Source organism: Trichosurus vulpecula, chromosome 2 (genome assembly GCF_011100635.1).
Source record: "Trichosurus vulpecula isolate mTriVul1 chromosome 2, mTriVul1.pri, whole genome shotgun sequence".
Classification (NCBI taxonomy): Eukaryota; Metazoa; Chordata; class Mammalia; order Diprotodontia; family Phalangeridae; genus Trichosurus; species Trichosurus vulpecula.
In genome coordinates this window covers 82,693,139-82,750,331 of record NC_050574.1, presented here as the reverse complement: position 1 = coordinate 82,750,331, position 57,193 = coordinate 82,693,139, and the positions used below count along the sequence as shown (strand labels likewise).

Sequence of the window (57,193 nt, the reverse complement as noted above, 5' to 3'; positions counted from 1 at the left end):
TTCTCAAGGATAGAGCAGTAAGCCTAGAGTTAGGAAGACCTGAATTCAAATCTGGCTTCAGATACTTACTTGTTGTATGACCCTGGATAAGTCACGTAACTTCTGTTTAACTCCCATTCCTCAACTGTAAAATGGGAGTTATAATATAACCTACCTTCCAGTGTTATTGTGGAGATCAAATGAGCTAATATTTGTAAAATCCCTTAGTGCAGTGACTGACATATAGTGCTACATACATTCCTAAACCTTGGAGTCTCCAGTGACTCCAACCTTCCTGTTCTCCTGGTCCATCACCCCTACACTGGCCTCACTTTCCTTCTTTCAGAGATCCTCAAAGCAATCAGTACAAGTATACATTGCCTTCTGCCCTTGATTCTTTGATCTAACACCATTAGTGCATTGCCAATCTTCAATACTAAATCACCCCCACCATTTACCTTCTCTCCTCCTACTCCTGAACCAACAGACCCTGTTAGAAATAGTCACACCACTATGATAACTGAATTTACTACAAATTCATAATGTCTAATTTCAAATGAGCTTTCACTATTGCATGGCAATCATTTTATTCTTCATTGATTGATTCTCCATCCTGCTCCCTTCAACAGCTGTTTTCACTTTTCTTCTGAAACTCCCACTCTATTCCACCACAATGGATTTTTCACCTGCTTCATTGAAAAAAAATAAGGTCTTTGAAAAATCCCTTTGTCTTTCCTATTCCACACCTCACAACCTTTTATATCTTTATATTCTCTTCTTTAAGTCTGGTCTCCGAAGAAAAGTTAGCCCTTCTCCCTGCCAAGGCAATTTCTATTTGTGCACTTGATCCCATCCCTCCCCCTTTTCTTTTTGAAAGAAATTCTTCATCAATCATGCCCTCTTTTCCCATTTTTTAAGTTTTCTCTATTTGCTGATTCCTTCTCTATTATCTACACATATATTCAACATCCTTAAAAAACTGCCACCCCAACAAACTCAAATCTCTTCTCCCTTATACTGCCGAACTCTTAGAAAGAAAAGTCCATATTCACTATACTTCTTCACTTCCCACTCAGCCTCTTACAATCTAGCTTCTTACTAAACCACTTAATTGAAACTTTTCTAAGCTTGGCCAAAACACTCATGACTGCTAAATCACAGGATCATAGAGCAGGAAGTGACTTTAAAGGTTATTTTATCCTACCTCTTCACTTTGTATATGTGGAAACCAAGAACCGGAGGTTTCATGCCTTGCCCAAGGTAATACATTTGATACGTGGCAGCAACAAAATTTGAACCTTGGTCCTCTGACTCCAGATCCATCACTCTTTCCACCGTACTGTATTTTCCTCTGATGACCATTTCCCAGTCCTCACTCTCCTTGGCCTTTCTGCAGCTTTTAGCATGGCTAACCATTCCTTCCAATTTCTCTCTCCTCTTTTGGTTTCTGTGACACTGCCTTCTCCAGATTCTATTCTGAGCAGAACTCCTCAGAGTTTATTCTTGGATCATCTCACCTCGCAACCTTTTAATGTAGGTGTTCCTTGGAGCTCTGTCCAGAGCCCTTTTTCTTCCTCTACACCTTCTCTTTTGGCAAATTTATCAGCTCATGTGTATTCAAGCTTCACTTCCATACAGAACCCTAATCTTTACTTTGAACACAAGTCCCACAATTTCATCTGGCTGTTGGACATATTCTCTTGGATGTCTCAATCAGCATCTTAAATTCAGCACAACCAAAACAGAAATCATTATCTTATACCTCTTGCAGTTCCTCCAAATTGTCCCATTTCTGTTGAGGTCACCATCATCTTCTCATTCATTCAGGTTCATAACTTAGAAGTCATCCAGAACACATTCCTCCTCAATGCACATATCCAAGCCATTGGCAAGTCTTGTCAATTCTATCTCTTTCATATCTGTTCCCTTCTCTCCTTTATATGGCCATCATCTTAGCTCAAGCCCTCATCTCCTCTCACTTAGATGGCTATAATGGACTCCTAACTGGTTTTCCTGTTTCCAACTCCTTCTCTCTTCAATGCGTCTTTCACACAACTTCCAAAATAATACTCCTGAGGGATGTGCGGCCATGCTTCTCCCTTTCTCAGAAACCTCTCATGTTTGCCTGAGAGAAAAAATAAACTCCTTAGCCTGGTATTTAAGATCCTCCAAAATCTGGCTCCTTCCTACCTACTTAGCTATATTTCCTATTCCTCCTTTTCATGAATCAAAGTGGTCAATTAGGTAGGATCACAGTTTTAGAAGTGGAAAAGACCTTAGAAATTATTTTGGCCAACTTGCTCATTCTACAACTGAGAAAAGTAGTCTCCGATGAGGTTAAGTAATTTGTCCAAGGTAATAGGTAGTAAATGGCAGAGCAGGATTCAAACCCGGCTCCTCTGACTACACTTTCAAGGTGATTTCCACTGGCTTTTTCCAGAATTTGACACTCTACTTCCTGCTTCCATACATACCCCATGCCTAGAATGTACTTCCTCCTTTATCTTTCTTCAAGAATTAGCTCAGGTTCTAGCACCCTACCCCCAGCTGTTAGTATTCTCTTCTTCCTCAATTTATCTTTTTATATGTATTTTATTTATATTTTATATACATTTTATATTTATTTATGCACATTTCATACTCTATTCCCTAACCACACAGTAGAGTGCAAACTTTGTAAAGGTGAGGTTTGGAGTTTTGGTTTTGGTTTTTGTTGTGGTTTTTTTTGGTGGGGGGCATTTGTTTTGTTTTGTTTTTGCTTTTTGTAGTTTATTCTTGGTCCCCAGCAGAATGCTTTGTACATTATAAGTACATAATGAGGGTTTGTTTAATTGAATAAATTGAGCCATTGGAGATTTCAGTAGATCAGAATCACTTGGAAGAGTTAAAGGACTTTGTAGAACTGGGGATTATATTGAAGGGACAATGGAGGATTGGAAACTACAAGGAGAGGACAAGGACAGAATTGGAAATTGCAATGGGAAGATAATCAGAGGTTTGGGAATTACAGTGAGAGGACAATGAGAGGACTGGGAATTACAGTGGGAGGACAATGAGAGGACTGGGAATTACAGTTAGAGGACAATGAGAGGACCGGGAATTACAATGTGAAGATAATCAGTGGTTTGGGAATTTCAATGAAAGGACCATGGAAAGGATGAGAATACACTGACAGGGTTAGGAACAACAATTCAAGAATAATGAGGTTAGCAATTACAGTGGGAAGACAATACACAGTAACGGCTAAGGTTGGTTCCAAAAACCAGGGTTTAGGAAATAGATGCCTTGATAAAGTAACCTTCATGAGTGAGGAGTTGCTATCCTAACTCAGAGATTATTAACCTAGGGTCTATGAACTTTTTTAAACTATATTTTTATAACTGTATTTCAATATAATTAGCTTCCTCTGCAATCCCATATATTTTATTTTATGCATTTAAAAACACTATTCTGAAATACCTATTACACAAAACTATCCAAGTCACCAGACTACCAAGAGGTGCACGTACACACACACACACACACACACACACACACACACACACACACACACACACGCGCGCACAAGGTTTAAAATTCCTGCCCTAACCCGAAGGACCAGCAATGTCTCTGCTCTCCCTACTTTGCCTCATTTCTACTTTCTTTTGTTACCACCACTGCTGTGATTAATCTCCATTCACATCCACCTCCTCAGGCCATATGTATAGATGGACATATATATTTGCTGTCTTTGATGGGGCTACTACAAATCTTAAGATAAACAGGTAAGAGTAGCCCACAGGAACCTGAAGGGATAGGACTCATTGCTGAAGTACTTCATACCTCTTTGGTCCCAGTCAGTGTTTCTGGAGCACATTACTGCCCAATCACAGAGCACCTTCACATCCTGTGGGATCCCTTGGCCTCTCCTAACACTCAGATGACGCAAAATTCCTTGCTACAACCAGCTTTCCCCAGGAATATAGCAAAAAAGACATGTAATAAGGAATCAAGAGAAATCAATGCAAGGATTGGGGACCCAGGAATTTAAGGGTAATAGGCATCAGGAACAGACACACACACATACACACACACACATACACACACACACATACACACACACACACACATACACACACACACACATACACACACGAATCAGACTTCAAAGAAGAAAACAAATCCCTATACTACCTAGCTTGGATAAGAACTCCAGAGGCCATTTCAGCCAAAGTTTTTCTATTCCTTGCCCTGGACCCAGCCATGACAGAGCACATAGATGTGTGTCCAATTAGAAAGATAAATTCCCAAATTCTTGACTTTTCTGGCTACACAAAACCAAACATCTAGATATTTGTCAATGTCTGGTAATCCATAATTTACTGCACTGTTTACTCACTAATTCTGTGAATTTAAAGGCTGAGAAATGCAGCCATAGGTAGGCCATTGTAGAGATAAGATTCTGGGAATTATGGATGGAATGAGTGGAGAGTTCAGGGATTCAGAAATCAACAATTTTGGAATCTTCTTCCAGTCTACCCCTTAAAAACATTAATGACCATATCCCTGCAGTAACTGACTCACCGGGTGGGTATAAAGTTGAGCTGCCAGCCAGGACTGAACAACATGAGGTATTTAATAGGCATAGTCCTAGCACTGTCAGCCTGGAGACCAGTAGGGGCAAAGCATCACCCCTACAACACCAATTAATATTTCTTCCTCCTCTTCACAAAAACAGAATCTAATGAGGCCTCTTCTCTCTACAGGAGGCCCCAGGGACAAGCCCCAGGGAAGGGGAATATTTTCAACAGAATATCCCAGAGACCCCTGTGAATAGCAGAATTGGGGGTCCCAGAGCTAGGGTGGAGGGAAAGCTTCCTACACTGAGGACAACACAGAAGTATCAACCTGGGGAACTGGGCAGAAGACAAGCCATGACAGGTCAGGGAATCAGGAACAAGAAGGGGAAGAAAGTAAGATAAGGAGATGGAGAATTAGGATGTTGGCGGTCTTAAGGAATGGAGTCCTTTAAAACATGATTCGGGAGTGGTAATCAAGCAGAGACAGGAGAAAAAGGATGAAGTACCCAAGATTGCAGCTACTATGAGTCACAGTGGGTTGATAAACCTAAAGCAAGGAGGTCAGTCTCCTTTGTCACACTGACTGTACCTTTGGGTACTGGAAATACAGATCCCCTACCTTATTCCCTTACCATAATCTGTGAATAAGTGAGATTTAGGAATACCTAGCCACACCTGAAGAAATGAGAAAGCAAGTAGTAGGAGTTTGGGAGGATGATTGATGGAAGAGGGTTCAATGTAAGGACTTTTTTTCCTTTCACTTTTGCTTTGTTCAATAAACTATGTGGCCTCAACCTGTGTCCTATAAATAGGAGAGTGATGGGGGTAGTATTACTTAAATTGAAAAAAGATGTAGGGTGGGAACTAAAACTATAGACTTCCTATTTTTGATATTTCTGAACAACATTCTGAATCATGTTCTAGATTACAAGTCTGACTAACATGGGTTTAATCTGTCCATATCACCCTGTCTATTCAATAAGCTCCAGTGCTTAATAATATAAATATAGGATCAAAAATAAAGTCCTATGTCTTTAAAACCTTCATAACCTGACCCCTTCCTACTTTTCCAGTCTTCTTATACATTACTCCCTTTCACATACTCTGTTCAGCAGCACCTGGCCACCTTGCTGTGGTTTTTTGCCTTTCTTTGTGTCCCTAGCAGTTAGCTTGGCAAATGGTAAGCACTTAATAAATTCTTGTTGACTATACTTGGCTTATTGACTCTACTTATAGCTGAATGCAGCTTGTGATGGAACAGCTATGTAGGCACATGCTAGCTGTCATAGCATGCACATATACAGGGTGGCAAAGTAAAAATAAACATCATTCATCCATTTAGCTTGTATCATTGAGCCAATCTCTTTAAAGGAGGACCTATAGTGTTGGAACTTGATGCCTTGAATTTGATAAACGATGGCACCCAAAAATAGTAAGTCAATAAGCATTTATTAAATTCTTGCTAGTACTATGCTAAGCCCTGAGATAAAAGGAAAAAGATAGTCCCTACCCTCAAAGAAATCACAGTCAAATGGGGGAGACAACATTCAAACAGATATGTTCAAACAAAATATAGACAGAATAAATTGAAGATGATCAACAGAGGGAAGATACTAACACTGAGGAGGATCAAGAGAGGCTCCTTGGAGAAGTTGGGATTTGATCAGGAAGCTGGGGAAGCCAGGTGATAGAGATGAGGAGGGAGAGCATTCTGGGCATAAGGGACAGCCAGTGAAAATGTCTAGAGAAGAGAGAAGGAGGTTCATGTTAGAAGAACAACGAAGAGGCCGATTTCATTGGACTACAGGGTGCTTGGGGATCAGATGTTAAGAAGACTGCAAAGGTAAGTGTGAGCCAGGTTATGAAGGGCTTTGAATGCCAAAAGGAGAATTTTCTATAGTTCTGAGAGCTATAGGGAGCCACTAGAGTTTATTGAAATGGGGAGTGACACAGTCAGCCCTGGGCTTTAAGAAGATCGTTGACAGATGAGTGGAGGATGGACTGGAGTGGGGACAAATTTGAAGCAGGAAGAACAACCAAAAGGCTATCACAAGAGGGCCTGGAAGATCTCCCCATATATAGACATATAGATATCTATATCTATGCAGATAAAGATACATGGAAGGGGGCCAGCATAGCAGCGGCGTGTATCAGAGTAAGAAGGTCACAGTGAAAGATAGACGCATCATTGTGAGCTTACAACTAAGGCATGGTGTCAAAGTCCAGAAAGTCAGAAGCAAAGCCAGGAGAAAAATGGAGTTTGGCTGATCTGGGGCCCTCCTCAAAATGGAGGCTCCAAGACTAACTCACCAGTGGGAGAAGGAGGCCAAAATAACAGAAGCATGATCAAGGATGGTAAGGCCACAGGGCCTGATGGATGTTCCAGGGTGTGACTGTAACTGAGGCACAGCATTAGGGTCCAGAAAGTTAAAAGCACAATCAAAGGAAAATCAAAAAACAATGTCCAGCAGCAACTGTCCCCTCTTGGAATTCTTTCTGGCAACTTTTGAGGTACATAACTCTGATTATTCACATAGAACATCCATGATGTCTTGTCCTTACCTGATTCATAAGTACTAACCTTCAAAACTTTTCTAACACCTTCATTCTCATCCACAGGATTTATCCTCAGCATCGCTAAACCTTTATGCACATCAGTATTTGCAAGGAGACAATATTTCTTATGTGTGTGTGTGTGTATGTATGTGTGTGTTTAATTTATTTTTAGTTTTCAACATTCATTTGCATAAGTTTTAAATTTTCTCCGCCTCCCTCCTCCCTCCTTCCTGAAGACGACATGCAATCTGATATGGGCTCTATACATACATTACTATTAAACACATTTTCACATTAGTCGTGTTGTATAGAAGAATTATAACAAATAGGAGAAACCATGAGAAAGAAAACAAAACAAAAGAGAAAAGAGTCTGCTTCACTCTGCATTCCAACTCCATAGTTCTTTCTCTGGATGTGGATGGCATTTTCCATCCTGAGTCTTTTAGAAAAGTTTTAGGTCCTTGCATTGCTGAGAAGGGCTAAGACTGTCAAAATCAGTCCTTGCACACTGTAGCTGTTGCTGTGTACAATGTTCTCCTGGTTCTGCTCCCTTCACTCAGCATCAGTTCATATAAGTCTTTCCAGGTTTTCCCAAAGTCCACCTGCAAGGAGACAATATTTCACTGGTGACACTACTAGAAGGTCATAACCTATAATGTCAGTAGTTAACAAATCACCAAAGAAAATATAACCAAAGAATTTGGTCAAGTCCAATACAACTCAGTAGCAATAAAAACAAGCACAAAATACAGTAATAAGCAAGTGGCATAATTAACACATATAGAATAAAGGTAGCCATGAACACAGATGATATTCTTATTGTCAGCAACAAATTACAAGCATCAATATTCATAAATGTTTGAGTAATGCATAGAGGTCAGCCCAGGTAAATTTGAAAACAAGTCAATTCCAAAAACCAACAGCAAAAATCCCAACACTGAAGTCCAAAATGCTATAGCGTTATTAAGATTCAATACATAATTCTCCTCAAAATTAGACAATATTAGGCTAAATGCAACTTCAAATTCAATTATTAAAATAAAGAATTAATAAACACTTTTAAATCATTTAAGTATTAAAGATCAGATTTAAACCCCTGTAGCATTGGTTAAACAAATTTTTGAATAATACTGCAAAAAGAAACAGTTTTCCAGTGTATTTGTCTTCCCCCTCTAATTGCTATCATTTTAGCCAATCTGATGTATGTAAGATGAAACTTCAAAATTGTATTAATTTGTATTTTTATAATTAATAGTAATTTGGAGCCTTTTATATCACATTTCTTCCCTTGAGAATTGCCTATTCATATTCTTTGATCATTTATCTTTTGGGGAATGGCTCTTATTCTTACGAATTTCATCAATTCCTTATACATCTTGGATATAAGACCTTTATCAAAAACTCCCTACAAACACATCTTTTATCCTGCTTAATTATTTCCTTCCTAATTTTAGCATACTAAATTATTAATTTGGATTTTCAACTTTATATAATCCAAACCGTCCACTTTAACTTTTGTGATCTTAGTCTCTTTGCTGGTCTTGAACTATTCCTCTTTCCATAGCTGCAAAAGGCATTTTCTTCCTTTCTCCTCTATATTGTTTATTATGTGGCATTGTATATCTAAATTATATATTCATTTCAAACTTATTGTGGTATGTGGTATAAGCTATTCACCTAACCCTGATTTCTGCTAGACTTTTCCAGTTTTCCCAGAAGTTTTTTTTCTCAAAATAGTGAACGCTTTCCCCAGAATTTTTGGAACATAATGCTTCCTTTTGTATGTAATATACTAAATCTATACCATTAATAAACATTTTTTTAATTTTTTGACCAGCACCAAACAGTTTTGATAATTAAAGCTTTTGTCCTATAGTCTGAGATATAGTACGGCTAGCATCTTTTTTTAATTTTCATTTTTTTTAGGAAGTGGAATTAGGGCAGGGATAATTCAATTAAGAAAACAATGGATTGTTTCAGTAATATTTCTATTTTCAACTAGTAGAATTTGTACAGGGGGGAGGGGAGAGGGAGGGAGAGGGGGAGGGGGAGGGAGAGGGGGAGAGTATTTACTAGGGGCAGCTATGTGGCACAGTGAGTAGAGCACCAACCCTGGAGTCAGGAGGACCTGAGTTCAAATCCGGTCTGAGACACTTGACACATGTACTAGCTGTATGTCCTTGGGCAAGTCACTTAACCCCAATTGCCCTGCCCAAAAAAAAGTACTTATTAAATACTTATGCTGTGCTGGGCTCTATACTAGCATAGAAGACACAACTACAAGCAAGCAAGGTAGTCCCTTCCTTCAAGAAGTTTGTCTTCTGATCAAGGGAGATAAAAGAGAAGCTGAAAAGAGAGACAGAATAAAGAGAACACAGGCAGCTTAAGGTAGGAATTACTAGGGTGTGGGTAACATGGAGGCCTGGTTCCCAACAAAATAAGGCAAAATTATATATCAGAGCCCAAAGTGGTTTGAGGAGAAATATCAGTGTATTTTTTGGTTCAATAACTTTTCAATCATGTCCAACTCTTCATGACCCCAACTGGGGTTTTCTTGGCAGATACTGGAGTGATTTGCAGTTTCCTTCCCCAGTTCATTATATACATGTGTGTGTGTATGTTTGTACATATATATAGATATATACATATATATGCACATTTATACATATATACATATAAATGAGGAAACTGAGGCAAACAAGGCTAAGTGAATTACCCAGGGTAACACAGCTAGTAAATGTCTGAGGCCAAATTTGACTTCAGGTCTTCCTTACTCCAGGCCCAGCACTCTACTTACTGTACCAGCTATTTCTTACTCAGAATCAATAACAAGTTTATAACTATGGTTTTGTAGTGCTTAGCAGTACTAGGTCCCTTTCCTTCCCACTTTTTTTCATTAATTCCTGTGATAGTCTAAACATTTTGTTACTTTTTTATAGCTATTTGGGTTTATCAAACACTGTACCACTGCGTTCACTTGCTTCTGTCATATGATAAGTGGGGCACTGTAGAGCTTCCAGGGAAGAGTGACTGGGATGGTAAAGGGTCTTGAGATTATGCCATATGAGGAGTAGTTGAAGGAACCAGGTATGTTTACTCTCAAGAACAGAAAATTTAGTGAGGCAGTCTTAAAGTCTCAGAAGGGGTTCCATGTGGAAAGATTAGACCCTCTTCATAGTCTTTTTCTTCTTTTTTTCTTCTTCCTCCTCTTTCTCTTCTTCTTCCTCTTCGTCTGGCAGAACTAGGAATAATGTCTAGAAACTGCAGAAAAGCAGTGTCATGGGCTGGGAGGCTATGGTGCATACCTACTTCATTTTATCTGCCTCCCTCCTAGAGAGCAACTTATAAAGACTGAACTATATATTTGGCTGGGGCCTTGCAGTTCTCTTCAGGTTGATTTTATTTAGTAGTCAATATCAATGAGGCCTGTTCATGGAATACCTGTACTCATTTGTACCTAGGCTTAGTTAAGTATTCAATACCATAACTCTCAGGTTCTCTGTTTTCCATTGTGCTAGATAAAAATATATCTCTGGATAAAAGTTTAGGATTGTTATGAGGAAAATCTTCCTGATAATATAGTGTTCTCAAAGTATGTCTTGGGAAGTAGAAGGTTCTTGCTCAATGGATGTCTTCAAATAATGATATGACCGTTTGTCAGGCTGGTTGTAAGAAGGGATTCTCCTTCAGATACCATTTGGATTAGATCATCTCTGAGCCCTACTTAATCCTTTGACATACTAAACTGAACACATACACATACACAAAGACATTTTGAACAATTAAAAATGGTCCTAGAATAAAAAAGAAAAATAGATTGGGGAATATTTCCCCATAAATATTTCAGATTAAAATCTGACATCTATAAAGCTTTAACATAGATTTAAAAACAAAGACTCATTTTCCAAGAGATGAATAGGTTTTAAAACTTGAACTTGTTTTCAAAAGAAGAAACACACATTACCAATAACCCTCTGAAAAAGTGTTTAAATTCTCTAATAACTGGTGTGACATAATTCAAAACGATTCTCATGTAACCCAGGGATATACTGGCAAATGTTTTAACACAGCTTGTCACACTTTGAAGTTTAATCATCATTATTAAAAAGTTTTCCCATCACTCCTAAACTCTAGACAATGAACAAAACAATGAATCAAGCCCTGGTTTGTAGTGCTTGCCGATTTCTAAATAAATGTCCATACGAGCTGGCTCCTGCTCCTCATATTGAGAAAGATAGCTTAAAATGATAAAATTCAATGTTGGTGTGACTGTACAGAAATTGGCATTCCATTATATTAAGGGTGAAGCTGTAAATTCAAGTGTTTTTGAAGCAATGCGACACAGGATAAAAACTACAAAACTATTCATATCCTTTGACCCCATATTGACAGGGAGAAAAAAAACTGACGACAAAAACATTCACAGCACCATCATTCATTAAAAAAGTAACCAAATGTCAACAACACATTGGTCCTACTTTTGCTGAATGACTGAATATATTGGAGTGGATGAAGATAAAAAAATTTTAATGTGTCATAATGAGTAACAGTTCAAATAAGAAGAATGTTAGTAAGATACATGAAGTAATGCATAGTGAAGAAAGCAGAACAGAATGACAATACGCACACTAACCCTAAATGCGCAAAGTAACTGAAAAATACACTGAAAAGAAAGAATTCAAAAGGAGACACAGAAACCAACGTTTTCATTACCATCTTGTTAAATATAAGTTTTTAACCAACATTATAATCTCATGTACAATCTTTTTACAAAAAGAGATTATTCACCTGAAGGTTTATTTTTGTTAATGGTTTCTAAGTTTATGGTTCCTTAAAAGAAGCATTAAATTATAATAATTACAACTACAATAATAATAATAGCTAGCATTTATATAATGCTTTAAGTTTTACAAAGTGCTTCACAAATATTAGCTCATTTTATCTTCACAACAACCCTTGGAGGTAGGTGACATTATAATCCCTGTTTTACAAATGAGGAAACTAAAGCAAATGAAAGTTCAGTGATAGTCCCAGGGTCACACAGGTGGTAAGCATCTCAGGCTAGATTTGAAGTTGGGTCTTCCTGAATCTAGTTCCAGTGTTCTATTCATTATGTGACTTAGGTGCCTCCAAGAATGTAGTTGGATATAATTAATAATAATAATAATAATAATAGCATTTATATAGCACTTTAAGGTTTACAAAGTGTTTTGTAAATATTATTTCATTTGACCCTAAGAAAACCCTGGGAGATAGATGCTATTATCATCCCCATTTTACAGATGGGGAAACTGAGGCAGGCAGAAGTTAAATTATTTGCCTAGGGTCACATAGCTAGTAAGTGAACCCAAGTATTCCAAATTCCAGATCCAATGCTCTTTCCATCTATGTTTTTTAAAGGACCTTCTTTGGAGTATTTATTTCTCTAAATTTTATGTTAAACATGTAATCTTTGATATATCTTTCCTAAAGTTCTTATGCTTAGTCAGTTTTTTTAATTTCAATAGGATAATGTTAGTTTAAATAAGATAACTATATAAATTGGATAATAACACTAAATCTCTGAGTGTTCCCAGGAAGTTCTCTGAGACTATAAGTTATAGGTGAATTACAATCTGCATTAGAGAAAGGCATTTCTACATCACAGGATACTGACACTGTCACAGATGTGGACAAACGAGAAGAAAGGTAAAAAGACCTGCCAAATTATTTCTCAATTAACTATACCTGCACTCTAAGATTGGGCTGGGTCCAAATTTTAATGTGAAGAGAAAAATCTAAATTACATTGAAAAACTGAATAGTGATCCCAACCAGCTTCCTGAAGCAAAAGCCCATTTTTGGTTAGTTGAAATGTAGAGGATCTTGTTTCAAGGATGGGTTTGAACATGATGATTTCTGAGATTCCTTCTAGACCCAACATTCTATAATTATGACCAGTGTCATGAGAAAATGGGATGTTGAATCTTTGTTAATGTTGGTAGCATTTATTGAAAGGACCCAAAAGGTCCCACTTTCACAAGAGATAGAAAATCAGGAATATTCTCAGCTATCCCTGCTCTCCAAGCTGGGCTTTTCAGCTTTTGGCATTTCTACCTCCAATTCCGGCTAACAATTTGTTTAGACTATACACACAATATGGACCAAGTCAAGATCCACGGAAACATATTGATCTACCATGAAGACCGACAACAAAGCACCAAATATTCAGGCTGTGAAGGATCAGTAATCTCAATATCTAACACTTCCACCATACCAGAAGCACAAGGCTCCCCATGTGTGGATTTTACTAAGAAATGCCTCTATTAACAGACCTGATTTGCATGTCATTGCTGGGTTCTTCTTCTGAAGAAAAAAGAGGGGGGAAAGGGAGGGTTTTAAGCCAAATTCCCAGGGTCAAGATCATTATTTTATTCCCTTTTCTCACATAACACCACCATAACTACAGGAGAGAAGTGAGCACTGACCATTTGGTCATCATTATGTACATCCCATTCATTATCCTCTCATATACACTATTGTCTAATCTAATGTGTTCACTCATGGATAGATTCAATAACAAGTTTCTCTTCTTATTGATACTTCCTATTCATTCTTTAAACAGATGCTGCTCCAATATCTTAATCACCCTTCCCTCTGCCTCATTCATCACCATTCTGCTGCCATGTTGCTGCTTTGGGGTCCTTGCTCTTTGTGGGGAATTTATTTCTAGTTACCCCAAGGTTCTTGATTTGACAACCTTCTAATTCTAAATTCCTGACCCTTTGTAAAAATTCATGAGTGTTTTTGTGTCCCTGTGCTAGGGAGGTGGTCATAGTATTTCAAACTGTATAAACCCAGTATTATGGAATGAGAGTTGTGCTTTTCGCTGGGTTTTCAGAATATCATTCAGAATCCATATCATTTAGACACTTTTTTCTTAGAAAGAGGCATAAAAATGTCTTACAGAGACAAAGATCAAATGTCTATCAAGTTCATAGGCTAAATAGTGCTACATAAATGAGTCAAGATTTAAGCCTTTGTCTCTGAAGGGAGAACATGGTGATCACTCGAATGCGGATGTCCTTAGTCTTCACTCCATAGACAACAGGATTCACCACAGGGGGTACTAAGAGGTAGATGTTGGCCAGGAGAATGTGGACATAAGGAGCTACATGGTGACCATATCGGTGAGCCAGAAAAGAGAAGAGTGCCAGTGAATAGCTGAGTACAATAATGGTGATGTGGGCTGTGCAGGTGTTGACTGCTTTGACCCTGGCCTCCTTCCCTGGCAGCCTCAGGACTGCCCTGAAGATAAGAATGTAGGAGGTAGAGATGAAGGAGATATCACACCAACACAAACTCAGGATAACAGCCAAACCATAGAACTTGTTGACTCGAGTGTCACCTACAGCCAGTTTCACCACTGCCATGTGCTCACAGTAAGAATGAGCTATTACTGTGGAGTGGAAAGATGTTAGCCTCACTTTGATAAGGATGGGACAGACGGAGATGAGAAGCACAGCCCTCATAACTACTACAACTGCAATGCCCAGCAGGACTTGTGGGGTCAATATAGCTGTGTACCTCAGGAGCCGGCAGATGGCTACATAGCGATCCAATGCCATGGCTACCAGGATCCCAGTTTCAAATCCTGCCAGGGCATGCACAAAGAACATTTGGGTAAGACAGGCATTGAATTCAATCTCTTTGAGGTTGAACCAGAGGATGGCCAAGGTTTTAGGGAACAGGACAGGGAAAATACCCAAGTCATTGATGGCCAACATTGCCAAGAGAAGGTACATGGGTTGGTGGAGTGATGGGTCTCTTCAGATGACAGACAAGATGGTACAATTTCCCATAAGAGCAAGGAGGATCATGATGCAAAATGGAATCCCCATCCAGTGCTGCACAGACTCCAGGCCAGGGACTCCCAAAAGGGTGAAATATAGGGGGTCAACAAAGGTGACATTGGAATCTTTCATGTTGTACATGTCAACTGCAAAGAAAGAACCAAAGCATTGAGTGGAAGAGAAAGAAAAGGTTTCAGGGGATAGGATTGTAGGGGAATCCATTCAAATGTCTGTCTCTGAGACATATGGTGGCATATACGATTGAGTTATGGGAGATTTAAGGCACTAAAAGAGAAGTACAATTCTTAGGGTACCCTACAAAGTGTTCCCTTTATTGAAAAGGAGAAAGAAAGTGACCCTTCCCCTTCTCTAAAAATTATTCAGCATCTCTGAACAAGGAAGCTCTGTTTTACATATCAGGTGTGATTTTTTAAAATTATGGATAAAATTAATGCCTATCTGGATTCTAGTCTCCAATTTATTTTACTACTATTCCTGAGACGTGTTCTTAAAAGGTGGTAAATGGTACATATAGTACCCACATATATACTTATATATCCCTCCAGTAGAATGTAAGCACCTGGAAAGCAAGGACATTATTGATCGTGGTTTTATATCCCTGGTGAGTAGCACACTACCTTACATATAGTGGGCATTAATAAATATTTATGAAATAGAATTTTTAAGAAAAAATTATCCTAACTTAATCCAAGTATTGGCTTCAGAAGTCTTCGAGCCTGCATCCAAACTCCCACTCTATAATTCAATCATTGAAATGCTTCTTACAAAGAGTATCTGTACTGTGGGATCTAGTCTGCCATAGTAAGGCTAATTGCTTTATGCTGATGTATCCATTGACAATGATGAAGCACTTGCCACATCAGAAGGCCCAGCCATGCTGCTCACTTCCCTTACAGCTTGCTCTTCAGTCTGCCTCACCTATAAAATTGTCCCTCATTCTTTCCTGAGGATGACTCCACCCAGGGCCTGACTGGAGGATAGTTGGTTCCATGTCATTAGAAATGCCAGTCACACTGCTCTCTTCCCCCCAGCATCTAGTCTGCCCCTATCCCTAGGTTTCAAATTTTTCCTTTATGTGTTTTCTTACCCCATTAGAAGGTAGGCTCTTTCAGAGTAGGGACCATCTTGTTTTCTTGGTTTTCTATCTCCAGCACCTAAAACAGCACCTCATCTATACTAAGCACTTAATAAATGCTTCATCTATCTAATGGGGGACATTGACCAAAGCCAAAATGGTAGTCCACGGTGGAACTTCAGACAATAGGATTTAGGGAGATATTAGGGGTCAGAGCAACCTTGTGATTTTTATTAAATCTGCCCCTTATGGAGTTTTATCCCTGGCCCCCAGGTTTCCAAGTTGGGCACTGTCAACAACAACATGGCCACTTCCAAACACAACAGCAATTCTACCCACCTTCATTGGTCCCATGCTCCTCCTTCACAGAGAACCCCCAACACATTGATACATGTCCTCCTCCTTTGACCATCCCAGGACATACAAACAGCATTCATTTACATGCAATATGCGCAAAGATACATACAGCAACATATACGTACACACAAATGCCTACACAGAGACACACATGAGGAAGCACACAGACAAGTACACCAACATAACAACATGCAAACGTATGGAATCATACACTTCACGCAAACAAGGAAGATTTTTCCTTCCCCAGCCACTTTTCCCTTATCTCTTCCCACCCCATGTGGCCCAGTTCAAACTTCAGTTCACCTCAAAACCAGTTAATGCCTACAGCATGAGGCAAGGAAGAAGAAGGAAGTGAAAGACCACACAATATCTCATTCCCCTTACCGAGAAGAAGCACTTTTTACCTCAGTCCAACCCATATTGCTACAGTTTCAGCCCATTCTTTCTTGTTCTGCCCACAGCGAGAAAGGACCCTAAAAGCATCCATAGCCCTGACACCCTGAGCCCAGAGGAGCAAGATATCAGATCCACAGGTGATGCAGTGAATTATGGGGTAATGTCATCTCCTCAAGTCCAGGATCCCTGTATAAGCAAAAAGAAGAACAAGCCTCAGCTGATGTTTCCAACCCAGGGAGTGGATTCACCTGTAGCAGTACAAATAGAAGTAATAGAAAAGGTGGAACCAGCTAAATGTGAGAGAGACTGTAGGGCAAATAAGTTTCCCTAAGTCCAGATTCCCATCTGGCTGAATTGAGACAAGACAACCATCTTTCTTGGAGGATAGAGGCTGGCTAACTAGACTGATGAATGAATGATTCAAAAATTCCTTTACTTATGCAACAGACTACATACTTATGAACTTGGGACCCTAGCTAGACTTCCCCCATATATTTTTACCATTTTTTAGTAAAGGAGATAAAATTCCTTTCTTTTGAAGGAGGGAAATATTAAAATAAAAATGAAGCATCTAGGGTGCCCTGTAGACACAGGTAAATCTCATTTGAGTCCTGTGTGTACTCAAAGACCCAGCTGTAGCACTACTGTATCATATTCTCTTTTTTATTTTATTTCTTTTTATTATTAGACTTTTATTTTTAACTTTCAACACTCAGTTCTATGTGTCCTATTCTCTTATTCTCTGGGTTCTGCTGCAAAAGAAGGCAATAGAAGAGCCCTAGGTTAAATGCTTCCTATTTGAAAAGACAAGATGTAGAGAAATTGGCCCATGTTCTTTCAGAACATCAAGACAAGAAAGAAGCAAGGTACTAAGAGTAGGCTGAACCTTAAGTCCATTGACGGATTCACAGAATATGAGCTGATCCAACAAATACCTAAAACCACATCTTCTCTACAAAATCCCACAGTAAGTGGCCATCCAGGATGTCTTTGAAGACTTCCAGTGAAGGGGAATTTACAACAACCCCAGGCAACCCACTTTTGGACTGCACTAATTGTTAGGAAGCTTTTCCTTGACATCAAACCCAAACTTGTCGCATTATAACTCCAACCTACTGCTCCTGGTTCTACCCTCAGAGAGCAAATAGAATGAATATCTAATATACATACATATGTATATGTATGCATGTATATATGTGTATGTATGTATATGTATAGATCTTGTTTATACATAGTTGCTTGCATGCTGCCTTACCCACTGAATTTTTTTTAGTTCCTCGAGGACAGGGACTGTTTCTGACTTTCTTTGTATATCCAGCACTTACCACAGTGCCTGGTATATAGTAAGTGCTTAATAAATGCTTGTTGACTTCTACGTGATAGACCTTTGAATACTTGAAGATAATTATCACCTCCCCCATAAATCTTCTCTTTTCCAGGCTAAACATTCACAGGTACATCAGCCAATCCACATACGATACGAATTCAAGGCTATAGGAGTCCATCATCATGATTTCCCTCCTCAGAACATTCTCCACTTATCCATGGCCTTTTGCAGCTTTAGTTTCCAGATTTAAACACAAAACTTCAGATGTAAAGTGACTAGGGCAGTATACAAATGGACCATATCCTCTATAGTCCTGAACATATGCCTCTCAGTGCATCTGGAGTGCATCAGCTCTCTTGAATGCCTAACTGGATCATATGATCATAGAGTTTAAATTGGAAGGAACCTGAGAGGTCATCATATCCAACCCCTTCATTTTGCAGACTGAGAGGTTAAATGACTTGCCCAGAGTCACACAGCGAGTAAATGTCAGTGACAAGATTCACATAGAGTCAAGTCTTTCTGACTCCAAGTCCAACATTTTATCCACCAAACCATACTAGATGACATAATAAAATATCGGATTTACAATCAAGGCATACCTGAGTTCAAGTCTTGCCTCAGACACCTATCGGCTATGTGGCCCTGGGCAAGTATCACTTTCTCAGCTTTAATTTCCACATTTGAAAAATAAGAATACCAAGACCATAAAAGGTCTGTTGTACAGATCAAATGATCAAATACCTGTATAATGCTTTGCAAATGCTTGAAGCAGTATACAAATGTTGACTATTATTATAGCAAATATTCAAAATTACAGTTGTCTCAAGGAAAGTTTTTGTTAAGACTCTTAAGAAGTCTATGGTTTTCTGTCTTTCTAACTTTCCTTGAATTACTTTTGCTTCCCCATTTATTTCCTTATAGTTATTTTTATATATAAATATTTATGTATAAAATATGTATATACATATAAAATATAAATATTTATATGTAAAACCTAAAACAATCCCAAAGGGCTCTAGGCTTGCTCCAGGGAGTAGAGGAGAGCATTTTGGAGATTGTCCCATTCTGTAAGGAGATGAGAAATAGGGGATAGTAAGAGAAAAAAGGTGAGTTGATTACCAGGTCTTAGGAATCTGAAATGGGATTTTGGACACCTAGGTTCAGTGATGTGTTAGAACTGGCTCATTTGGGCCTTGGGAAAGCTGATGGTTAAACTTTCAGTATGAGAAATTATACCTTGGAAAGAGAAAAATGCCAAAAATCACAAATAGGTTTACTGTCTTGTTGATGTCTAGACTTAAAGAAGTGATGGAGAAAATGCAGATTAAATTTAAAAGTGTGTCATGCATATTTTTGTGGGGGGAGCTGATCATCAAACATTTACCCAACAACCTTTCCTAGGCTGTATTTATTTCATGCATCTTTGTGAAAGCCACTTCATCTCTCTGGTGCTCAATTCACTTTTTTATAAAATGAAGAGTTTAGCAGGAATGTCTCTAAAGTCCCCCCTCCCTTCCAGCTCTAAGATACTATGATTGTCCAGAAATTAGATGATCTGAGAGCCACATTCACACTCAAAAGTCATCCTAGGAAGTTGTGTTCTGGTAAGATGATGTCAATACCAGCTGGCCCCAAATACACATACAAAGCCCATTCTTACCAGTCTTTCTGACCCCCCCATCTCCATCATTTCTTTTAAATCTCTATCTTACTAGTCCTTCTGAATATACGTTGACCTTTATCTTCTTCAAATTTACCCTTCTTTGTCTCCTGCCGCTTATTGAGATATGGCAAAAAAAATCATCAAAAAGTTCACTTGTAGACTCACCGTTATCCACTTAGAATACAAGCAGACAGTTACAGAGGACACTTGAGGGTGAGGAGGAGGAGAGAAGTGAAGGAAGTGAAGCTAAGTCTGTGTAGCTTCAGGGAAGGATAACAGGGTGAGCAGATAAAGGTGGGCAATCTGTGTGAAGCTCTCAGTGGACTTGTGAGTAATGGGAGCTCAGTTAGAGACAGTAAGTAGATAAGTAAGGAAGGCTCAGATTGAAACTGGGTGAGGATAGGAGTTGGGATAGTGGGTGAACTGTGTGGATATAAAGAATTCAGAAAAGAATAGTGAGTGATTGGAAGGATTCAGTAAGGGTTGGAAAGTGAATATGCAGATATTAGAAGGTGGGTGTATGGCCTAATTGATGGATGGAGAGAGTAAGTCAAGGGTTAGAGACAGTGGATGTGAAGGTGGTTATATGTCTGTCACTGAGGGTGGAGACGTGGTCATGTTTGGAAGACTGAGGGTGTAATTATTGATGCTGTGGGAAGTTGACAATTCAGTAGATGTCAGGACTCAGTGGGGGATTCTGGTGGATGGATGAATGAGTATGGGGAGCTGAATGGGAAAATATGGAAAAGTGGGTGGCAGATAAAATCTCTCCCAGGACTCCATGGGGATTAAATCCCTATAAAGTTGAGTCTCTCTCTTTCCTTCTCTCTCTCTCTCTCTCTCTCTCTCTCTCTCTCTCTCTCTCTCTCTCTCTCTCTCTTTCCTCACTTCTCTTGGGAATGCACTGGAGTAGTGACTGGAATTAACCCCCAAATTCCCAGGTTAGGCCACTTGGATCCTAATCATAGGGGATTTCTGAAGCCAAGGTTTAAGACATGGACAGCCCAGGGTACAAGCTGTTGAGGAAGGGAGAAAGAAAGATTTTTGCCTAGAACATGAAGCCAAGAGCAGTTGTTATGCTCCACACATGATTTTTGGAGTTTTAAACAATCCTCTATTACTAACTTCCTCTTATCATTCATTGAGATAGGATTTCAACTGTCACTCAGTCTGAGTCCAAAGTGAAAAACTATATAATTCCATGGTATTTGTTCAATCCCCAACCACTCCATAATCAACCTTAGCTATCTAAGTTAGAAGGCTTAGATGGATAGAATCATCACTGCTGGTATCATGTAAGACAAAGTGACTAGTGGCCCCAACCTTGGCTTTATGTCTTTTCTTTATTGTCAAGATTCTGGAGATACTGAATATTTTCCCTCTCTCTCTTCTTTTCTCAGAAAGCTCTCTTCACAGTGCCAACTCTGGTGTCAACTATTCACCTGATCTAGCTGAGGATTTTCTCTTCTCTCATTTACAATCTCTATATTCAAAGATTTGAAATACACATTTGGTGCCCCAGTAACTTTCATGACTTCATTCATTCAATACTTTAAGGATGCATGATATTACTCCTGTAGATATTCTCTTTAACAGTGTATGTCTCAATCTTTCCATACCTTAGTGGGCAGTCTTCCTAAGTTTCTATAGCCAGAATGAAAAAAGGAATCATCTAGTGACTATCTTTCTTTAATATAGTCTGGGCCTTATGACAAACATACTGAAATCATACTTGAAGCCTTTGCAGTTTATTCTCAGCTTGTAGGGATGTTGAACCTTCAAGAAGCACAGTATCACCTTCACAGCATGATGAGGCAACTGAAGGGATTGTAGAGAAAGTTGACACCTATTTGTTTTATCTGCATCTGTGATTCTATTCATATGGAGAATTTCCAGTATAAAATCACTCCACTGAGGCAACACCAAAGAAACCTTTAAAATACCTTGTTGTCCAGTCATTCTGTCATGTCCAACTCTTCATGACACCATGAACCATACATTGTACTCCAATATGGCCATGGGGCTTTCTTGGCAAAGATACTGGAGTGGTTTGCCATTTTCTTCTCTAGTAGATTAAGGGAAACAGAGGTTAAGTGACTTGCCCAGGGTGACTTACCTGAGGACGGATTTGAACAAAAGGTCTTCCTGACTCCTGGCCCAGAAGTTTATCCATTGAGCCACCTGGCTGCCTCTTTTAAAGTACGTAAGATCTAATATTTACATTTGAAAACAGATATTTTCCCCCCTTCTATGGTCAGGTCTCCAATTGGTAACTGATTGGGGCATATGATTTTTGCCTTGTATCCCCATAGGTTTTCCCACAACCTAAGAATTGCCCCCCATACACTCTTGCCATCAGCTCTACTTGGAAGGAATGCAGCCACCTCATAGCTCTATGCAAAACCCTAAGCCACCTATCAACTCAATGGGGCATTGAAAGGGAGCATACTTCCAACCAATGTTGCCCAGGTACATGCCACTCTTTAGATCCACACTATCCCCCCATGTAGAGAATTTGAATTTTCCCCTTTGTAGTAATGTGGGGGGTCCCTGACCAGCAAGGGCCGCAATCTCAGGACACAATGATGAGGCAGGAGTCAGAGGGAATACACCTCCAATTTATTGGGAGACATTATCCAGTTTTATAGGGTTTTGCACTACATGAGCAGAAGCAGGTGTCCAAGAGGTTAGGGGATGACAGCATGGGAAGATCGATATCAGGTGGGAAGAATCTGGATTGTTGCAAACTATGGTTTCTACAAGCGTATGGGAAAATTAGGGCTATAGCAAGATAGTTTCTATGGGAGTATGGGAACAAAGGGGGATGCTGTCCTACAGTATCTGTGAAGGCATGGGAAGGCTCGGGCATGTAGCAAGCTGGTATCAGAGCTGTATGAGCTATGTGAGGCACGGGTCAGGATGCCCTTATAAAGTATCAAAGATGTTCCAGTAAGTAAAGTATCAAAGCATTGTTATGTTAGGCACTGGTTCAAGAGCATTAGGTACTGGCCAGCTGGGTTCCTCCTTCTGGGCTTGTGAGTCCCTAGTGGACGGACCCTGCCTGCATGTGTAGGATGACTACAGGGGGCTGTTAAAGGCGGAGGCCCTCCCTCTAGGCTCCTGCTGTTCCAGCGCCTACTAAGCCTGTCTGGTTTTACCCAAGAAACAGGCCAAGTGCTAGGGTCCTGACAGCCCCGGGGTCAGCACCAACCCCTTACATAGTAAGATTGTAAACTCCTTGAGAATATGAATTTCACCCAAGGCTTAATACAGTGCCTGGCACATAGTGGGCACTTAAGAAATGCTAATTCACTCACTGACTTAATATTTCTTCTGGTTCCTTTACAATATCTAACTCAGTACCTGGCATGTACTAAACACTTGATAAATACCCATTGAATGAAAATGGATCCCAGACAATTGACCATGTTCCTGAAACATTAAACATTACAGCCCTAACATGGGGTGGGGGAGGGGAGGAGTAGCATGAGTAAAATCTTTATTGATATCTTTATTGATTCAGCCCTATTCTTCTATTGTTCAGACAAAATAAAAATAGTAAAAGATGCCAGTTTCTCTATCCTCTCTAGTGCCCAGGATAAACTCCTTGGTTTGGGAGAAAAGAGAACAAATTAACTCAATATGAAATTATGCCCAGAATCAATAACATATTCACAAACCTATAATTTGAAGAATCCATGCTTTTCCCCTTTTAAAATTGAGACATTTTCCCATATCTAGGACTGTAACAGGCAACTAGGTGGTGCAGTGGATAGAGCATCAAGCCTGGAGTTAGAAAGAGTTCAAATCCAACCTCGGATACATGCTAGCCGCATGACCCTGGGCAAGTCATTTAACACTGTTTGCCTCAGTTTCCTCATCTGTAAAGTGACCAGCAGAAGGAAATGACAAACCACTGCAGTATCTTTGCCAAGAAATCCTGAAATGCTATCATGAAGAGTCAGACACAACTGAAACTGCTAAATAACAACAAAGGACTACACCATTGCTGCCATTCTCCACAATTTCTCAAATAATACCAATAGTAACTCAGCTATTTTGCTTGAGCCCAGAACACAAACTAATTCTAATGAGAGGGCATTACAAAGGGATAGACTTTGATACAACATAAGGAAAAACTAAAAATTAGAGTTGTCGAAAAAGGAAATGAGATTCCCTCAAAATTATCATTGAGGCTTTGATGCAGATACTACATGACCATTTATCAGGGTTGGTGTAGACGGGAATCATGCTCAGTATGAGCTGGACTAGATGGCATTTGGGGTCTTTCCAGCTTGAAGATTCCATGATTTTTAGCCATGCCAGATAAACCAATTCACTTTCTGACTCAGATGGTAGGTCCTAGGAATGCCAGTGACAAAGTATACTTGATTTAACTAAGATACTCGACAGAGTCACTCATGGTATCCTTTTGAACAAGATTGAGAGATTTAAAATAAATGATCATACAGGTAGAAGAGTTTGAAACCACCTGAATAACTGTGCCCAAAATATTGGTGTTAATGGACCATTGTCAACCAGAAAAGAAGGCTATAGTGGTATGCCATAGATCTCTAATTAGTCACTAATTTGGATTATCAATTGAATTGAAAAGAGGGGAAGATGCCATCTCATCAAATGTGTAAATAACACTAAACTAGCAAGAATATCTAATGCATTGGATAAGAATCAAGATTTATAAAGGGTTTTATTGGTTGGAGTAGTGGGTCAAATCTAAAACAATTAAATTCAATATAGATTAAATGTTAAGTCCTGAACTTGGGCTCAAAAAAATCAACCACAAAAGTATAGAATGATAGAGACATAGCTAGACAGAAGTTGAGAGTTTTATTTGAATGGAGACTTAATGTAAGTTAAAGGTGTCATTTAGTAGCCAATAAATGCTGTTTTAATCTAGGCTATACTAATTAAAATAAATGTTCAGCTCAAAGAATATTACATTACCAAAAGCTTTGTCAGGTCACATACGAAATATTGTGTGTAGTCTTGGGCATCATATTTGAAGGACATCATAATGTCTCCTTTTATTCATATTAATCTTGTTTTTCACACTCATATTATATCTGGGCCTTTGGCCCATTACCATAGCACCAGCTCATTGCCATTGTCAATATCTAACATGGTGGACAACACTGAGCCTGAAGGTTCTGGTATCAATCACTCAACTAAGCAGAGGTACAGGTCAGCACAGTTTTCCTAGATCTTCTATGAACAGAACTCAAGGCTACTAACACCAAGTAAAAGCAGGCTGAAGAGAACTGAGAAGTCCCTCACTCACTACATAGTACAGTATTTTTATGCTTCTCACTAGGAAGGGTTCTCCACTTCAGTTTTAGGTCAATCCACCATTGGAAGTAGGGGCAGGAGAGAGGTGGAGATGGGCTGAGTTGAGTCTGTGCCATAGTAATCCAGAACTGCTTCTTTGAAATTTCTATCCTCTAGAACAGAAAAAGTTTGATCTCCTTTCACATGGAAGCCCTTTATTTAAAGACTAATATGCCCTGACCCACCTAAATCTAAACATGAGGCTAAACATGCCTAGTTTCTCCAACCAATTATTATATGGCATGATCTCAAGGCCCTTTATCATCCTAGTTAATCTTACCTGAAAGCTGTAAAGTTTGTCATTGTTCTACTTACATACATGCCAAACTGAACACATACACACAGACACACACATACACATACAGAATAACTTTTAAAACAACAAAAATCAATATCTCCAAAATTTTTTAAAAGTTGGATAATATTTTTCCATAAATCTTTCAAATTAAAACTTGACATCTGTCATGAATAAACACAGATTTGAAAGTAAGACCCATTTCCCCAGTATATGAGTATTAAAAATTTTGAACAGGTAGTTTTCAAAAGAAGAAATACATATTACTGATAGCCACCTAAAATATTCAGAGTAATATGTAATAAGCAGAGTAAAACAATTCAAAATAATTCTCAAGAACCACCACGGAAATGCTGGCAAATATTTTAACAACTTTTGGGCAGAAATGTACTCTTGGAACATTTTGAAGTTTAAAGTGCATTATTAAAATTTTCTCCATTATGGTCCTAATCTTATATAAACAATAAAACTATGAATCAAGTCCTGATTTGTAGTGTTTGCCAATTTCCAAGGTGTAAATATTCATACTGAAAATTATCTGTAGGAGCTGGTTCCAGGACATTACAAAAATTATGTTGGAAAAGACATTAAAATTTAAAAATCAGTGGGGTATGTCAGTATAGAAACTGGCACTCTATTATATTGCTGGTGAAGCTATAAACTGGAATATATATGCACATGCATATATGTACATACATAAATATTTTAAAGCAATATGGCACAAGATAAAAGCTACAAAACTATTCATGCCATTTGACTCCATATTAACAGCAGGGAAAAGCAAGTGACCACAAAAATATTGACAGCACAATCTTTCATTCGAAAAAATTGTCAACAACCTGTGAATCCTGGGGCAGCTAGGTGGTAAAGTTGATAGAGCACAGGCCCTAGAGTCTAGAGGACCTGAGTTCAAATCCAGCCTCAGGCACTAGACACTTACTAGCTGTGTGACCTTGGGCAAGTCACCAATCCCAATTGCTTCACACGAGAATAAAAACAACCTATGAGTCCTACCATTGAAAAATTACTAAAGAAATTGGAATGGATGAATATAAAGGTATATGATTACATCATAAAAAATAACAAATATAGAGAGGCAGAGCCAAGATGGCAGAGTAAAGACAGGGACTCACCTGAGCTTTCCCCCAACCCCTTCCAAATACCTTTAAAAATGACTCTAAACAAATTCTTGAGGGCAGAACCCACAAAAAGGAGTAAAACAATTTTCCAGCCCAAGACAATTTAGAAGGTCAGCAGGAAAGGTCTGTTGTACCATGGTAAGAGAGGAGCATAGTCTCGTGCAGGCCATGCCAGCACAGCCCCAGCCATAGCAGGCCAGGAGCTAACCTGAAAGTGACTGAATCAGCAGTGGCAGTGAGAGCAGCAGCACTGGCAGTGACTGATTTCAGAGCTCTCAACCCACAGACGGTGGAGGGGTCAAGTGGCTGGTCAAAGGAAAATTGCAGGGGTCTTTTTTCTGGAGCTGAGGCAGAACTCTGTTGCTTGGTCCATGCTTGGATCTGCGTCACAGTCCTGGGTGTTGGTCCCAGGGCAAGGAGGAACACTAGTTTGTGGCCACAGTGGAAGGGAGACCCTCCTCACAGTTCCAGGGCAGAAAAGAGTGTTTGTGGTCACTCACAGATCAGAACACAGACCAAGAGAGGAGTAAACACCTCTCCTTAGATCATACCAACTTGCAAGAACTGAAAATTTACAGGTCCCTAGAAGTATCTCTGAAAACAGATGCACGAAACCCCTGAAGCTTGGGACAGGGCACTCTCCACCCTGGAAGCAGAGCCCTACTTTAACAAAGACTTAAAAGTCCACTAATAGGCTGGGAAAATGAGCAAACAATGGAAAAAACTTTGGCTATAAAAAGTTATTATGTTGACAAGGAAGATCAAAAAACACACTCAGAAGATAACACAGTCAAAGCTCCCACATCCAAAGCCTCCAAGAAAAATATGAATTGATCTCAGGCCATGAAAGACCTCAAAAAGGATTTGAAAATCAAGTAAGAGAGGTAGAGGAAAAATTAGGAAGAGAAATGAGAGAGATACAAGAAAATTTTGAAAAATGAGTTGTCAGCTTGGTAAAAGAGACACAAAAAATACTGAAGAAAATAACACCTTAAATAACATACTAGGCCAAATGGTAAAAGAGGTCCAAAAAACCAATAAGGAGAATGCCTTAAAAAGCAGAATCAGCCAAATGGAAAAGGAGGTCCAAAAGCTCAATGAAGAAAATAATTCCTCAAAACTTAGAATGGAGCAAATGGAAGCCAATGACTTTGTGAGAAATCAAGAAACAATAAAACAAAATCAAAAGGATGAAAAAATAGAAGATAATATGAAATATCTCATTGGAAATACAACTGACCTGGAAAATAGATCCAGGAGAGATAATAAGTTATTGGACTCACTGAAAGCCATGATCAAAAAAGAGCCTAAACATCATCATCCAAGAAAGTTAGAGATCTACCTACAAATCTCCTCCATGACAACCTAGAAACAGGCCTGACTGAATTCTGATTGGGAAAACCAAGTAAAACTCAAAAGTGAGTAATTTTTATAGCCCAAGAAAACTTAGGGAAAGAGAAAGAGAGAGGAGAGAGAGAGAGATCTGTGGGCACTGGGGTAGGAGCCAGTCAGGAACACAGCACTGTGGTAGCAGCAACAGAAATAAAAGGACAGAAAGGAATCAATTAATAAACATTTAAGTGTTTACTATATAAGAAGGAAAAGATAGCTCCTGCCCTCTGGGAGCTTACAATCTAAAAGACCAAAGATCCAAAAGACTCCTGAAATAGCACTGGAAGTGCTATCTGGGAGCTCTGTCCCCCATTATCCAGTCCTCGGTCACAGAAGCAAGGTGGAGAGGAGTTGCCAAGACCAAATATGTGACCCTAACTGAGTAGTGAACACAAAGCAAATTACAGAAATCTGGCTCTGAGCTTGGGAGCATAGCAGCGACTCATTTCTAATGTTTAGCTCATCAATTAAGCCTGCAGAAGACCAATACTGAAAGGGATCCAGCAGTTCAGTTACTCATAGTAGGCTAACAGTGACTGAGTCTATCAACAGCCTACTTAAACTCAACTACACACAAGCCAAAACATGCAAACTGGGTCGGAAACTTGTGAAGCTCAGACAAGGATGGCAGTTAACAGACCTCTCCCTGGATCACACCATTTTGGAAACTGAAAACTTGCAGGATCCCACATTGAGCTGTGAAATCAGCAAAAGCTTAAGTCGGACTCCTCCCCTTCAGAAGTGAGCAGAGCTCAACACTGGCGTAAAGTCCAAAGTCAAGAAGTAAGCTGGGAAAATGAGCAAGCAAAAAAGAACCCAATCATAAAGAACTGCTATGGAGACAAGGAAGCTCAAGAAAAAAAATATGGAAGAAGAAATGACTTGAAAACATCTTTAAGCAACATCTCAAAGATAAATGCAGATTGGACACAAGCCCAGCAAGAATTTCTAAGAGTTTTAGAGCTAAATAAAGAGATAAAAAAAGAACCAAAAAAGCCTTTAAAAACAAATAAGAGCAGTAGAAGAAAAAAATGGGGGGAAATGGGGAAAATAAGAGCTAACCAAGAAAGTTATTAAAAGAGAATTAGCAGCCAAGCAAAAAAGGTTAAAAAAAACTTACCAAAGGAAATAACACCTTAAAAATTAGAATTAGCCAAAAGAAATCTATGGGTATTGGTAAAATCTGAAACAACTGGGGAAACAGAAGTTTGAGATTCTGAGCATATCAATTTATTAAGCAATGCATGCCAATTGCATAACAGATCTGGTCCAGGCCTCCTCAGCTTGCACTGGATGCTGAATGGAGGGGGAAACAGCTTTTTTATGCATTAAAAGAAAACAATTAACAGGCTATGAACCAGAATACAAGATTGAATAACCCAGTTTCTAATTGGAAAAAAAGATTAGGGACTTTCTGAGTTGGGAGGCGGAGAGTGAACAGGCACAATTCCCTGAAATCAGAAAAAAAGAGGTATCCCATCTCTCCCCCCCCCCCCCAAGGTCTGTATTCAATCAAAGGAACAAGGAAACAGTAACTGATTGACAAGTATGAGGCCAATTTTCAGATATGACATATAGATCTCATTCGTCTTCTCCAATGAGTATCACTATATATCTCTCTGATGTATAGTTAAAAATTCAGAACAAAGTCACAAGACGCAACTAACTATAACTACATACAAATTAATAGAAACAAAGTCTGAAAAAATGCACAGAAAAGAAAGAATTCAAAAGGTGACACAGAAACAAACCACATTACCATGTTGATAAATTTAATATGTATTGAACAACTGTAAATTATAATCTCATGTATATTTTTAATATGTTTTGTTTACTTGAAGGTTTTTTTTTACCATGGTCACTGTTTATGATTTTTAATCAAGTGTTGGGCCAATAATAATTATAATAATAGAATTTATATAGTGCTTTAAGGTTTACAAAATATTTTACAATTATCTCACGTGATCCTCACAACAATCTCTTGGAAGGTAAATGCTATTGTTGTCCCCATTTTATAGATGAGGAAACTGAGGCAAACAGCAGTCATAACTTGCCCAAGGTCACACAGCTAGTAAGAATTCAAGGTCAGATTTGAATTGAGGTCTGCCTAACTCTGGGTCCAACACCCTACCCAGGTCATGAAGAAAGGTACAATCTTTGAGGTATACTTATTTCCCTAAACTTTATGTCACATGCATCAATTTTCAATATAGTCTTTCCTAATGTTCTTATAATTGGTCAGATTTTTTTCTATTTAAATAGTATAATAAATGAAAAATACACTAACTGAAACAATAAGAGACAGCCTGGTACAGTGACTATAGGGCCCATTTTAGAAACAAGAAGATTGGGATTCAAGTCATACCTCATACACTTTACTAGCTGTGTGACCCTGGGAAAGTCATTTAATAATGCCCTAGGGCAGCTTTCTAAGATGATAAATTACAGGTGAATTGCTAACCCACATCAGAGAAAAGCATTTCCATTTAGGAGCTCTTGTTCTGAATCAGTCACAGAAATGGATGGGACGGGGGGGGAGCGGTGGAAAAACCTGCCATGTTACCTCTCAATTAACCATATCTGCACACTAGGCATGAGCTGTGCCCAGTTTTTAATATGAAGAAAACAACCAAAATTACATTTGGAAAATTGAATAGCAAGCTATCCATATACAGATAAAGAACCGATGGACTCTGAATGCAGATTGAAGCATTTTTTCGCTTATTCTATTCTTTCTTATGGTTTTTTTTCTTTTGATCTGTTTCTTTTTCCACAACTGTGATGAATATGGAAATATGTTTTACATGATAGCATATGTATAAACTATATCAAAATGCCTACCATTTTCAGAAGATGGGAGGAGAGGGAGGGAGAAAATTTTAGGACTCAAAATCTTGTAAAAATGAGTGCTAAAAATTTTCTTGATATGTAATTTTGGGAAAAAATAAAATAGTATTTAAAGAAAAAAGAAAAAAAATTGAATAGTGATCCCAAACAATGCTATAAAGCAAAAGCCCACCTTTTGAATACCAATAGTTTTGGTTATGATCAATATTGGATAAGCAGGAAAATTTTCAGCATCTAGAAGCAAAAAGGACTATACTAAGAGAGGCAGATCTTCCTAGAATACAGAGAATGATAGTCCTTATATAATCTGCTATTGTTGGATCATGTCTGGGTTATTGTGTTCAGTTCTGGGAGCCACCATTTAGGAATGATATTGATAAGCCGAAGAATGTCAAAAAAGAATAGCAACTGGGATTCTGAAAGGCCTTCAGGTCATGTTTTATGAGAGTAGATTAAAGGAACTATGGGTGCCTAGTATGGAAGAGAGAATATTCAAGGAAGAAATGATAACAATCTTCAAATATTTGAAAATCTATCATATGGAAAGAGGAATTTGACTTATTCTGTTAGGCAAGAGAGGGCAGAATCAGGAAAAATGGATGGAAGAATCAAATTTGGATTAATGTCAAGGAAAACCTCTTAATGGTTATAACTATTAACATATGCAATGGGCTGCCTTGAGAGGTTTCTCCTCTCCTTGGCTTTTCCTCCATAGATGGCATTCAATCATTCAATCAGAGGCTGTATGACCTTTTGTACAGTACAACTAAGGGTTAAACTAAAATTTAGTGATTGTAGTATTCTGCATTGAAGATGCAAAGAGACAGATTTTGGCTCAATGTAAGAAAAAAAATCTCTAACAATTAGAGCTGTTCAAAAGTGAATGAGTTCCCTCTTGAAAAGGAATGAGTTCTTCCTCACTGGATGGCTTCAAGTTGAGATTGGATGCGTAATTGTTGGTTGTATTCTACAGGATTTTACTTCAAGTGTGGGTTTTGATTTGATATACTCTGAGGTTCTTTCTAGATCTGATGTTCTGTGTTTATATCCAATGTAATGAGAAAATGAAATAATGAATCTTATATAATGCTGGTAGCATTTGTTGAATACATCTAATTCCTTCTACTCAGTACTTTCTCTAGAGACAGAAAATCAAGAATAATCTCACTATTCCTCTTCAGACAAGCAACTATAGGCTGGATATGGCCATGACTTTCAGCATTTCTAATTCCAGTTCTGGTGCACAATTTGTTTAGGCTATAGAGCAGCACGAACTACATATCCAGCCCACAGATTGGATATCATAAAGATCAACAGCAAAACACCAACAATTCAGGCTTCAAAGGATGGGTAACTACAATATACACTACCGTCATGTCCCAAGAAACACAGGGTTGTTTTTAGTTCAGGATTATAGATATAGTGATAGATACATGCATATATATACACACATACATGCGTATATATTTATATTTTTAACTAAGAAATGTTCCTATTGGTAAAGACCTATTTTGCATGTCACTGTTGGGTTCTTCTGAAAAGAGGAGAAGGGAAAGGAATGATTTATGCCAAAATTCTCAGGATCAACATCATTGTTTTTATGCCTTTCCTTACATATTTCATTCCCATAAGCCCAGGATAGTGGTCAGCATTGACTATCCTGTCATCAATATGATGTTCCCATTCATTATCCTCTCACACCCTCTGTAATCTAATCCGATGTAGTCTAATCATTCATGGCTACAATCAATGACAAAGATCCTTTCTCAGGGTCTTTCCTCTTATTGATCTTTCCCGTCCATTTCTTTCAGAGATGCTGCTCTAAGATCTTGGTTACCTTTCCTCCATTTAATTCATCACTACTCATTGATTTTGAATCTTTGATCGTTTTAGGGAATTTATTTCTAGTGACCCCAAAGTTCTTCATTTAACAACTTTCTAATTCTAACGCCCTGACCCTTTGCAAAAATTTACAAGTGTTTTCAGGTCTCTGCACTAGGCACATGGACGCAAAGGTTCAAACCACATAACCAAGTACAAGGAAATGAGAAAACTGTCCTCTTCATGGGCCTTTCAGACTATCATTCAGAGTCCATATCACTAACACAATTATTCCTGGATACAGACATAGAAAAAGGCTCCCAGGGACAAAGTCATATGCTTACAAAACACATGGGTTCATTCCTGCCACATAAATGAGTCAGGATTTAAGCCTATATTTTCTGAAGGGAGAGCATGGTGATCACTCTAATACAGATCTCCTTGGTCTTCACCCCATAAACAATGGGATTTGCAACAGTAAGAACTAAGAGGTAGATATTTGCCAGGAGAATGTGAACATAAGGAGCTACATGGTGACCATATTGGTGAGCCAGAAAGGAGAAGAGTGCTGAGTACAATAATAGCGAAGTGGGCTGTTCAGGTGTTGACTACCTTGAACTTGGCCTCCTTCCCTGGCAGCTTCAGGACAGCCCTGAAGATAAGAATTTAGGAGGTAGAGATGAAGGAGATAGCACACTAACACAAACTCAGAACTGCAGCCAAACAACATAACTTGTTGACTCAAGTGTAACCTATAGCAAGTTTCTACTGCCATGAGTTACCACTGTGGAATGGAATGATTTTAGCCTCATTTTAATAAGGATGGGACAGGATATGAGAAGCATAGCCCTAATAACTACCATCACTTGGGGGGGGGGGCAGAGCCAAGATGGCAGCTGGAAAACAGGGACTTGCATAAGCTCCCTGCCAGGTTCCTCCAAAACCCTATAAAAATAGCTCTGAACAAATTCTAGAACTGCAGAACCCACAAAATAGCAGAGGGAAGCAGGGATCCAGCCCAAGACAGCCTAGATGGTCACTGGATGAGGTCTATTGTACACGGAGTGGAGGGGAGTGAAGCTCAGCATGGGCGGTGGCAGGACCAACCAGACAGGGAGCCATGCGGAACAGGCCCTAGCACCCTGAATCAGTGAGCTGTGGCAGTTACCAGACTTCTCAACCCACAAACACCAAAGACAACAGAGAAGGTTAGTGGGAAAAGCTGCGGGGGACAGAGTTTGCCTTTTGGCCACCACCCCAGAGGCAGCAGGGGAGGTGCAGCTACAGTACTACAGCTGCAGTTACTTCTGGCTCCAGGCCCACCTGGTGGGAGGAATGAAGTGGTAGATCAGAGCAGGACTGCAGAGCCTGCTTAAGATTTGTGTCAGGTCCAGGTTGGTGGTTCTTGAGGAAGGAGGAGTGCTGGTGTGGCAGAGCTGGCTGTATAGAAATAGCTCTGAAATCAACAGCGCATCCCCTCAAGCTTGAAACAAAGTACTCTGCTCTACAAGCAGTCACACCCCGCTGAAAAACTCAAGGGTCAAGTAAGTTGGCTGGGAACATGGCCAGGCAGCAAAAACGCACCCAGATTCAGTCTCAGACTTTGGAACCTTTCTTCGGTGACAAAGAAGACCAAAACAGACAGCCAGAAGACGTCAACAAAGTCAAACAGCCTACAACAAAACCCTCCAAGAAAAACATGAACTGGTTTCAGGCCATGGAAGAGCTCAAAAAGGAGTTGGAAAGGCAAGTTACAGAAGTAGAGGAAAAATTGGGATGAGAAATGAGAATGACGCAAGAAAACCATGAAAAACAAGTCAATGGCTTGCTAAAGGAGACCCAAAAAAATACTGAAAAAAATATTGAAGAAAACAACACTTAACCTGGAAAAACCTACACGACATAATGCTGAGTGAGTGGAGCAGAGCCAGGAGAACATTGTACACAACCACAGATATAAGGATTCCGTGAGGACCAACCCTGACATACTTTGCTCTTCTCAACAATGCAAGTTGCAAGGACAACTCCAAGGAACTCACGATGGAGAATGCTATCTTCATCCAGAGAAAGAACTGTGAAGTTTGAATGCAGATTGAGGCACACTACATGCTCGCCTTTTTTCTTCTCTTCTGTTTTTGTTTTTGGGGTTTTTTCTTTTCTGATTCTGACTCTTCTTTCTCATGATTCATTCCATTGGTCATAATTCTTCTCCACAACTTGACTAGTATATAAATTAATTCAATGTGAAGTTATAAGAAAAAAAACAGACTAACTCAAATGGCAAAAGAACTCCAAAAAGCCAATGAGGAGAAGAATGTCTTGAAAGGCAGAATTACCCAAATGGAAAAGGAGGTCCAAAAGACCACTGAAGAAAATACTACCTTAAAAATTAGATGGGAGCAAGTGGAAGCTAGTGACTTTATGAGAAATCAAGATATTATAAAACAGAACCAAAGAAATGAAAAAGTGGAAGACAATGTGAAATATCTCATTGGAAAAACCACTGACCTGGAAAATAGATCCAGAAGAGATAATTTAAAAATTATTGGACTACCTGAAAGCCATGATCAAAAAAAGAACCTAGATATCATCTTTCAAGAAATTATCAAGGAGAATTGCCCTGGTATTCTAGAGCCAGAGGGTAAAATAGAAATTGAAAGAATCCACAGATTGCCTCCTCAAAAAGATCTCAAAAAGAAAACTCCTAGGAACATTGTCACCAAATTCCAGAGCTCCCAGGTCAAGGAGAAAATACTGCAAGCATCCAGAAAGAAACAATTTGAGTATTGTGGAAAAACAATCAGGATAACACAGGATCTAGCAGCTTCCACATTAAGGGACCAAAGGGCTTGGAATATGATATTCCGGAGGTCAATGGAGCTAGGATTAAAACCAAGAATCACCTACCCAGCAAAACTGAGTATCATGCTCCAAGGCAAAATATGGATTTTCAATAAAATAGAGGACTTTCAAGCTTTCTCAGTGAAAAGACCAAAGCTGAATAGAAAATTTGACTTTCAAACACAAGAATCAAGAGAAGCATGAAAAGGTAAACAAGAAAGAGAAATCATAAGGGATTTACTAATTTGAACTGTTTTGTTTACATTCCTACATGGAAAGATGACGTGTATGATTCATGAGACCTCAACATCATAGTAGCTGAAAGGAATATGCATATATGTATATGTGTGTATATGCATATATATACATATATGTGTGTCTATGTATGTATATGTGTAGGTGTATATATACGTGTGTGTATGAATAGACAGAGGGCACAGGGTGAGTTGAATATGAAGGGATGATATCCAAAAAAATAAAACCAAATTAAGGGATAAGAGAGGAATATATTGAGAGAGGGAGAAAGGGAGAGATAGAATGGGGTAAATTATCTCACATAAAAGTGGCAAGAAAAAGCAGTTCTCTAGGAAGGGAAGAGGGGGCAGGTGAGGAAGAATGAGTAAATCTTGCTCTCATTGGATTTGACCTGAGGAGGGAATACCATACACACTCAATTGGGTATCTTACCCCACAGAAAAGAAGGAGGAATAAGATAAAAAGGGGGGGATGATATAAGGGAGGGCAGACAGGGGGAGGAGGTAATCAAAAACAAACACTTTCTAAAAGGGACAGGGTCAAGGGAGAAAATTCGATAAAGGGGGATAGGTTAGGAAGGAGCAAAACATAGTTAATCTTTCACAACATGAGTATAGTGGAAGGGTTTTACATAATAATACGCATGTGGCCTATGTTGAATTGCTTGCCTTCTTAGGGAGGGTGGGCAGGGAGGAATGAGGGCAGAGAATTTGGAACTCAAAGTTTTAAAAACAGACATTCAAAAACAACAACAAAAAAAAAGTTTTTGCATGCAACTAGGAAGTAAGATACACAGGCAATGGGGTGTAGAAATTTATCTTGCCCTACAAGAGAAGAAGGGAAAAGTGGATGGGAGGGGAGTGGGGTGACAGATGGGAGGGCTGACTGGGGAACAGGGCAACCAGAATATATGCCATCTTGGAGTGGGGGGGAGAGTAGAAATGGGGAGAAAATTTGTAATTCAAACTCTTGTGAAAATCAATGCTGAAAACTAAATATATTAAATAAATCAAATAAAAAAAATAACTACCATCACTTCAATCTCCAGGAGGATTTATGGGGTCAGCATAACCACGTACCTCAGAGGCCAGCATATGGCTGCATAGTGACCCAATACCATAGCTTCCAAGATCCTACTTTCAAACCCTGCCAGGGCATGCACAAAGAACATCTGGTTCAGACAGACATTGAATTCAATCTCTTTGAGGTTGAACCAGAGGATGGCCAAGGTTTTAGGGAACAGGACAAGGAAAATATCCAGATCATTGATTGCCAACATTATCAAGAGAAGGTACATGGGTTCGTGTAGTGATGGGTCCCTCCAGATGACAGACAAGATGGTACAGTTCCCTATAAGAGCAAGGTGAATCATGATACAAAATGGAATCCCCATCCAGTGCTGCACAGACTCCAGACCAGGGACTCCCAATAGGGTGAAATATATGGGATTTACAAAGGTGACGTTGGAATCTTTCATGTTGTACATGTCAGCTGCAAAGAAAGAACCAAAGAATTAAGTGGATTGGAAGGAGAAGGGGTCAGAGGACAGAAGAATGGGGGAATTCATTTGATGGGCTATCAGTGACAAATAGGGTGATACGAGACTAAGTTTTGGAAATCTCGGCCACTGAAGGACAAATACTTAGGGTCCACAAAGGGTCTCCCTTGTTGGAAATGGTAGAAAGTGACCCCCTCCCCTTCTCCAAGGTTGATTCAGCAACTCTGAACAAAGGAACCTTATTTTATCTATCAGGAGTGTTTTTTTTTAATTATGTATAAAATAAATGTCTATTTGGATTCTATTAGGCAATTTTATTGCCATTTCAGAGATCTGTTCTCTAAGGTGGCAGAGAGAAATGATACCTATTTTATCCACACATCTCCACCCATTAAAATATTAAGAATTAGAACAGAGATGGGGAACCTGTGGCCTTGAGGCCACATGTGCTGTTCTAGGACCTTGGGTCAGCCTTTTGACTGAGTCCAAGTTTTACAGAATAAAACTTTTTATTAAGGGGATTTGTTCTGTGAAGTTTGGATTCAGCCAAAGTGCCACACTTGAGAACTTAGAGGGCTACATGTGGCCTTGAGGTCATAGATTTCTCACTCCTGAATTAGAATATAAGCTCCTGGAGGGCAGGCCAATTTTAATTTTAGTTTTATGTTCCCTGTGAGTAGAACAATGCCTTACACATAGTAGCTATTTAAAAATACTTGTAAAATAGATTTTTTTAGAAGAAAATCATCCTAAGTCATACAAGTGTTTGCTTGAGAGGTCTTCTAGCCTGTATCCAAATCTTTGCTGTATAATTCAATCACTTACATGACTCTTAAAGAGAATATCTATCCCTCTGAGCTATGACCTGCCCTAGTGAGGCTAACTGCTCTGTGCTGGTGCTTCTAGTTAACAATAATGAAGCACTTGCCTCATCACCAGATATCCAGCCACACTTCCCAATTCTCTCTATATTCACTCTTTAGTGTGCCATACCTGTACAGCTATCCCTCTTTGCCCACTAAGAATGAGTCCACCTGAGGGCTGACTAAATGACTGATGCATTCTTGTGTTTATCTGTCATATCATCAGAAATCCCAGCTATACTATTCCATTAACCTACTAGCATCCAGTCTTCCCAACATGACTTCCACCAGTTTTCCACTTCTTCCTTTTGTGTGTTTTCTTTCTCCATTAGAATGTAGGCTCTTTGAGAGTAAGGAATATCTTGTTTTCTTGGTTTTGTATCTCCAGTATTTAACACAGGGCCCAGCCCATAGTAAGCACTTAATAATGCTTATCTAGTTGTTTAAGGGGGGTATTGGCCAAAGTGGTACCCTACAGTGGAAATTCAGACAATGGGGTTAAGGAGATGTTAAGAGTCAGGGCAATTTTTTGATGTTTATCAAATCTTGCCCTCAGAGAGTGTGATCCCTCCCCCCTGGTTTCCAAGGTCGACATTATTCACCTCCAATGTGCCCACCTATCCCCACCCACCACAACAATCCTACCCACCTCCATTTGTTCCATGCTTCTTCATAAAGAGCCCTCAACATATCAATACATGTCCTCCTCCCCTTTTGCCCATCCCAGTACATACAGACAACACTGATTAGCATACAATATGCATAGAGAGGCACAAAGCAATATCATCACACACAAATGTCTACACTCAGACACGCACAAGGAAACACACATGTAGGCTTGTTGACATAATCACATGCAAATAGACATGTGATTGTGCTCTTCAAATGAACAAGGAAGTCTTTCTCCCCAGACCTTTTGCTCTCATCTCCCCCCAGCCTTACTTATCCCAATTCCACCTCAGTTCAGCTCGAAGCCAGTTCATACCTGCAGCTTGTGGCAAGCAAAGGGAAGGAAGCACAGAGTGACCACACAATGTCCCATTCTGCTTACTGTGAAAAAACATTTATTTTTACTTTGCTCCAACACATACTGCTGCTATTTATCATGGTTGCCTTCCTCTGAACACTCTCTATTTATCCATGCCCTTTTTAAATTTCAGTTTCCAGAATTAAACATAAAACTTCAGCTGTGAAGTGACTAGGGCAGGCTACAAATGAACTATTAGCTCTGTGATCTTAAACACTGTGCCTTTCAGTGCATCTTGAGTGCATTTGCTCTCTTGGATGCCTAGCTGAATCATTGGATCATAAATTTAAATTCAGAAGGGACACAACAGGTCATCAAATCCAATCCCCTCATTTTGTTATCGAGTGAACCGAGGCTGAGAAAGGTTAAACGATTTGCCCAGAGTCACGTAGGAAGTAAATGTCAGTGGTAAGGTTTACATGGAGTCACGCATTTCTGATTCCAAGTCAAACATTTTGCCCCACCAAATCACACTAGGTAGCATAATGAAGAAAACACCAGATATGGAGAGAAGAATACTTAGGTTCCAATTTTGCCTCAGACACATATCAGCTGCTTAGGTTCCAATTTTGCCTCAGACACATATCAGCTGCATGGCCCTGGGCAAGTCACTTAACTCTTCTCAGCCTCAGTTTCCTCATTAGAAAAATAGGAATACTAAGACCATACCTAACAATTCTCTTGTCCATATTAAATGAGATCAAATGATTCACAAATATTTAAAGCACTACTATTACTATTATATCAAAAATTCAAAATTCCAGTCATCTCAAGAGAAAGCCTGATTAAGTTTAAGAAACCTATAATTTTGTGACTTTTTTACTTTCTCTGGGTTACCTTTACTTTCCCATTAATTTCCTTCTAGTTGCTTAGAATAAAACTTTAGAGAAGGAGTGGGGAACCTGCAGCCTCGAGGCCACATGTGGCTCTCTAGGTCCTCAAGTGCAGCCCTTTGACTGAATCTAAATTGGTTCCCCACTCCTGCCTTAGAGAGTCCCAAAGGGCTATGTGGTTTGTTTTTCATTTTTTTTTTGGCTTGTTTTTTTTTTCAGCTAGAGTAATGAAGGGGAGAAGCTGAGAGATTGTCCCATTCAGTAAGGGACCCTGTAGAAGAGAAAAGGAGGTGGTGACAGAAAAATAGTTGATGAACAAGACCTAGGATCCTGGAATGGGTTTCCAAAATCCTAGGTTCAGAGCTGTGCTGGACCTTGCTCTTACTGGTTTAGGAGTACTGAATTTTAAATTCTCCATGATTTAAACCTAAGAAACAAACAAATGTAATATATCAGCACTTGATTTATTATTTTGTTAAATTTTGAATGTAAGAAAGTAATAAAGTGTTAATAATGCTGATTCAGCTTAAAAATGTGTCCTGCCTAATTTTTTCAGAAAGCCAATTTTTAAATATTTACCAATATAACCTTGTCTAGACTGCATTTATTTCCTGTGTCTTTGTGAAAGTCACTTCATCTCTCTGGTCCTCAGCTAACTCATCTTTAAAATGAAAGGGTTTAGCTGGAAAATTTCAAAGTTCCCTCTCCCTTCCAGCTCTAACATTCTATGATTCTTAGGAAATAGGGTGTTCTGACCTGCCATCATGCTGCTCAGTTGCATATTGGCAAGCTGATTTCCACACCATCTGGCCCCAAACAAATATATAAACCCGATTCCTACCAGTCATTTGGATGCCTCCAACTTATCCTTTTCATGCATTTCTTCTAAATCTCCATACTACTAGTCTCTCTAAATACATATCAACTTTTATCTTCTTCAAATTATCCCCCTCCTTGTCCCCTGATGCTTATTGAAATAAGGCAAAAAGTCCTTCAAAAGTCCCTTGTATGTTCACCATCATCCTTGTAGAATACAATCGGAGAGTTAAAAGAAGACTCCAGGGTGGGGACCAAAGGAGAGAGTGAGGGAAATAAAGGCAAGTCAGCTTGTTGCTTTAGGGAAGGATGACAGGGTGAGAAAGTAAATGTAGAAGTTCTGTGTGAAACCCTGGGTAAGCATGGATGCTAGGAGCTCAGTGAAGGATAGTAAATAAGTGGATAAGTAAGGAAGGCTCAGTTTGAGACTGGGTGAAGGCAGGAGTTGGAATGGTGGTTGAACTGTATGGGCATGAAGATTTCAGAAAAGAATAGGGGGCAAGTGGAAGGATTCAGTAAGCATTGGAAAATGAATAGGCAAATATTGGAAGTTGAGTGTAGGGCTTCAATAAGGAATGGAGAGAGTAAGTACCAATAGATCAAGGGCTAGAGAGAGTAGAGGTGAAGGTGGATGTGTGGGTTTCACTGAGGATAGACATATGGTCATGTTTGAAAGATGGGGTGGAACATAATTTGGAAAAATAGGAGAACAAATGAATTTTTTATTAAATGTTATTTATTTATTTATAAATTTTTATTGAATTTATTTATATTCATTATTAAAATTTAATAAATTTTATTTTTATTTTATTCATTTGTTTATTTTATTATTTATTAAATATATTTCTTTATTAGGTTTTATCAAATTGTACCCAGAAACAGTAACACATTAACAAACCAAGATTTTGAAGACTCCATATTTCTTCCTCTTCAAAACTGGGAAATTTTCCCATTTCCAGGTCTACATCATCACTGCCATTCTTCATAATTTCTCAAATAGCACCAACAGTAATCTGCCTATTTTGCTTGGCCCCAGAACACAAAAGTAATTCTAATGAGTGCACATTACAGAGAGGTAGACTCTGACCCAATATAATGAAAAACTTCCCTCTCCAAAAGGGAAATAAGAGCCCTCCAGATTGTCACTGAGGATTTGATACAGAAGCCACATGAACACTTATCAGAGAGGATGTAAAGGGTCTTCATACTCAGCCGTGGGTTGGACTAGATAGTGTCTGGGGTCCTTCCAGTTTGAAGATTCCATGATTCTAAGTCATGCCAGACAAACTCACTTACTTTCTGATTTTGATGGGAGATTCCGAGAATGCTAGAGACAAAATAGACTTTGATTTCACTAAGACATACGGCAAAGTCTTTCATGGTATCTTTTTGGACAAGATTGAGAAATGTAGGCTAGCTAATCATGAAGGCGGGAGAATTTGAAACATAACTACTGAATAACCACGCCCAATGCTTTGGCATTAATGGGACATTGTCAATCAAGAAAGAGGGCTGTAGTGGTGTGCCACAGACCTCTGTCCTAGGCACTGTTTCAGATTATCAATTGAATTGGAAAAAAAGGTGTAAATACTATCTCATCAAATGCATAGGTGACACTAAACTAGAAAGAATAGCTTATATTGGATGTGAGTCAAGGTCCACAAATGTCTTTATTGTTTAGATTTATGAGCCAAATATGAAAAGATTTAATTTAATAAAGATTAAAAGTCCTAATCTTGAGCTCAAAAAATCAAGAAGTACAGAATGGCAAAGACATGGCTAACCAGGAGTTGTGGACTTTATTTGAATGCAAATGATATAAGTTAAAGGTATGAGTAGCCAACAAATAACTGTTATAGTTTATGACTACACTAATTAAAGTATGTGTTCAGTTTGAGGAACATACATTACCATAATCTTTGTCAGGTCACAACTGCCTGTTGGACATTTCCAGCTGGATATCTCTTAGAAATCTCAAACTTAATGTGTACAAAAGAGAACTTAACTATTCTTCCCCAAAAACATACTCCTCTTCTAAATTTGTTCATTTCTGTCACAGGTATCATCATCCTTTTAGTCACCTAGTTGTGAAGCCTCAGAGTCATCCTGGACTCTAATCTCCTTCATACACACACAAACACATACACACACACACACACACACACACACACACACACACACACACACACAAGAAGTTGCCAAATCTTGCCAATTCTACCCACACATCTGCAGATCTATTGCCTTCTCTCTCCACTCATGCTACAACCCCTCTAGCTCAGGCCCTCATCACCACCCTCCTGGACTACTACAATAACCTCTTCATTTGGCAATTCATTCACTATGGCAGCTGCCAAAACAGGATGACTAAAGCACAGCATCGACCATGCCATTCCCCTGTTCTCCCTGTCGCCTCTAGGATCAAATATGAGCTTCTCTAGCAATTGAAGTCTTTCACAATCTGGCTAACATACATTAGTGAAAGTATATTAATTTATTGGACCTTGCTTTGGATTACACTGTTCCCTTTGCCTGGAATCTCTTCTTCATTTACGGAATTCCTATCCATCCTTTAGGAGCATCTAGGTGGTGCAGTGGATAAAGCACTGAGCCTGGGATCAGGAAGACTCATCTTCATGAGTTCAAATCTTGTCTCAGACACTAACTATCTGTGTGACCCCAGGCAAGTCACTCCAACCTGTCTGCTTCAATTCCTCAACTGTAAAACGAGCCATGGAAGGAAATGGCAAACCACTCCAGTATCATTGCCAAGAAAACCCTAAATGGGGTCATGAAGAGTCAGACATGACTGAAAATTACTCAACAACAATAAATCCATCCTTTAAAAAACAAATCATATTCCCCTTCCTCTAGAAAGCTTTCTCTGACCTCCCCATTTGGCAATAACAGACTCTACATAGTGCATTGTTCTGTCAATCTCTAATGCACTTAACATGTCTGAGGTTCTTTCTTGCTGTCCTTATTCCTGTTCTAGACTGACAGTTCCTTGAGGAAAAAGATATCAAAACTTTGTACCCACTACCCTCCCCTGCAACTCGAATGGTACCCCACATTTCCTTCCTCCACAGGTGTTCAAAAAACATTTATGCTGACCATGGTGCTGAGAGCATGTGTTTCCCTGGAGACCCCAAGATGTACTACAAAAGAAGCAACCAGAAACAGTGACAGCATCTCTGAGCTGTTGAATGAAGTCAGGAATGGAAACTTGAGGCACTTGGGAAAGATGCATCAAAGAATCAGGGAGGATCAATTTTGAGTCAGAGCATCTCTACTGAATTGGACTCTAATTGATACCAAGAGCTCAATCCCCAGGAGTTAAGGCAAGATTCCCTCCCCTATTCTTAAAAAGTCCAAACCCAGCAGACAGTCATAAGGGTAAAGTCTGGATATTGATGATTATTCCTTGGCATGAGGACAATCCTGCACCTTCTCACAGTAGGTCCTAAAAGGCTGAAGACTTGAAAAATATTTTCTATGCTCTGTGTCTGTCTCTATGTCTTTCCTTCTCAGTCCTTAACTTCTTCAGCTTTCTCACCCTCCCTTAAACTTCATCTTTGTTCTGTTAGCTCCAAACCTCTTTACCCTTGGGGGAAAGGGGTCATTGGAAAAGCAATGGTATTCATCTCTTTTGCCATATTGAGAAGGGTAGCAAGATTCTTAGAGAGATATTGCTGGTAGTAACTCAAAGTTTCTAGAATGTGGATTTCTTAACCTAAGGGACCACAGACCCCCAAGATATATTGGAGGTCTGGGAACTTGGACCTGAAAAAATACATCTGTGTTTTCACTAACTTCTAAGTGAAATTTAGCATTTTCTTCTATTATGATTTTTTTAAATATATTCTAAGAAGATATCCATAGGCTTTACCAGGCTGTCAGTGGGGGTCTATGAAACAAAAAAAAAAGATTAAGAACCTCTGTTCTAGAATCACAAATCTATATACACACCTAAGAACCCATGAAAATAAAAAGAAGCCATGAAATAGCTAGAAAAATCACTGGCAGCAGCCCTCTTATCTTCTAGTGAATGAAGATCTAAACCTTCCAGGAGGAGAGACTACCACCCTTTTTTTCCTCCAGGAACCTACTCCAGATTTTTATTCTTCCCAAATTAATTAGGTTCTTCCTTATATCTAGCTATCATCTCTCCAGATTCAATTAAAGTCCACATATCTATGAAGACCCAGTTATGTGAAAGGCATTATATTTGGTACTGGTTATACAGAAATGAAATAAGACACAGACCCTTTTATCAAAGACTTTGCAATCCAGTAGGAGAAAAGACAAGGATCTGAATAGCTTCTTGATACAAATGATGATGGCAAACAGGTACCCACAGTGCTAAAAAAAAATTTGAAGAAGGAGGGATTGCCATCCCCAGCATGTGGTTAGGCAGTAGATATTGTTCAGGGAAGGCTTCCCGGAGTAGGTGACAACTGAATAGAGTTTTAAAGGAGAGAAAATCTGTCAACACAGCTGAGAAAAATGTCCTTCATGGTGTGGGAGACAATAACAAATAACCCTTCAGCCTTCTCTTTGTTTGTGCTCTCAACTTTCCTACAAACACTTTTTGGCTCATTTCTTCTTCACTTATTTAGAGTCCCTCCAGTGTCCAGAGAAGTGAATGTCATGTGCAGACTTGAACACCTGAATCCTTGGAAAAAGCAATATGCCCTTCACCTCCAGTCCTGGCACCATATCTGATGTTCCAGCCATAGATTTTTTATCCCCTTCACTCTCAGATAGATATTAAGAAGATATCTTGAACTATGATTCCTGTCCCAAGTACCCTGAACAGCTCCCACCTCAAGATCTCTGAGTTCATCCTAATGGGGTTCCCAGGCATCCACAGATGGCAGCATTGGCTCTCTCTCCCCCTGGTACTGCTCTACCTCTTAGCCCTCAGTGCCAATCTCCTCATCCTGATGACTATATGGCAGGATCTGACTTTGCACAAACCCATGTACAAGTTCCTGGGCATTCTTTCTATAGTGGATGTAGGCCTGGCCACCACCATCATGCCCAAGATTCTGGCCATCTTCTGGTTCAATGCCAAGACCATCAGCCTCCCTGAGTGTTTTACGCAAATATATGCTATTCACTGGTTTGTGGGCATGGAGTCAGGCATTTTCCTCTGCATGGCTTTTGACAGGTATATGGCCATTTGCCATCCTCTTTACTATCCTTCTCTTGTCACAGATACCTTCATCTTCAAAGCTGCATTGTCTATGATGATCAGAAATAGCCTGTTGGTCTTGCCAGTGCCTGTGCTAGCTGCCATGAGACATTATTGCTCTAGAAACGAGATTGAACATTGCTTGTGCTCTAACTTAGGGGTCATCAGCCTGGCCTGTGATGACATCACAGTTAACAGATTTTACCAGCTGGCCCTGGCTTGGCTTATGATTGGAAGTGATATGGCCCTGGTCTTTTCCTCCTATGTCCTGATCCTACGCTCAATCCTGAAGCTGAATTCCACTGAAGCCATTTCAAAGGCCCTCAGTACATGTAGCTCACACCTCATCCTTATCCTCTTCTTCTACACAGCTATCATTGTGGTGTCTGTCACACACTTGGCAGGGCGAAAGTTTCCCCTAATCCCTGTGCTCCTCAATGTACTGCATAATGTCATCCCCCCAGCCCTCAACCCTATGGTATATGCTTTCAGAACTCAGGAGCTCAGGCTGGGCTTCCAGAAGGTACTTGGGCAGGGTGGAGAAATGTCCAGAAAGTAACTCCCATTTGTGAACCTGCTGAGTTGAAGCCTGGGGCAGGGGGAGTTCATTTGCCGAGATCAGAGTCCTTGGTTCTAAATGGTGAATGATTCTTTACAAGGCACATAATGGGATACAGCACTAATGGTGGTGGGTATAATAGACGAGGGGCTAAATGATCTGTTTCTCTTTTCTTCCAGTCCTGCCACTTGGTTAGCTAGTGACTGGAGATGATTGACAGGCTTAGCCACGCAAATGATGCCCTTAAGGATGCTGTTTATGAAAGGAATCAGGAGCCCTGATTCATTATTGCTAACTATCTTTGTCAAAGCACAACCTCAAATATTCGCAAAGGAGAGCTCAACCTGGGTTCTCCACTCCAAGCAGCTGGGCAGCTTTATAGAATTTTATAATCAATTAATAGATTAATCAAGAAACATTCATTGAGTGCCTGCTATGTGCCAGGTTCTATGCTAGACACTGGAAAAATAAAAACAAAAATAAAACAGTCCCTGCCCTTAAGGGGCTTATATTCTATAGGAAGAAGTAACATATTTTTTCTTTAGTGTATAGATGAGATTAGATGGCTATTGAAGTACTTTCCAACTCATAAATTCTGTGATTCTATAAGCATATACATATATATATAAAATACACATACATATAAGTATATATAAAATATACATTAAGCAAATAATAGATAGATTCAAGGTAGTTGAAGAATGGGAGGAACTAGCAGCAAAGGGGATCATAATATGCTTACATAGAGGGTAGAGTTTGCACTGAACTTTGGAGGAAGAGAGCAAAAATAATGATGTGAAAATGTAGCACCTTCCTCAGAAAGGGGGTCACCCTGTGCAAAGACACAGAGAGGGGAGATGGAATATCTTATGTGGGCGACAGCAAGCAAGCTAGTCTGAATGGATTACAGAGTGTTCTGGAAGAAGTCTGGAAAGGTAGGCTGAAGACAGACTGGGAGGGGTTTTAAATGCCAAACAGAGGAGTTGGACCACTCACTGAACAGCTTTTCTATGTGAACCTCTTAGTCAGAGAAGAAGCATTTATTAAGTGTCTATTATATGTCAGGTACTGAACTAAGTGCTGAGGGTACAATGAAAGCAAAAAATAGGCCCTGCTCTCAAAGAGGTTACAGTCTAATCAGGGAGACAACAAGAAAACAGCTATATACAAATAAGATAATAATTGACAAAAATTAATAAAGGAAGAGCATTAGAATGAAGGGGGATTGGGAAAGGCTTTTGGAGAAGGCAATATTTGAGCTAGAACTTGAGAGAAGCCAGGGAGGGCAAGCCTGGTCATAACAACTTAGGGAAACCTTATGGTATAGTGGGAAAAGCCATGAACCTGAAGTCAGGAGCCTTGGGTTTGAATACCACCTCTGCTATTTACTACGTGGGAGAACATGAGCAAGTCATTGAATTTCTCTAAGCCTTATGATTCTTGGACTACCTGCTTCACAGGGTTGCTGTGCAGATAGTGTTCTGTAAATCTTAAAAGTCATATATAAATGTAACTTGACATATAGGAGAATTGATGTAACAGATTCCCTTGAGATTGTCCATTTTCCACAACAAAAAATGCTGTTGTTTGTGATAAATAATCTAATAAAACAAATGTTTTCTGATCTGGCTCAGATAACAGTCATTATATATGGTGAAATGAAATGATCCAATCATATGTCATCTACAAAGTACTTCTCTGATCTTAGATCCTTGATCCATGGTATTTGTCCCCAATCCTTGGTAGATCTATAATTCACATTCAGTTGGAGGACTTGAAGGGTAGAAAAGAAGAAAGACAATTCCTTGGAATCCTTGAAAGTTGAGTCAATTCCCTGCCTAGCTGAGGAGTGAAAGGTTTCATAATGCAAAAGTGGTGATGTGGGTATCACAGGAAGTAGATAAAACAAGATTTGTCAGATTAATGACAAATAGATTTGTAGTGAGAAAAATTGTGTTAAAATCTGTCAAAAATACATCAAACACAAGAAAGGGAACCATTCTGTGGTTTTTTGAACCAATACCAAACAACTTCTTTGCTCAAATTTCCAGTCTGCCTGCAGAGGGAACTCATAGGTTATCAGTAACCCAGATATTTCTTTAGAGGGAAAATCCTCTGTGCTGCACTCTGGTAACCATCAACTCTGAAGTCCTGAGAATTTGGTTCAATTTTATGCAGGCTTCATTTTTGCCAGGCATCTCTTCTTAGTTTTTGGCTATTTGTGTCTGTTGGAAGTAAGGGAGGTGTGTGTTCTGCGTTCATAGAGATGTTATTAGCATAAAATGTGCTGTGATACACACACAGCCAAGTCAGTTTGTGTCTATTTGGGTTTTTTTCAGCTAATAATTGAAGGATTTGGGATACAAGTCCTTCATCCAGACCTTGGGAAGAAGGTCTGAGTTTAATAGCCTATAAGACACCTGAAGCTTCATTATTCCTGACACAGCCTCCAGTGCCATCATTTCATACCAGCCCCTTCTCATTTGAAAGAGAAATGACAAAATACTAGAAACCTGTGGAGGAGTGAGATCAAAGGGCATTGCCCACATTCAAAGAGTTTGGAAGTTAAAAGGTGGTGCCTTAAGGGTCTAAGACCTCCCAGGTTAAAAAGAGAAATCATAGACAGTATGTAGCTAAATGTGTGTGAGCAAATATTTCCTAGAGTTCTTGGTATTCCATTTCCTTCACCATTAGAGAGACTTCTGAACATGATTTGATAGAACAGAATAAACAGAAAGACATTCTGGGTCTCCAATTGTGGAGTACGGTGGTCTACCCCTAAATTGCAATAAAAAAGGAATGAAGAACATAAACAAACATCTCTAAGGCGCCATTCACAGAGGAAGGCAGAACTCAGGAGGACATGTGCTACAGATCAAATCAGGACAGAAAGGAAACATCAGTGTCAGAAGGAAGCAGAAAGCATCCCAGTCCAGGAATGCAATTGGGACCAAATGTGGGAAATTTAGCAGTTCTTAGTGAAATCAAGAAGCATTCTAGTCCGTAGCTTCTTTCTTCCCCTTTTTCCTCAGAGCACTCTGAAGAAACTCTGCATTTTAAACCTGCCTTCCCCCTTTTCCTATCCTTCTTCTCAAATGAGTGAACAAGAGGGCTTGGGGGAGTGCTGGAGCCCTTGGCCAGAAATTATCCCAGCAACTTTTGACATAAAACATACATTTTCTTTGTCTCTGTCCCTCCTAGAGCATCCCCAACAAGTGACCATGTTTTGCAACAATTCGGCTAGCAGCTGCTGTGGGGGTGAAAGAGCAACACAAGCCCAACAACAAGAACGCTGCTAACACAGGTTCTTTTGATCTGCTTTACTAAGAAAAGTAACATTAAGGGGTTAACAATCTTACACTAATCCTACACATACATATAAACTCACTTAGTTCAGGAGGAAAATACAGCAACCTGAACTTCAGGGCAAGTACAAACAAATTACAAACATACACAATATAAACAGGCCAGATCACAATTCATAGTTACCAAGAAACCATCAACATCTGGGGTTCACAAGCTGGGTTGCTCTTAGCAACAGCTGGCCCAGAGTCACACACCACTCCTCCTGTGGCTCAGAACCCCAAGGGAGAACGCCAACCTCTGGGTTTATATATCTTGTTCAGGGTCAAAGGTGAGTCACACATGCAACTCACCCACATGACCTAAAAGAGTCACAAAAATTCGACTTAAACCCACGTGGTCTAAAAGCCTCTGATGTCACAAACATGTCACTCAAACCTATGTAAACTAGGCTTTCCCTTGAGGCAACGAGGTCATCAAGGACTCCTAATTTAATCAAGGAAACAAAGGCCAAACTCTTCAAGGGCACTGGATTGAATAAGCGCTAAATGCCCTCCTTAATTACCAATATGCCTTGTAATCTTTGCTTGAAGATCTCCAATGTGTAAGAACCTACTCTTTTCCAAGGCAGCCCATTCCTCCTTTGGATAGTTGCAATTGTTGGAAAGTTTTTATAAAAACAATTCATTCCAGTTGGACTCTGCAAATTCTATCCTTTTGACTGGTCATGTTTTCATAGGACAAGAACAATTTAATCCATCTTAGTTCTTCAAATATTTGCAGACAGCTATCATTTGCCCCAAGTGTTTTCATTTCTCCAGAATCAATTTCCCCAAGTTCCTTCAATCAATCCCCATGAACTTGCAGCCACTCCCCCTCCTTTTGCCCTCTTGATCCTGGAACACTAAGCCCATGGGCCTTTTACCTGGGTACACCCTGGGTAAAAGATCAAATATGTTAGAATATAGCAAATATATGTCTGAAAGTGCCAGGCAGTGTACTTGGTGCTGTAGGGAATATTAGCTACACAAGTGGAAAATCTCCCTTTGCTGTAGACCATGACTTCTCTTTTCTTTGGATTCTTTGTTTGAATTTCATAACAAATTTGTTCAGATTATTCAGTTGTTTTCAGTCATGTCCAATTCTTCATACCGCATTTGGGATTTTCTTGGCAGAGGTACTGCAGAGGTTTGCCATTTCCTTTTCCAGCTCATTTTATAGATGAGGAAACTGAGGCAAACAGGATTAGTGACTTGCCCAGGGTCACACAGCTAGTAAGTGTCAGAGGCCAGATTTGAACTCAAGAAGATAAGTCTTCCTAACTTCAGGCACAGCACTTTATCTGCTGTAGCACCTAGCTGCCCTATCTGCCTAGATTTATACCTGTTGGTATCAATCACTTATTCCACACCAACTGATACCTACTTGAACAGGTTGTTTCCCATTGCCCACCTAGCTACCCCTAATTGTGTTGCGATTGTTTTTAATTCTATTTTCTTTGGATCCACCAAAATCCATTTTTGTTTTTTCTGATCTCAATTAAAAAACGCCTCAAGGGAATGGTTTCTTTGTCATTGTCTCTATACATCAATAAGCACAGAGATAGATTATTCTTGTGAAAACAAAGATAATAGTTACACTGTGGATACATAATAGTGTTAGTTGATTAATGTTTTGGGGGTTGGTGGTGGTGGTAGAGTAGAGGCAGTGATGATGATTTGGGATATGAAACTTATAGTGATAAATCCTAAATCTGTCCAGGAGAGGCTACATTGGACTTAGTGATGCCTAACTCTTCACATGTAAAACATCTCCCTAGGGTAAAAATGTTTATGTCAATCCACTGTTATTTGGCTACTCCCCCAAACCTCTACTTCCTTTACAGAATCTTATACAAAGGGAGACCACCAAGAGTTCAGCCAGACCATGAACCTCTTATCCCTTGACCATGATAGAGAACATGCGAGCCATACTGTCCCTAATCTGCTTGGTCTTTGCCCCATAGATGATAGGATTGAGCATAGGAGGGATAAGAACATAGAGATTGGCAAGGAGGATATGGACATGATGGGGAATGTTCTTGCCAAAACGGTGAGTCAAGAAGGTAAAAAATGATGGGATGAAGAAAAGTAAGATGACCCCAATGTGGGAGCCACAGGTGTTAAGTGCTTTGTGCCGGGCCTCCTGGGAGGGTAATAGGAAGACAGCATGAAGGATCAGGGTGTAAGATATGCCAATGAGTGCAACATCAACTAATACTGATGCCATTGGGACCGAGAAACCATACCAAATATTGATGGTGATGTCTGCACAAGCCAGCCGGGCCACACCAATATGCTCACAGTATGAGTGAGGGATGATGTTCGTCTTGCAGTATGGCAGCCTCTTCAGCAGAAAAATTATGGGAAATATGGTTCCAATGCTCCTCCCCCAAATAGCCAGGGAAAGTTTCCCAATCATTTTAGATGTTAAGATTGTCGTGTATCTTAGAGGAGTACAAATGGCCACATATCGGTCAAATGCCATGGCCAGCAGGATCCCAGATTCAGTCACAAAAGCAACATGGATAAAGAACATCTGCGTGATGCAGGCATCAAAAGCAATCTCCCCAGCATGGAACCAGAAGATGGCCAGGGCCTTGGGCACAGTAGTGGTGGAAAGTAGTATGTCAGTGCCAGCCAACATGGAAAGAAAGATGTACATAGGCTCATGGAGACTGCGCTCAGTGAGTACAACAAGGACGAGAACACCATTACCCAACACTGCCATCACATACATGAGGCAGAATGGAATGGAAAGCCAGACGTGGTAGTTCTCAAGCCCTGGGATGCCAAGCAGGACAAATACAGTAGGATGGAAGACAGTGAAATTATTTTCAATCATATTCAGCTTGAGATCCTTTCTGCAGAGACTGAAAAAGAATAAGCATCAGAAAATGAGACCAGGGCCAGACAAAATTATGATGGGACACATTAAAAAATCGAATAGCAAATCTTTTTATAAGGCTTGAATGTAACAGCCTTGTTTATATTGTATTCCCAACCTACCTTCTCTCACTTTTCCACCATTCTTCCATGGCCAGTATCTTTTCCAGCCCTTCCTCCTACCCACCTTTCAGCTTCCTTGTGTGTGTTGTCTTCCCCCATTTGAATTGTCTTGGGAAGATTCTGAAGATCACCTGGCAGGATAAGGTACCAAACACTAAGGCCCTTACTCGAACTAAACTGCCAAGCATTCAAAATCTGCTTCAGAGAGCCCAGCTCTGATGGGCTGACCATGTTGTTTGAATGCAAAACGTATACTTGCCAAAAAGACTGTTTTATGGAGAACTCACACAGAGCAAGCATTCACGTGGTGGTCAGAAGAAGCCATACAAGAATACTCTCAAAGTCTCTCTCAAGAACTTTGGAATTGATTGTTTGGCATGGGAGACATTGGCACAGGACCACTTAACATGGCATGCCCACATCAAAGAAGGTGCTGTCCCTTATGAGCAAAGCAGAATTGAAACAGCTTAAAGGAAAAGCAGCATGCACAATTTTACGGTATCCACACAAAATGTTCACATGGACTATTTTTGCCTGACGTGCAGTAGAGCATTCTGAGCTTGTCTTGGTCTGATCAGCCACAGTCAGACACATTGGAACTTGATGCTAGTATCTTGAATGACTCTTTCCTGACTTTGTACTTAGTAAAAAGTTATTGTTTTTAAAAAAACACAGGTACTACGGGTATAGAATATTATATATAATGTAAGACTATGTTGATACGTTTAGTTTCATTGATTTTTTTTATTTTTCAGTCTTTATTTGAGAACCACCCCCCACCTCCCAAAAGGGAAAGGTGAGAGGGATACAGTGGCATATGTAAAAGATAACACTAGAGTATATTTGATATGCTAGTTAAAGTCATCAGTTTTTTCTCTCTTTTTTTGTTGAGAACTCCTCCTCTCAGAAGTATGAGGGATACATTGGTGAATTTAAAAGATAATTTTTTATTCAAAAGATAATTTTAAGGAGATAATCATTTTTATTCCAAGTTCTTTTTGGCCCACAGAATCCCAGAGTTTAGAAAGAATCTCAGAAGGCATGTAGTCTAACTTGGATCTGAAGAGGATTCCCCTCTACAACATTCTCACCCAGGAGTCATTCAGCCTGGACACATGTCTGAGCCAGGGCAAGATGCCAGCTAAGTTCAGTTCAATCCAATTCGATTAAATAGGAATTTATCAATAGCCTACCATAGCCATTGCATTGTTCCAGACACTGGAGATAGCCCTTGCCATCAAGGAACACTAATTATATACTTCTACGGAATGAGGGAATATAACCACACTGGGCTTAATCCAACTCCAAGAAGACATCGATTCATGAAAGAGCTATGATATCACCTATATGAGTACTCCCTCCATCAGTGCAGATTGCAACCCTTCTACAACTTAGATGAAAGCAAGTGGGCTTGTTTAACCAATTAGTGTGGGCTGATCATTTTATGGCTACTATTAGGGGTATTTTAGAATAAGATCCATAGACTCTATCATTTTGTTTTTATACCCACTATAAGTTTGTTTTCCTATTTTTGCCCCAATAAACTGCAATTCAACAAACATTTATGAAGCACTATTTATCAAGCATGGTACTGGGTACTGTGAATGTAAAAACAAAATCAAAGCGGTCTTTGCTGTCAAGAAGCTTACATTCTGCTGAGTAAAACCCACAGGAGTATAATTAATAATAATAATAACTAATATTTAGGTAGCACTAACTATGTGCCAGATACTTTACAACTACAATCTCATTTGATCCTCACAACAACCCTGTAAGCTAAGTGCCATTATTATTCTCATTTTACAGATGAGGAAACTGAAACAAACAGGGGTTAGGTGACTTGCCCAAGGTCACACAGCTAATAATGTCTGAGGCTGGATTTGAACTCAGATCTTCCTGACTCCAGGACCAGCTCTTCAGCCACTGTGTCACCTAGCTTCAAAGTACTTTGGAGAGGTCAAGGAAAGCTTCACATAGGAAATAGCACCTGGGTTGAACCTTGAAGAATGATAAAACCTCAGAGAGGCTACAACTGAGGGGAAAATGCATTGTAGGCACAAAGCACAGCTTTATATAAATAAGTGGGGGCAAGGATGGAATGTTGAGTTTGGGGATCAACTAAAAGTCCAAGCTAGCTAGAGTATAGAGTTGTGAGAGGAAATAATCTAAAAGAAGATTGTAAATATAGTTTGAAGGCAGATTATGATAAGGTCATAAGATTATAGCTCTAAAGATAGAAGGGACCTTTTAGATCATCTAATCCACTTCCTCATTTTGCAAGTCAGGAGACTGAAGGTCAGAAAAGGGAAAGGACTTGTCTAAGGTCTCTCAGGTAGCAAGCTGGGATTTGAATCTATGTCTTCTAAATCCAAATCCAGTGCTTTTTCCACTATACCATGCTGACTCTTTATGAATCTGTGTTCAAATATCTCTCCTTGGTCTTTGCCCCTCCACAAACATAATCCTGTTTTACGCTCAATCTGTCATTCTTTTGCAGGCTGTTATGAAATGGGAAGTAGGAAAGCCAGGACAAGGAAATTGGCCAGGGCAAACTGGAGTGAGGAGTCAGAACTAGTCTTCTTATTTCCTTGCCTGTAGCAAGCCACAATGTTCCCTGCTGTGGTGTCCATATAGTGTCAGCTCTATACCTAGCACCTTCTACACTGTGAGACCTATCTTCATAGACCGGAGGGGCAGGAATCCCAGCCGGATGAGCTCCATTGGGAGCAAAGGTGCTCACATCATGCCCGAGAACACATAATCACAAAGCTCGAAGGGAACTCAGCAATTATCTAGTCTAACCCTTACCTGAATAATCTCCACTACATCATGTGGGTACTGAGAATACAAAGACAAAAACAAAGCCATCCTTGCTGTCAAGGAGCTTACATTCTGCTGGGTAAAACCTATGTGGATGCAAATAATTAATAATAATATTTATATAGCATTTTACTACATGCCAGACACTTTACAAGTATGATCTCATTTGATTCTCACAACAACCCTGGGAAGTAGATGCTATCATTATCCTCATTTTACGCCTGAGGAAACTGAAGCAAACGGAGGCTAAGTAGCTTGTCCAAGGTCACACAGTAGGTGTCTAAAACTGGATTTTAACTGGATTTGTTGATTCCAGTACATGGTCCTCCAACTGCTCTTTGAAGATTTCCAATGATGAGGAACTTATTAACCTTCCCATTCCACATTTAGAATACAATGGCTTGGAAATGTTTCCTTATATTCTGCCTCTCTGCACCTTCTACACTATTTCTCTCATTTTTTTGTCCTCTGAGGCCAATAACAAATCTATTCCTTTTACCAAAGTCCTCACCAAGAGCATAAGGGCTCCCATCAAAATCATACTCATGCATAGGTGGGATAGGTAGATGCCAACTTCATATGATTTTAGAGGTATTAGAAGGCAGCCTTGACTAAAATGTAACTATTCCATCTGCTCACACGTTAGTGTGGCTGAGCTCCAGATCCTTTCTTGTTAAGGAAAGAGTATATCTCTGAGCAACTGAGAGGAAGAGAAATGAGCTCCATCAAAAGGAGGAAAGGGATAAGTGGGAAGCTGGGCACCTCAAAACCATTCACCACCTACTTTACAAGTGTGCTAAGAAATGATGTTGTGTCATAGGAGAACACACTAAAGATATCAGGGCTCCTCAGGCTGGAAGGACTAAGGACTGGAGGGGAAGAGAAGACCCATAAAGTCCAAAGGAATTTTATGGGAGTGGTGATGGACTTTTCTCCCAAATTACAGAATATTAAAATTAGAATCTAATACTTGAAAGGAATCTCATTTGCCACTTTATCCAATAACTGAAAACCAACCTTCTACATCACCAACGACTAATCATCCAGTTTTCTCTTGAAGACAGCCAGTGCAAGGTGGCTCTCTATATCCTGAAATGGCTGAGTGGCTAGCCCTAAGATTTTTCTTTGCAACAAAGCTAAAATCTCCTTCACTGAAACTCCCACCCCATCCTCCCAGTTCTGCCCTTTGGGGCCAAGCAGAACAAATCTAAAATACATTATCATTCCATATGATAGCCCTTCAAATATTTGAAAACAGCTATCTCTTCTGCAGGTTAAACCTCCAGAATACCTTCAACTGATCTTCACGTGACATAACATCCTCTTTTGGATATAATTCAGCATATTTATAGGTTTCCTAAAATGTGTTTTAGAATTGGCACCAAGGAAAAATACAGTATAGCTTGGTGGCTCAGTGGGTAGAGTGCTGGACCTACAGAGAGTAAGAGCTAAGTTAGGATCCTACCTCAGACACTTGCTAAGCATGTGACCTTGGGCGAGTCACTTAACCTCTCTCTCTGACTCCATTTC

The 57,193-nt window shown here is 39.5% G+C and overlaps 2 protein-coding genes and 1 pseudogene across 2 annotated transcripts; 1 reads left to right on the top strand and 2 right to left on the bottom strand.

The window, feature by feature from the left end:
- Nucleotides 1-14,097: 14,097 nt before the first annotated feature.
- LOC118835954 lies at nt 14,098-15,057 on the bottom strand (annotated as a pseudogene).
- Nucleotides 15,058-45,527: 30,470 nt separating this feature from the next.
- LOC118838375 (olfactory receptor 688) lies at nt 45,528-46,493 on the top strand. The gene has a single exon (XM_036745648.1). The coding sequence runs from the start codon at nt 45,528-45,530 to the stop codon at nt 46,491-46,493; it is 966 nt and encodes a 321-aa protein (XP_036601543.1).
- A 5,238-nt stretch (nt 46,494-51,731) lies between these two features.
- Nucleotides 51,732-52,679, bottom strand: LOC118838376 (olfactory receptor 52B2-like). The gene has a single exon (XM_036745649.1). The coding sequence runs from the start codon at nt 52,677-52,679 to the stop codon at nt 51,732-51,734; it is 948 nt and encodes a 315-aa protein (XP_036601544.1).
- Nucleotides 52,680-57,193: the final 4,514 nt, after the last annotated feature.

Bases quoted from the DNA above. Each gene is read 5' to 3' on its own strand.
- LOC118838375 (XM_036745648.1), top strand. From the start codon at position 45,528: ATGATTCCTGTCCCAAGTACCCTGAACAGCTCCCACCTCAAGATCTCT.
- LOC118838376 (XM_036745649.1), bottom strand. From the start codon at position 52,679: ATGATTGAAAATAATTTCACTGTCTTCCATCCTACTGTATTTGTCCTG.